At 37.8% G+C, this 72,089-nt stretch overlaps 1 non-coding gene across 1 annotated transcript; it reads left to right on the plus strand.

Annotated features, from left to right (window-relative positions):
- Positions 1-21,377: 21,377 nt before the first annotated feature.
- On the plus strand, positions 21,378-44,359 carry LOC100888310. The gene is made up of 3 exons (XR_004064196.1): positions 21,378-21,413; positions 21,942-22,015; positions 41,570-44,359. It is a non-coding gene; the product is annotated as an uncharacterized LOC100888310 (transcript).
- The last annotated feature ends 27,730 nt before the right edge of the window (positions 44,360-72,089 follow it).

Raw genomic sequence — 72,089 nt, forward strand, 5'->3', positions numbered from 1 at the left:
TAACGCATTTCAAGAGAACCATCCTGCATTTCTAGTGACAAGCCCTATCTGTTAAAGTTGAAAACATTTATCAATTGAAGGAGACATCCATATTACAATGCATGTTGTTTTTCAATTCTCTCAATTTGGAACCATTTTGTTATTTCCTGACACATATTCCTTTGACATGGATGCCATGCAGAACGTGGCGTTTCTGTTTGACGTAGGTTAGGACTGGTGTTGGCGAGCATCCAACCAAAAGTGTGTTGGTAACAGCTTGTTGAAGAATCAAGGAGTTTGTTTGTTTTCATCGCCAGACGATGGTGGAAAGAATTCATCCCTACCTGTTTCTCCCTGATAATGAGCATGATAATGCTGATCCTTCGAGTGGTAAAGATGGGTTTCATGTTTAATGGGACGTGTCAGCCAGGAGCCCAGGCAACCCCCGCATCAGTCTGGTTTAGTCGTCGTCGCTGCCAAACTTCACCCTACCAGTCGCCCAGAACGCCAAGGCGCTCAAAGCACCTAATGTGGTTTTCATTTGTTGCGCAATTGTCACATTTGGCGATGACTTTCGTGTGTTACGTCAATTAGAGAGAGGATCCGTCGTCGACTGGAGGAGCTGGCATGTTCTGTCTAGGCGCGTCTTCATCATCTAGAGATTGCCAAATAGCCCGCTATTTCTGATTTGGGAAATAATCCTGATGTTACAAATCACGTCTTCATCAACTCGAGATTCGACCTCAACTAGAAACTTGACCTTGAGAAATTAGCTCAGCGTTCGCGCATAGTGCGAGGCGCTGGTCTTCGGTCTGGTGAAGTCTCACCGGACAAATAGCTGGATATTTTGCCAAATAGTGGGATATTTTGCAAACTATCCCACGATATCTTGGGATGACAAATCCCGACCAAATATCCCGCTAATTGCAACTTCGGGCTCATGAAGACGCAAATTAGCTGGATAGTTTGCGATCGGGATAGTTCAAATGGCGGGATATTTGGCAATCTCGAACTAGTGAAGACAGGCCTTCTGATACCACAGCCCATGCTGCTCGATACCCCACGTTCTTAAAACACCACCCCCATGGGCATGTGGTAGAATGGTTCTAAATTTGCTTCAATTTGTTCCACGTTTGCATCAGTTTATTTTAAGAAATTGATGGTGTTTCCAACCCCGCAGTGGCATGATCGATCAGAATGAGGCTGATTATGTATGCAAGAAATACATTCACCTTCAGGGACTGTGCATTTATAATTTCTTCTTTTTTTTCCTCCCTCAGTTCTAAAATTAGAAAGACTACATGCATCTTATATAGTATGATAGTGATGACTAGCTTTTAGTGATGAGTATGTTTGTAGTACTTGTGTCTGGCATATCTTTTTGTGACAATTATTTCATGATTGATGTCTGTGGCTATAGAGGATGTCACTGATTTAAAATTCATGTGAGTAAAGAGGTTACAGGTTCAGTGACCATTGAACAGAGGGTGTTGAATGTATTCAGAAAGGCGGGTTATGATAGTGGCATTAACTTTTCATGAAGAGAAATGGAAATTCTGAAATTTAATATTTTAAAAATTGTGAAAACATTGTATAATTTAAAAAAAAATTACCCCCTTTATTTTATCTCTCTACCAACCCCCTCCCCCCCCCTCTTCCCCCACCCCCTCTTCCCCCACCCACCCCCTCTCTCTCTTTCTCTCCCTCTCTATCCACCCTCTCTCGCTCTCTCTCTCTCTCTCTCTTCCCCTCTCTCTCTCCCCCTCTCTCTCTCCCCCTCTCTCTCTCCCTCTCTCTTCCCCCTCTCTCTTCCCCCTCTCTCTTCCCCTCTCTCTCTCCCCCTCTCTCTCTCCCTCTCTCTTCCCCTCTCTCTTCCCTCCCCCTCTCTCTCTCTTTCTCTTCCTCTCTTCCTCTTTCTATTTATCTCTCCATCTCTTGCTTGTTCTGATGGTGATGCATTTACACACGCACACAAATTAGACTAAATCAAGGTATTCTATTTTGGCATTAAAAAAGTAGGTAATATCTTATAGGCCCTTTCTAGGTTAAAAAATATTCATATATAATGTTATATATATATTTGGGGCTCCAAATATTACCAGAGATAATTAGGAAAACTGATTAGCCATACTTGACATAAATGCATATGAAAAGCGGGAAAGTCACATTCAACACATGTGGCTTTATTTCCCTGGGTTGTCTTCATTCATCTGTTGCTGTCATGCTAATTTGCTAATAGTGTGTTTAGGAAGAGCACTTAAATAGTAATTTGCATTAAGAATCGAAAAGTAATTGAGATAATTTTGATTATGATAAAGATAAATGGGTCATTGTTCAGTGGGCATAACACAGGAATCTACTGATGCTCAAAAACCTGTGACAGTGTCTGTAAAACTGTATTACTCTTTAAACCGTACCATGATTTTGATTATAATAGAGATAAATGGGTCATTGTTCAATGGGCATAACACAGGTAGCTACTGTTGCATGAAAACCTGTGACAGTGTCTGTAAAACTGTATTAAAACCGTATCATAATTTCCAGCAATCGAAAAAAGCAACACTCTGCACTATGCTGAGTCCCTAACTTTAACCCTGGACCCACCACGATTCATAACCTTACCCTAACTTCTAACCTAAAACCCTATTGTAATACTATATAACCCCCACCCCTAACCTTAGACGATATAAATCCTGAAACAAATGTCAGATCACCAGAAAGCTATATCTGTTTTCCATGTGAAATATTGAGCACATCAACTATAATGCGTGGTATGGATCAGAACAGTTTTTTCCTAATCTAAATAAGTGGGAGAGATGCCAAGTTTTACAAAATTACCAAACCATGTAGCTTGAAACTACTTAAATATAGCTGAAATATCATCTACTGGTACTACCGTATTTGCCGGCGTAAAGGCCGCAGTATTTTTGAAAGAGAAAATATTTTAAAAAGTCGGGGTGCGGCCTTTACGGCGAAACAGAAAAAAAAAAAAAAAAAGTCAAAACCAGCATGAATTTGTACATATGGGACTAGATCTACGTACGGTACAATAACTGGTTTAGCAATGTTTTTGATATTACAGTGCATGAGATTATACAAATGCATTATAGATTAAAATAAGTTCACATCAGATGAAGATAGGAGGTCTTTTCTCTGAGCACTTGTGGGTAATAATCAAAGGTGCAGAAACACTTGAGTGTGTGCCATACAGCCCGTGGAGGGAGGTGTCATGACGTAGTGGTTCACTCACTTGACTCTCAATCTAAGGGTTGAGGGTTTGAATCTCAGCCCGGCCCTAACGTCTTTCGGCAAGGCATCACTACACATTTGCCACTCACTACCAAGGTGTAAATGGGTACCAGGCAATTGCTGGGTTAATAAGAAACACTTGAGTGTGTGCAATACAAGCCATGGAGGGAGGTGTCATGGTTTAGTGGTTCATTCACTTGACTCTCAGTCTGAGGGTTGAGGGTTTGAATCTCAGCCCGGCACTAACGTCTTTTGGCTAGACATCCATCCACATTTGCCCCTTATGACTTACCATACAGTTGTAAATGGATACCCGGCAATTGCTGTGTATAATCATTGCAGAGCCCTCAGGAAGAACAATACTAATGCTGCTGAGGCCACCCTTGGTAAACCAAACAAAATTTATTATTATTATTGATATTATTATAACCCTATTGGCTCAAGCCTGCGTGTTGAAATTCCAGATTAGAGTCTGTGCACTGCAACATCGTTGTGTAACAATTTTATACAACATTGGGTGGTTCACTCCTTAAACAGGGGTCGCGATCGTGTTAAGTTGTGTAAAAAACAAATACACAACAAATTCCTGCAAATTCATTGTGTAAAGTTGTGTAATTCTTTTTTACACAATTAAACACAACCCCTGTGTAAAGGCGTTACACAACAAATTTGCAAGAGTGCATTGTTGGATCACTGCAATGGGTACTTAATAACTGGTCCATTCACTACATGTAGCATTTGTTGATAAGTTTTATATTAAAAAGTCAGTATTATTGAAGCATGGGATTTCATGGATGGCTTTTTAACAATAAAAAGGTCAATGAAATCCATTTGGTGTGAAACACGGCAATAACCTCATAAATTTTCTCTTTGTTATTACAATAGACAGGTTATATAACTAGGGCCCTGTCACACAAAGATGAGTTAGCTATTGATTGCTGTTTTGCAACTGAACATGATGTATTATCAAATGATGTTACTATCGATCGATTGATCAATCATACAATCAATTGCAAAGCTTTGTGTTACAGGGCTCAGTAACACTCCTGTTTCAGTGGCATTAGTTTGTTTTGCATCATATATATCCAACATGGTTTTGTGACAAGTTGTCGATCGGAGGCAATCCCAAAGTACTGTCTTGTCCATTTTTCGTCTCTGTTGACATCCCCCTTTTCCCCCTATTTTATTGTCACTTTTGTAGTATCAGACTTCTTAATTCAAATCATCTTTATTCCTAAGTATATTTTGAGGTGTCCACTCTTGTACAAGAATTGCAAATTGTTGAAATTGAAATCTCAACAAATATTTATCATAACAAGGTTGGTCTAATTTGCCTGACCCCTACCCAGAGTCGATGACATGCAGTTTTAGTAGGAATCATCAACTATTCTGCACTTGATTGAAGCATATCATATTTATCTGTTTTAGCCTTCAACTTTGCTTGCACTGCGTCAGTTTGTTTGCCTCAGAAAGGCGCTTTCTTTTTATTAATAGATTGGATTATGCGCTGTGATTATAAATAACAGTGTTTTGATGAGGGAGAAGAGGTGGGTGGTTATTTAATAGGGAGGTGCTTATTAATACAAATCGAAATGACACTGACTTTACATACGTGACATTCCTTCTTTACGTAATTTATATTTATAAATATATCTACAATTATATTTATATAATATTGACTGGCCTTGAGGGGTATATCAGAAATATTGACCAAGCTCAGATCATATTGCCCCGAGTCGAAAGACGAGGGCAATATGGTCTTAGCGCGGTCAATATTTCTGATATCCCCCGAAAGTAAAGCCAGTCAATATTTTTATTGTTATCCAAATCAGACATCTAGAGCAAATACAGACATCCACCATGACAATCTCAAGAACTGAACAAACTTTGTCAAACCAACACTGTGCATCCAGTGCTTGACAAAATTTTCGATACACTACAAACAGTGTGTATTTGTTGTGATTATTACGTCACAATAGAGTGCGCGCAAAGTGCGCAGGTTCTCGTACGCATAATAGATGCGCAATGAAAATGCAAGACCGTGGAAAATACCAAGGAATATTTTCACTCGTCTCTACACGCAAAGTCAATACGCGCAGGGAGACCAAGGAAAATACAAAGAATATACCCTTCCGTTCCCACTGCTGCTAGTGAAAACTAGGGCAATACGGTTTTGTAGACGACCAGCTCAGATGTCTGATACGGGTAATAATAGATAATATACTATTTAAAGCATATGTTCATACCCACCTTCCCTCTCTCTCTCTCTCTCTCTCTCTCTACTCAAAATGGAATATGTGTGTGACCAAGAATAGTATGAGTAATTATTGTGCTTGACTACTGCATCATATCTAGTCTACTGTCAAAAGAGGTGATTCTCAAAATGGAAGACCTGTACAGAAAAACCATCTCCCTTTGAAGGTACAATGTGTATCCTTGCCTCCCCCCCCCCCAATAATTTATGTAACATTTTCTATTTCTTTATAGGGCAGGAAGGGGGGGGGGGTTGTGTGTCATTGATTGTATGAACAAGTTTGATAAATCTGATGATTCCTCGAGTAGGCTGGATTTCATTTAAAATCAATGCTTTCATCCTGAGTTGGGTTATTATTTTTAGAAGTAATTCCTTGTGATAGTGTTTCTAAACTTTTTCTTCATCACATATTCTTTTTCAGAAAGGGCAAGTTACCTGGTGATAACCTTTTCTGAACTTTTTCATAGAATCCCTACTCAGACAGTCTGTTAGGCATTATTAATATTCATACAGTATCTTGTATACAACTACAAGGCACAAAACACACGGGGGCAATGGGTGATTCGCCCCCGTGAGCTCCAAAATTGCCTACGTCAGATCGCTCACGGGGGCGATTGCAAAATTAAAAATGGCCCCCGTGGAATTATAAAATAAAGATTATTTTTTCTGTTATAACCTTCACACAATATTCTCCACATCTCTAGCTCTATGAGTATTACCGATACAAACAATGGAAGCTTGCAGTGCAGTGCGGCTGTCAGCAGCGGCTATAATACGCCGGTTGTACTGGTGTGCACGCTGCCACGCCATATCTGCTGGAGCTAGAGGCGATCGCAAGGACCGTGAATCCTCTGAAATCAGTTGATTCCAAAAGACCAGCAAATAATGAACCTCGACCAGTATTAAATCAACTGAAAGCTGAAATTAGTAAAAAGAAAACTGTTGGCAAGGAGGCAACTCTACGGGTTTTTGCATGGAGTCTTGATTTGATGAATGTCAGTGACCCCATATAACTTGTAAAGTTTTAAGAGGGGAAAAGGCGGATCGACTTCAATAAATGCTAATGAAGAAATAGCAAAGAATTTAGGAGTATCATGGGTACCAATTTCATAGAAATTTGTATTAGAGCCCCCATCATTACTAATAGGCAGCCTTCTCACAGGGGCTCTTTCTTGGGGGAAGGGCCCCCCTGGAGAAAAAAATTAATTCCATGCGTGGTTGTATAAGCAGAACTGATTCTTATCCCTTTATCCCTCGCATCTATTCTCAAGAGTTTAGATATTGCTGATTTTAAGATCATAGACAAGGAGAATTTGTAGACGTTTCATGGTTTGGGGGGTTTCTTGGGACCTCTTTCTAACTTTTAAACAGCAGAACTTGTCCTTAAACAGAAAATTGTATTTGGGATAGCGAGGCAATTCAGTAGCTAGGGGCCTTTATTTGGAGGGGCTCCTTTCAAACTTTTTACAATAGAATTTGTTTCCAAGAAAAATGGCGCCAAAGGCATTTTTTTCATTGGGATCTTCAAATCCTTTACAAAGAAAATCAGATGGGTGGAAGGGGAGGGGGGGGGGGGGCTATGTTAGTAAGGGAAAAGGGGGAATGGGGGGAATTGCCCAGTGCACTGTGACCACTCCCATATCCATGCTGGCAGGAGATTACATTTTCAGAAATGCATTGTATATCATCTGCTGAGAGCCAGAAGGTCATAACACACTATCTAAAAGTATATGAGGTCTTAATTTATGCCCTTGTTGTTTTTAGGAGTGGACACGGTTGTTTCATCCTCTCTCTGCAATCAGTGATGAGAATGATTCATTGATAGACCCCACTGGGAAGTAATAGGGCTCCTGAGATGGTTGTTCATTTCCACTTGCCATCAGTGAGAGTTTAGTTTTGCAATTTTTGTTTACCGTAAGCTAAGCTAAAGTGTAAACACAGTGAAGCATATTTTCTATCATTATCATTTAGCAGAAACTTGTAATCAGTGAAGAATTTGTTGGAGATCATTTTTTGGGATTCTGTTAAATTTGTGTGTTGTTGTTACCAGAACTGGAGATTATCTTGAAGTGTAAACACAATGCAGCATATTTTCCATCATTATATTTGGCAGATGCTTGCACTCATGTAATGAAAAGTTTGAATTGAGTTTCAATGAATATCTGATCGTTTTGATCGAGATTATCTTTTGAGTGTGAACAGAGCACCATGTGTCTTGTATGTGGGAACACATCCCGATGTGTCTCAGTCATTATGATCTATGTAGGAGTTAGAGCATGGGATGATGGATGAAGCCTCGGATCATTCTCCTATCCTCTAAGGAGTTGTAGAACATGAGACCCTTCTAGCCCTTTTTACACAACCATGATGACGCAAACTTGGCATCATGCATGCATCCCCCATACAAATGAGGCTTTCATAATAGGCCTGTCGACATCATCAGCTCGAGATTGCCAAATAGCCCGCTATTTCTGATTTTGGAAATAATCCTGAAGTTACAAATCGCGTCTCTTCATCAGCTCGAGACTCGACCTCGAAACTTGAAACTCGAGCTCGAGAAATTAGCTCAAGATATTTCGCTCAGCGTTTGTGCAGAGTGGGAGTCTTCGGGCTGGTGAAAACGCACCGGACAAATAGCGGGATATTTTGCGAACTAGCCCAAGATATCTTGGAATGATTATCTCAACCAAGTATCCTGCTAATTGCAACTTCGGGATAGTTCAAATAGAGGGATATTTGGTAATCTCAAGCTGATGATGACAGGCCTATTATGATGAAGTGATGGGAGTGAGTGAAGACGATGATGGTGACGGTGAAACTGTTAGGGTACTGGTAATGACGAAAGGAAGTAATGACGAATATGATGAATAATATTTAATCAGTGATATGGGCAATTATTTATATGAGTTGACAAATTGATGATGGTTACATTCGGCCATACAAATGAGGTTTTCATTATGATGGAGTGAGTGACGGTGATGGTTGTGGTGGTGCTGATACGGATGATGATGATGAGGGTCATGTTCCTTGTAGTAATGAATCAAAGAGCTAGTGTACATGAAGTAAGTGATCTTGAATTATTGATAAAAAGAGTTGTATTCTAGATTATTATGTTTATTCTAATCATTATTATCATTTTAGAGAAGGGCAGGAAAGTCTGTAAAGTTTTCCGTATAATTCAAGTGATGTTGTTGGAAACCATGATATAGATTTTGATGATTACGTGACAATGATGATGATGATGATGATGATGATGATGATGATGATGACAATAATGATGACAATAATGATGGTGGTGGTGGTGATGAAGATGATGATGATGATGAAGATGATGAAGATGATGATGACGATGATGATGGTGATACTGACGATGATGACAACGATGATGATGATGATGATGATGATGATGATGATGAAGATGATGGTGATGGTGGTGGTGGTGAAGATGATGATGATGATGAAGATGATGATGATGATGATGATGATGGTGGTGGTGGTGATGGTGATGGTGATGATGATCGACACTTTAGAGATGAGAGGGAACTGGGTGTTACTCTAGACTGTGACCATCCGCTGATGATGATGCTTGATGATGCTATAAGATGTATTTAGGCGTGTCTTGTTTGTCGGCCTTGTCATGTTGTAGTCATAATGTGATGCGCCCCAAGTACATGGACATTCATTAATTTGCTACATTTCAGCTAAATGAAGGCACGTCATTCAAGTTCACATGCCCTTAATGGAGCTGGTGAGTCAGCCTAACTCATTGCTTTCATTCCCTGTTTGGGTTTGTACTCTTTAAAAGTTCACTTGGATATCGGTCTAAGAGTTAGTAGCATGTTGCATGTATTGTTTATACACTGCCACATGTTTTGTAACTTGTTAGAAATGAGTATTGAACTAATAGTGTTCATATTGACAAAATCTTTGGAAAGATTCTGGTTTAAGGTTTCGTCAATTTGATAAATAGATGAATGAATGAATAGATGTAAAATGTTGTCCTTTTGCTAAAAGAGCATGTGTTGTCGATGTGGTGGTGGTGGTGGTTATTTACCCCTCCCAGCATGTCAGGATTTTCCATGGTAAAATTGATATTGTATTGGGTTAAACAAAATAAATTAAACTAGACATGTAATACTTGTTTGGAACAAGTATAGGTGGGCTGGTGAACTAAAATTTGAGACAAAATAGAGCAAAAATAAGCAAAATACTGCTTCAAAATTCTTAAAAAACAATATCATGTAGATTCATTACGTGAATCAAATTCACCTTCAATAGTCGTAACACGCAAATTATGAAATTTCTGACATGAGGCCTTTAATCGAAATTTCACTCTGATGACGTCATCAAAATGAAAAATGTTTATAATTAAGCTTGTAGAAAATTGTCTTAGCTACAACATATTGAAATTTGGAATAAAATCGATCAATATTTACAGAGATACAATCAATTTTCCATAAATATGCTGACTTCATAATATGCAAATTCGTATTTTTAGTTCCAAGGCCATTATGATGATGTCAGAATATTTTTAATAGCCAAATGAGACATTGAATCATATCTCCAACTCATTCTCTATCAAAATATGAAAACAAATTGGGGGTCCAGGTGCATCCCAAAAGAGCTATAATGGATTTTCTATAGGCATGTTTTTGCCCATATATGTTATGTATTACAAGGGCTCGCGCGCACGGACATTTATCTTGAATGGACGCTCATCTTGTTATTAATGGTCATAAAGAGATGAACATGGTATCAAATTGTTCGAAACAAAATGAGAAATATCATGAAAGAAAAAAAATGGAGATTCTATGTTGTGTAATGGTGTTATGCGCGAAAACGCGCGCGCATGCGTGTGTGCGCGATTTTTTTTAATAAAATGCTTAAAATGGCCTGAAACGTATGCAAAAAAAATTTGAGACGATTTTGAGCATTTTAATATTTTGCGCGCGCACTGACGCGCGGACGTACGCGCATGTGCGCGTTTTTTTAATCTGAAATTGACCGGACTGATATTGACCTTGATCATGATAAATATGAAGGAGAAATATCTCTTGGTTATGAAGATATGATCATGAGTTTATTTTCAGAAAATTTCACAAAATGGCGCCTAGATGACGTCATCAGTCAAGGTCAAGGTTAAAAACCTTACCGTGCTTTGTCCATATGCCCATACATATATGTGCCAAATTTCAATTTATTTGATTAAGCCATTTTCAAGTTATCTTGCTAACAAAAAAGTGGTAAGAATTAAGAAAAATAAATAATAAAGAAATAAAGGCGATTTTAACAAAATTATAAGGTGGTCTGTATTAGATACAGCCCACCTGAAAAGTCTTTTTTGTCTTTTCCCTGAGTTCTTTTGGAGTGTTTTGGAGCTGAAGTTCTCTCACTGTAATGCTGTGTACCTAAATACTAGACATCTTTTCCATCAGTTAATGTAGCTGTAAATCAACCAGAACTAGACATATAATACTTGTTTGGAACAAGTATAGGTGGGCTGGTCAACTAACATTTGAGACAAAATAGAGCAAAAATAAGCGACATACTGCTTACAAATTCTTAAAAGACAATATCATGTAGATTCATAACGTGAACTAAATTCACCTTCTATAGGCATAACACGCAAATTATGAAGTTTTTGACACGAGGCCTTTAATCAAAATTTTCACTATGATGACGTCATCAAAATGAAAAATGGTTATTACTGCGCTTGTAGAGAATTGTCTTAGCTACAACATATCGACATTTTGAAGAAATTTGATCAATATTTACAGAGATACAATCAATTTTACATAAATATGCTGACGTCATAATATGCAAATTCGTATTTTGAGTTCCAAGGCCATTGTGATGATGTCACGATACACTTAATGGCCAAATGAGATATGGAATCATATTTCCGACTCATACTCTATCTAAATATGAAAACAAATTGAGGATCCCGGTGCATTCCAAAGAGCTATAACGGATTTTGTATAGGCATGTTTTTGCCCATATGCTATGTATTAAAAGACCTCGCGCGCACTGACATTTATCTTGAATTTACGCTCATCTCGTTAATAATGGTCATAAAGAGATAAACATGGAATCAAATTCCTTGAAAAAATATGAGAAATATCATGAAAGAAAAAAAAATGGCGACTCTATGTTTTGTAATGGTGTTACGCGCGAAAACGCGCGCGCATGCTCGTACGCGCGATTTTTTATAAAATGCTTAAAATGACCTGAAACGTATGCAAAAAAAATTTGAGACGATTTTGAGCATTTAAAAATTTTGCGCGCGCATTGACGCGCGGACGTACGCGCACGCGCGCGTTTTTTGACCTGAAATTGACCGGACTGATATTGACCTTAATCACAATAAATATGAATGAGAAATACCTTTTGGTTATGAAGATATGATCATGAGTAAATTTTCAGAAAATTTCACAAAATGGCGCCTAGATGACGTCATCAGTCAAGGTCAAGGTTGAAAACCTTACCGTGCTTTGTCCATATGCCCATACATATGTGTGCCAAATTTCAATTTATTTGATTAAGCCATTTTCAAGTTATCTTGCTAACAAAAAAGTGGTAAGAATTAAGAAAAATAAATAATAAAGAAAGGCGATTTTAACAAAAATATAAGGTGGTCTGTATTAGATACAGCCCACCTGAAAAGAGAAGAATATAAGCCACTGACTGCATGTCCAGTATACTTTCAGCAATATCATACATTGTAGTTCAAAAGTCCAGTTCCCCTGCCATTCATCCTATTTAGTAACTGAAAAGAATTTGATGAATTGCATGAAATAGGACCAGTGAAATTAGTGTCCTCGTTTCTGGATTTAGACTTTTACTGAATAAAAGATGGGTGAGATGTGTTGAAACCTGACTTCAAACACTCAAACTGCATACTAAACATCAGCAGCTACGACTGGGTGCATTCAACTGTCACTGTCAAAGAGTAGTTCATCCACATTTTCAAATTCATCCTTCAAAAAGTAGCGTACGTTGGAATGGTCGGATTGATCCTCTCAGAAAAGAAAAAAATCTAGAATGTGAGAAAAATCAACCATTTTTGCTCTGCAATATAAATGCAGCTTTTGTTTGTCGATTTTGTAATCAACACAAGTATTTTCATGTAACTTAACAACATGACAAGAAATACAAGTCAAAAATCATCTTGCTGTAACAAGGTAAATTACTAAGCTGCAAAAAAGCAAAAATGTCATTTTATCTAATAAGCAATTTTAAAAGGGGTTTTCGACCTCGATTCTCAACACTACTTACCTAATCATTGCTTGAGGCAGATTGAGTCTTTAAAAATAACAAATTAATTAGCCTTATTGAAGTTTACTTACATAAAGTGACTTAATGTGACAGGTTCAGATGAGTTTAACTCTAGATCGTTGAATATTTACAGTATGATTGACACTGTTATGCGAGACGCCCACGTCCACAGTGTGTTACAATATGTTACATGATGAGTTATGAAACTCTAGCTTGCTCCCAGGGAGAGCTTTTTTTTCAAGGCTCTGCATAAAAATTAGATTTTCCATGTTCCCAAAAGATCAATTTGGTTTGCTACTTTTAGCTACTTGAGTTTGTAGAATGTTCCCCCACTATTACAGTTATTTCAGGCAATAGTCTACTTCAGACTCCCTACAGTCCAATCCACCTGGGAGAGGCTAGCATTCAACTCTATACGGTAATCAGGCATTCAGGATTTTTTTCTGGTGAAATTTTGTTATAGTATGTTTTTTTTACAAGATATAGGATAAGAGCTTTGAGCTGCTATTCGGTGTACTTATGGTTTAGGGTTTGGGCTCCATGTAGGTATATACCTTGAGATTAGTCCAGATATGAAAGGAAACATTGCAGTGTTTTTGGGTCATTCTCAACGTGTAAAAGAATGGCAACTGCGCGCAACAACGGTCCTACATATATACACAGAAATATGACGGGTATTTCACTGATATATTCATCATTGTAATGATTCGCCTGAGCTTATTTACCCCTTCATATCTGAACGAATCTCTAGGGTTAGGGTTAGACCATAGAAGGAATGTTCTGTCTTCACTAAGCTGAAGATGGACTGTCCGTACAAATCATCTATTTAAAAACGAGCATTTGCTTGTGCAGCCCCAAAACTCTGGAATAACTTGCCATTTGAAGTCAGGAAATCACCATCTGTAAACGTCTTTAAGTCAAAACTGAAAACACTTCTTTTTAATTAACTGTACCGTAAATCTAAGCATATCAGGAGCTCTTGTAGCGCAGTAGAATATATACCTAATGTTGGATAGTTTCTGCGCTTTATAAATGTACTATTATTATTATTATTATTAAAGGTATTACAAAGTTTTGGGAAATTTTGAAAAATGGGTGGATAGTGATTCTTTACAATTTTTATATATTTGGATGCCCCCGTGGATGTATTAAAAGCACTAGAAATTTTAGCCCCTAAAACACTTCTGCTTTCGAGAAAAATTGAATATAAAGATTTACCGGTGCTCCCGGTAAATTTTGTTTAATTTCAAATAGCTCCTACGGCTGTACTATGGTAGCTAAGCTGCGACCATGAAAATCTCAGAATATGTAGTTGTGGTATATAATTTGCGAACGGGAATAGCTAATCGGTCGATATTAGTCAAGAAACATTGTTTTATAGCTTAATTAGTATCTTGACCTTGAGAGGGAGCTATACAACATAAAGTGATTAATATTTATAATTTCATAACTTAAGACTCAATTTCGACGACGATCACTGACTATTGAGGATCGCATATGCTTCCAATATGTTCATTTGAACCAAATTCATGACCCCATACCAAAACTTTGTATTACCTTTAACTCTTGTGTTATATGGGTTAACACCCTTTTGGCTCCAAAAAGATAGGACCTTCTGCGTTTAATCAGCAGTAGATATGAACAGAGGGTTACTCAACATGCCTGGGCCCTGTTTCATCGAACTTGTTATCAAAACAAGTTACAATAACTCTTATAAGCTACTGGAATTGTGGCATTTGATTGGCTGAGAGCAAATTTGTCCTAAATATTCAGCATTTGTTATTGATAACGGGTTCTATGATACAGGGCCCTCCATGGTCATAAATCCCCAACCGACTTTTCGCTTTCCAGAAGCAACCAGTATCACACAATAATCAATGTGTGTTAATAGCAATGCTCCTAAGGGAGTGGAGAGTGTACACTTTAAGTGCAGAGTCGTAATAGAATCCACTGACCAGGATAATAATACTGTATTTAGCGCTTTGGTCGGTTGCGTTGTAACTGGTAAAGTGCTTTATAAGAAACAGATATTATTATTATTAATATTCTGATTATTACCTGTCATTTATTTCATAACATTTTGGGAGTGATCAAATATTTTGATTGGATATGCCTAAGAATACAGCATTCTTAATGTTTTACTTACTGAATATTCTGTTTAAGGCAGATGGTTTACAGACGTAGGCTTTAGACTTAAAGAAAAAAAAAATGTGCCTTTGTCATGTCAAAATTGCACAATAGTCGTTCACTACCGTGTTGTTTCTGGAACATCTACCTTCATGTCCCCTGGGAATATGTTTTAAAAGAATAATGGGCAAATTGTGTTATGTATCAGGATGTGATTAATTTTGTGTACAAGATGATGTCTCTATTTATTGTTAGGCTGACATTTACTAACATTGCTTAAGGACAGTTTACTTGTTGCTTAAAAATAAAGATCTTTTCTCTGCGTACTTTAACAAAACAGCAGCTAAACATAGTGTAAAGTACCTTGGGAGTTTTGTTCGTAATACCACTGAATAAACTGTATTCAAATTGGTATCATTCTCTTGAAGGCTTTCTTTTATGTCTATGATGGGGTATTTCGTTGATATATGGATTCAGATTTGGACACAAATATCATATTTTTGTGAATCCTTTGGTCAGCGCAACCAAACACGCACTACACCCACACATCCAAGTGTCAGATTCTGTTAAATTCGCCTTGATTACCGCACTCTTTTTTCTGCCGGTGACGAAGCCCAATCTCAGGGGGGAGCAGGAAAGGCCGGTAGCGTAGTCTTTTGCTCGATAAAGGACAGTCGCGTCACTCAATTCCCCAAAGCCACGCCGCCTATGATTTGGCAGTCAACTGCTTAACACCGATCCGATGATTAGCTAGATCTTGGTTCAAGGAGGCAACTTGTTGTCTCCCAACTCGGCTTCAATTTATGACAAGAATGGAACAAAAAACGTAGGACAACAATTTTTGTGATGGACTACCGGGTATCTTCTTTTCCATTATATTTTGTTTGGTTGAAAGGTTTGTGACGTTGATGTGCAAACATTTTGTCTCTACCTGTTAATGTCATGTGCTTTTAATTATCAAGAAGTGTTGCAAAACTCTGAACCTAAACTTCTCACCCTTACAGTACCAGAACTGACAGAATATATACGACAAAGAAAGAAGTACATCCTCCGACATGTGATGAGAATAAATGGAAAGAAAAATTATATCTTCAGGGAATATTATTTCAAAGTTTAAACATGATCTTTTCCCATTATATCTACAAAGTGTGGCAAATTTTGCTATTGTTTTTATATTCCTTGAATTCAGATGTACATGTACATGTATATATCATTATCCCTTTGACTTAAACTGTCTGTTTATAGGCAGGAAGATCTTGACTCTGTGTTAAAATATTGGGAATTAATGCCCTTCTGGCTCTCAACAGACCTATAAATGGTTAGAAACTAAAAATCTATATCAGTTTTGATTTTAAGGATACCACTAAACAAACTTAATCTGATAAAAGGTTCATTGTATAGGGTTGTATTAAAGGAGGATTGCATGTTCATTGAATAATTTTGTTTTCCCTCCAGCATGCACCCACCATGTGGGTGGTTGATGGAAACAGGTTGCTAATTTAAGTGGTGACATTTTACTTATTTACCCGTTTAAGACAGCCACACACCGTAAGATTCGTTCACATATGGCTCTGTAGAAACTGCCACAAAAAAGCCACAACGTTTTTTAAATGTGTAAATGAATATTAACTATACGCGCAACAAAGGACTTACATGTTTTCACTGAGCTCTTTGTTATACGATACAGAAACGTAGAGCGTATTACATTTTATGTCAGCATAAAGACTAGCTGCGGTTTTCCGCGTCATGTCTGAACGAGCCTTTAGCCTGTCTAAATGACTATCCCAATATAAAAGCCCTGTTCACACAACCTGTGAATCGGTTTGAAGAAGAAAAAAAACAAAAAACATTTCTGTTTCTCCAATGAATAGTTATTGAAGGTGAAAGGAATGAAGCTTCACACAGCGATGGCCTCTAAAGATAAGAAATAACATTCGGTGTGTACATCTATGGCCTCCAGTGGTACTGACATTTAAATTGCATACATGTAGCAACTAAAAGTTGTAACGTTTTACAATAACTTTGGATATGAATAGATCCATTTACATAAGTGGGAACCGCATGTTTTCAACATCAAATGACTCTGAAAGTATTTGACTACAGCTATTATACACTAAAATGTGATGGAAACTATGTTGACAGATCTTTTGGTATATCCCTTCCAGTCATGCCTGTACTGCTATTTATATTTATTTAGCATCCTTATCCAAACCTTCCTGCCTGACATTCGCCCGGTTGAACAGCAGGTGGATATCCATCTGCCTCTACCAAAACCGCTCTCACAATGACCCATAATTACCACGAGACAAATGTTTCTTAAGCCTCTAAATAGAGCGCGGCCGACATCGGCTCGATCCGGTGACGCAGGGCGCCTATTGTCACGAAGTGCGTTATCAATTTCGCAGGGGTCGCAAACAAGACCGGGAATCGATGCCGGCAGGGGTAATTACATATTTATCGCACAATTACGCCATAATACAGAGGTGAAATATGCCAGGCAAGGGCGTTGGTTTGCACGGAGTGAAAATCAATAGTTGGATATATACGTGAGGTGACGTTGGAAGAGCTAGGAATGCCGGCTTGCTTCTTGAATAGTGTGCTAGGTTGGTTATAAGGAGAAGAGTGGTGTGTGTTTTACCGGTCGGCATGAGTGAATGAATGAACGGCAAAGTTGGCATGACGTTTGCCCCCTTTTGCTCCGTTAAGTATCGAAGGAAGTGATCTGATACCTATCACTATGCAGTATTCATAAATACAAACACACAATCACTGACACTGGTATTTGCACCTTTATAAACAAAATCAACAGAAATGTGGCGCCATAGAAATGCTGAGAATCATCATCATCATCATTGATGATCTTATCACCCTTCTGCGCCACCATATGTAAATAAATACAGTCAAACCTGTCTACAGTGACCACCCAAGGGAAACACAAAAAGTGCTCTTTGTAGACAGTTTCCCTTAGTACATGATTCAATGAGAAACCATTTTCAAGGGAAACAAAAATGTGGTCTTTTTTGACGGATGGTCACTAAAGCAGGTTTGACTGTAGTATAAAGGAGCATTCAAAAGGGAAATTGTGACTTGTCATAATTTGCTTTGTTGTTGAAAAAGGTAAAAACTGTCTTCCATGGAAAGAAACTCCAACATGAAGGTACCTGATTCTTTGTCAGGGGCACAATAAGAAAATTATTCAAAAAACAAACAAACAGAGTATGACATTTAAAATCTCAACTCAACAAAAACTTGTCCGCTGTCCCAAATAATTCCACCGACCGTACATAGCTCATACTGCCTTATAGAAGATAGCTGGCAAAATGTGCATTTGAAAAATGATCTAGAGTCTGAAAGTGTTTAATGGCATGATTACTGTACACATTTAACCTTTTTACACATTTATTTATTTAAAACAAATAGCTTCCACATGTCCTCTATTCATGTTTTAATGCATTTAATATTTTTACATCTTATGAAGACAGCACATGTGAGTAAACACTGGAAAAGAAACAAAACAACAACAAAAATCATTGCTCTCACAAATCAGTAATGACAGCCAATTTCACAGCAAGAAAATCTCCTGAATCGCCTTAAAGATAAAGACCAGTTCTGGTCATGTGATTGCATTGTAAAAGAAACGTTGTGGAATCGAACAGAAAAGGTTGATCATGTAGCATATGAGTATTGGTGTGTACTGCAAGGTTCTGGAATCATCAAAATGATAAGAAGTTTGGCCCAGTCTTCGTAAAGTTAAAAGCACTGTACACAGAAAGATGTATATGGGACTACGCACATGTGCGCTACACATGCGTTTATCTCTCACACACCAATATGTCAAGACATATTCTTTCACATGGTTGATAATAAAAGCTTGCATTTCATTTTTTGAAATTGGGGCGTTTTCAATTTACTGGTCTTTACCTTTAAACCAAGCATTGTGATTGAAAAATTTAACAGCATAACAAAAATGTATGTATAGCAAGTCTCAAACACATGCAAAATTTCCTAAGCTGTTGTTTTCTACACTCTACGCTAACCAACTTTTGTATTGCTTCAGAGAATCCATATCATTTGAATAAATCTGAGGACTTCTTTCCACATCTATGATTACAGTTTATCTGATGATTTTACAAAGTCAATACCCCTACCAGAGCTTCAAGCTCACCAGCTATGGTGTTTTATTTATAGGCCTTTAATACTAACATTTAGGACACCAAATGAACAATAACATGATGTTGCCTTGTAATATTAATGGCGAACTGTTTTAAAAACAAACGGAACTTTCCATATACACACATTGATTTTGTTCATTTGTAGAAAAAATAAACATGTCCACAACCTGATTAAAAGTTAGTAGAATAGATGTAGTTGCAGCTCAAAGGCTGATTGATATACAAAAATATGAAGAACTTACGTCAGCAGAACGCAATGTAGGAATTTTTTGTTTGCATTGCTTTAGAAATGGAAAAACGAACACCTAATGGATCTATTAACTATTACAAACAAGACCATCAGTTGATAAAGAAGAAATGATAATATGCTGATCGTCTAGGGAAATCAGGGAACCTCGTGTGTCCATTGCAGGAATAATAAAAAGACAAATCGAGGTTTTAAAAAAATATTCTGTAACAATAATATTTTGCCAGAAAAGTGATACCACACAAGAGCGATTAAAATTTTGAAAATTGTATTATTTATAGATCAGTTCTTTGTTTTACTTTGATTTGAAAGAGTTAAAAATAGCGCTTATGGTAATATCTTATCGTTTTAGGACCGATGGCATGACAGGTTTTTGCAGGTGTGTATAGATAAGTTAATTCTGTCACAAACATGTTTGTTGACATTTTCTGTAAGTTTTGAAGCATTGTTGTAAGATGTCAAACCAATGCAAAGAGTATGTATATATGGGGGAGCCACCACGCAAGCCGAATCCCTCGTGAGACGGAGTAGGATTGTAAGTAACGTCAATCCACTGCCCTTTACTCTCCGATGCTCGTCGTAGGCTTCTGCTATCTTCAAATGCTCACCATGGATGGCATATGTGTTTTGCAAACTTCTGATAAACGAACGTGTTTGTTTTTGTAGCTTTTTGACCTGATGCCAAGTTAAAAGCATTGCTATTTTCATCTCCGACCGTCAGCTAATTACTTTTAAAATATATTTGTACGACGTAGGACAGGGAAAGTCCCTCGGCAAGTTGTTTGCCTACGAAAGTATTTTGTACATCGTCTATTTTGACCGCTAAGAATAGGAATAAGATTAAGATTAGAATGGCCATGTCAATCAGCTATTCGAGATACAGGATGGTTCATGTGCTAAAATGACTGACCCAGTAGGTTTTTTTCTTCTGCATTTTGTGTTGTTTGTTGGAGCCATTTTAGGAGTGCATGAACTCACTTCTCAACTCTTCCCATAAAGTAGGGCATGAGAGCATTTTACCATTTTTTTTAACATGGGCGTTGTTATTACGTTAAAGCAAAAGGTTGTTTACATTAAAATGCCAGTAACTTAAAAAACAATTGCTTATTTGGTACAAACCTACTTAAATTACAGGTACCGTCCATTTCCAGTTTTATATTAATCTATGAAAGAGAGAAATACCTGTCATGATTTTTTTTCAATGGTATTACCTGTTCATAAGGCAATTAAAACCTTGGAAGCTAGTTTCCATTAACTAGCTTTATGGCATGCTCTTGTGGTGCTTATGACCTTCTGCCCGTCACACATCCACATTAAGAAACTACTTTGTACAAATAATTCACAAATAAATGGCAAAATGAAAACATTTCTCGAGCAATAATAGCATGTATTGGATAAGGATAATTAGGTCATGGCAATCTGTAGGATTTGAGCGATGGTCGGACATTTGGATGTAACTAGAAACCTTCAAAGGTTAACATGTCAAATAAAAAGAGCTGTATCTATGTGGAATTTGAATAACTGATGTGAACATGAATTAGTGAAATATTAAGGTCAGTCGGCAGTCTTTTTGCAAAATGTCACATGAAATCCATGTTGATTATCAAATTACAGAAAATTAGGAGTGTTTAATAAATGGTTTACTATATCATTGATCAGTGGTTCTATGGATAAATATAACCAAAATTGCAGGAAATAATCACCTCATTAATAATTTTAAAAGTAATTATAATAGTGCCTTTACAGACAATCTTTTACCCTGATATATGTACATACATGTATTACATTACCCTAATTACCCTAATATGTGTACATATGTGTTGCTAATTAGCATACCAGGTACCTGATTCACCTAAGTTGGGAATGGCCGATTCATGTTCATGTATTGCCAAAGGACTTCAGTGCCGGGGCAAGGAATTTGAACCCTTAACCTTATGGTTGAAAGTCAACTAAATAAACCACAATTTTAAATTAAACAAGTTTTATTTTCATTTTTTCTTTCTTTCAGGCTCAGACAATGGAAGTCATCCCATCAGACAAAGAAAACGGAGTCAAAACTCCAGTTTGGGATGAATACCAAGAGTTACTGAACAAACACAATGGCTCACAGGTAATGTGCTTGATTTGATTTGATTTTGATTTTGATTTGATATGATTTGATTTTGATTTGATTTTATTTGATATGATGTGATGTGATTGATGTGATGAGTTTTGATTGTATGTGATTTAAGTGATTTGATATGATTTGATTTGATTTGATGTGATTTGATTTGATTTGATTTGATTTTGGAATTTATTCAACTCGATTTGATATGATTTGATTTTGATGTGATTTAATGTGACTTGATGTGATTTGATTTGATTCGATATGATGTGATGTGATTGATGAGATGTGATGAGATTTGATTGTATGTGGCTTGATGTGATTTGATTTGATTTGATTTTGGAATTTATTCAACTCGATTGAATATGATTTGATTTTGATGTGATTTAATGTAACTTGATGTGATTTGATTTGATTTGATTTTTTAAAAAATTTTAATTTGGTTTCTGCGTCATCACTTTTAAAAATACTATATTTACATAAACATTGTTAAAATTGTATCCAACTTCTCTTTTGTTTCTTACAATGCAACAGGTATCCATGGGAACGATAGAGAGGTTTGCGTTCTATGACACGGCCAAGAAAGCTTACGCAGTCATCGCAACAGGGTAAGAATTAATGCGTAGACCTAGGAGATGGCATGATACAGTCAAACCTGTCTATAGCGACCGCCCAAGAAAAAGACAAAAGTAGTCTTTGTAGACAGGTGGTCTTTGTAGACAGGCTCCTTTAGTACACGTTTCAATGAGAAACCATATTGAGGGAGACAAAAAAAGTGATCTTTGTAGACAGGTTCCTTTAGTACATGTTTCAATGAGAAACCATTTTCAAGGGAAACATAAAAAGTGGTCTTTCTAGACGGGTGGTCACTAAAGCAGGGTTGACTGTACATGCTCTTGTGACATTTGCTCCAGGCTTTATTCAATGAAAGATATAGGGTTGGTGTTAAGATTGCTATGGGGATGTATGGATAGGTTATGGTTAGGGTATGGTGTAATTAGGTCAATGGTTAAAGTTTGGAATTCAGCAGCCGTATTGCAGGAGATACTATGATGGCTTTGAGGTGGTAGAACAGATGTCTGGTGACAGGGAGGTCCTTGGTTCAAAACCCAAGTCAATGTACTCATGCCCTAGGTAAGGCATTGATCCTCATTCGTCAAGTCCCTCGGAGCTCGTACTTAAAGCCCCACTGCACTGCTTATAGCTTACAATGCCTAAGTGGTGACCATTGGTCCCCCATGGTCCCCTTTTTCTTGGGTTAATTGAGAGCTGATTTGATGAGATAACCACCGGACAGTGACCATCCAGAGAGGTCTAATCCCTCCTGGCCAAACTAGTTCAGATAGGCTTTAAAGCTGTTGGTCCCATGGTTTTTCACTTAGAAGCATACACATGCTTTCTTAGCAGTCCGGTAAAACAAACCCTCAAACATACATTACAAGTAGAAAGGATCACTTATAAAATGTATTCATATTTCACATATAAAGTGGCATCTTAATTCTAACAATAAGAAAAGATTGCTACTCTATAGAACTCCAGCTTGCCAGTACTTTAAACCATAAACATTTTGAAAATGTCATAGGTCCTCTTTTGGATGGGTTGTAATCACTTCTCCTAATTACTTCTTTTGTTCGTAAAGCCAGCTTTTTTCAGAAATATCGCACGTATTGTAAATAATTTATCAAAAATTGTAATTGGGTCGAGTGAGCAGCTGGATTGAAAGTAATGGTGGGCGTAATGATACCATGCATTGGCCGTATTAGATGGGCTACGATTAGAGTGTGAATCAGTATTTGATCTGTCCCACTTTATTGTAGTATACTCTTAATTGAAAAACTGTCTAGCATTTTGAAATTAGGAGAAAAGAATTTAGGCTGATGCTGATATCTTGGAGTTCAATTTGCAAAGAAGTGACACCACATATTAGTTGGTGTCAACTTTAAAAGGGCATTAAGGTTAGGAATTGAATTATTATTGGAACGGCCCAGTGGGCAGTGAATGGTAAAATACACTAGAGGGAGGGGTTGGGTCATTTGCTTTTAAAGCCTACCTCTCAATGCCAAGAGAAAAACCTTTTTTTTTTCTTCTCATGCCTCATTTGTAGTTCTTGATTTGGACAATTTTAAGGCATGATGAATGAAATTGATGAGGCTTCGGATGTTTAAGCTTGGCTTTGTTTCTAATCTCATTTTGTCTAATGTATTTATGTTTTTTTTTTTTTTTTCGATGTCTTTTACATTTAAGATTTGTCTCATATTCACTTCTTTAAAATAGAACTGCATTGGTCAAATGGCAAACATTAATTGTTGCTAGGTAGGACAACATTATGGCTTTTCCTACCTAGCAGCACAGAATGTGTACAAATCACATTCTCACCATTGAAATACAATTATTTGTTCAAAGGTGAATGAAATCATTTATAACAAAGCACTTAACAAAGATTTGTGCATTAAATTTGATTACATTACAAGTATGGCCCAATTTCATTCTCAAATCATGGGCCTAGTGGTGCTCCTTTTTAGGTCAGATATATCCAATAATTTTTTCCAAATTTTTTCAGGAAGTTTTACAATTCAAATTCCCAAATCTTGTAGTGGATATGCTATGCTGTCCGAAGTGAAAGTTCAGAACTAGAAACTTCACAAAGTTGTTGACCCTAAAAAAAAAAATCAAAAAAAAAAAAAAAAATCTGTAAAGTGGGTTGGTCGGGGGATGGGATGGGATTAATAAAGCAAAAGGAGGCTAATGCTAAATAATACCAGCACAATAAATGGGTTGGTCCACTGGCATTATGAAGTGAACCCTTTGTTGAAGGAACTGGTGAAAGAGGGTAGAAATCTCTACATCCCTCTATTAATACTCTGTGGTTTCTGCTCCCAACGGAGCTCTATAATACCTTGAGGTTTCGTCAATGTGTGTGTCCCAGAGGCAACTTACCCTGAGGAAGAATGAAAGAAAGAGAGGGGAAACTAAACCGGAAGAATTGAGGAGTATTATCCCTTACCCCTCTTCGATCTGTCTCCCTCTTTCTTTGGACTCCTCATCTCTTGGCATAATGATATTAAGGGATTACATCATTATTCACTGTGTGTGGTATTTACAACCATAAATACTATAATCTAAAATTGACACCTTTGTATAACTTGTTACTTGCATGGTATTAAGGGCACAAAACCAACAATGGGTGATTATTTGTGACTTTCAGGGCACAAAGTCATTATATGTATTTCATCATTTAGACTCTAAGTTAATCGATTGATGTATTTTATCATCATTTATTTTCTTTACAAGGCAATTGGATTATTCTACTGTCTGAGATAGCCAGGAGCTTTGCGTGAACATCCATATCTAATGCCATTATGGCAATACGGCATAATTTTGAAGGTGTAATTTAAAAGTAGAAATATCAAAATAAGTTAGAAAATATTTGGTAATTAATAAAAAGAAAATTATTACTTAACTCATTTTAAAAACTGGTGTAGTCAATCATATTTTTTTTTTTGTATTGAAGAATGTACAATATGAGATAACTCTGGTCCACAGCTCGCCACGTGTTAACTCCCTTCGGTGTACCACAGTATATATGATACAACCTACCAGTCAATTTGTGTCATTAATTTTTTTTTTATATATATGTGGGAGTGTTTGAACCTTCTTTGTATCTCCCAATATTGTACCTTATTCAATCGAAAATTAGTTTGGTCACATTAGTTTAACCCTTTCTTTTGGTCGCCATTGTAAACTTCTGTGGTGGTTATATACACCCCACAGAATTTTTATCGTAAAAATATGTAGTTCTGGGTTAGAGAATGAGGAGGAAAAAAGGAAAGTTTTCATAAATCATCATCGTACTCTGGAAGTCTTCAGAGAATAGTCAACAGATGATCCGAAACAGGAGCAAGTGAGCGGAAACTGGGGGGAAGAAATAAATTAGATAGGGTGATGAAAGGGTGGAATAGCTGTAAAATTGTGGCCCACCTCGTAGTAAATTTTTTTTTTGGGGGGGGGGGGGGGGGCTCCAAAATCTGCAAACTGGTTATTTTCCATAAGTTCAAGTTTGGTGTAGGATATTACATTAAAGGTACTGTGTCCCTTTTGCAGCCAACCTCAAATGCTGTAGAACTTTGCAGGAATTATGAATATGTCATGTATGTCCTATCTGTGAAATTTAAACGTTAGCAGTGTCCTCATATTCAAATTATGCAAGGAAACCCGTTTACTTGCTAGACTTCACTGTCAGACACTATTGAGTGACTGACTGGCTTTTTTTGTTCTTTGGTAATAACATACATGAAAAGAGTTGTAAAGGGTACATGAGCATTTGTCTACATCAATAACCCACTTCTTGTGATGGCCAAGATTAAACTGATTGAATCTTTACGCAGCATAAAACGTATGACCATTCGGTACAATTGTCTGAAAATCAAGACTATTACTTTTGGGCTCTATAGCCCTAAAGTCGATACGACAACTAATAGTCGTTATTTTCCCACTTGAAGACATTTTCAAGCCCCACCTTTTTTAGGGAAGTTCTAAATTAGTATTATCGTTCCAATACAGTTGGAATTTAACCTTTTCATTTTTTTGGCCTGCAAATGGGACATAGTACCTTTAAACATGATCCCAGAGACTTTCAAGCAATCAACTAAAGGGCTATTCAGTACTCCAATGTATTGCCCGAAGAAATCAAGTGATATAAAAAATTAAAAAAAATCAGAGAAACAGAATTGGGAAAGTTTGAAATATATCTGACAAATAATAAGAAGTTATGAATAGGGAAAGTTTGAGAAATATCTGATAAATAATTTTAAAAAATTATGAATAGGAAAATTTTGAAATAAATCTGATAAAAATTAAGAAGTTCTGAATAGGGTAAGGTTGAAATATATTTGATAAATAATAAGAAGTAATGAATGTTTGAAATATGAGATCGCTACAGCTTTGCAAATCTCAAATTAGCAATTTTCTCAATGGTATGTGACATAATCCCCCTGTCCACACACAACATTTTCCGTGATTAGCTATACCGTTTCGTGATAGTGATACCGTTTCGCGATAGTTTTACGATGAAATTGTGTGTGTGGACGCTCACTAACGATACGTCGTATAACGAAACTAGTCTAACGAAACGCAGGTTTGGGCATCGTTTCGAACTGAAACTCAATAAAGAATCACGCCTAATCACGCCTAATCACGGAAAATGTTGTGTGTGGACAGGGGGAGTGTAACTAGTGTAACTAACTGGGCGGGGCTTAACGTGACCTCGAGCGAAAGGAGACCAGACCTCTCATTTTTGCTTCCATTTCATGACCGCAGAAGCAAACTGTGCACCTATACAACATTTCGCTGTAGAGTTTCAGGATTACTTTCTTCAGTGTGTGGACATCCTTGAATTTTTACGATGATTATTTATACGACGTTTCTTGTGTGTGGACACTCTGAAATTTATACGATGATTCTTTATACGACGTTTCGTTATAGAGTTTCGGGATAAATTGTTTTGTGTGTGGACACGCTGTCTGATTTGTCTGCTTTCTTTTAATAGAGAAGTTTGCTATCAAGGTTGGATTTCCCTTTAATTTGTTTGTACTTACTGATAAAGTAAAGCATGGATATTGGCAGATGATGCATTGACAGTATTGAAAATCTTTCCCTTTTGTGATATGAAAAATATTCATATTGTACTGAAAAATGAAAATACCACCATGCTTTTTCTACCGTTTCTCATAATTCTAGATACGTAGATATTTTTATGTTCTTGACAGCGTAACCAAACAAACAGCAAAAATTATCATTTCATGAAGTTGAATGGATCATTTTGATCTCGATTGTGCTAGGCTCAGCATTTGTTATTCAATCTCTGCTTCTGCCCGCTCTGCGGTTCCAATCCCGATGCGACGACTGTGGTCTGGGGAAAGTCGAGGGTGGGGGATGGGGTGGTTGGGCATCGTCTTTTAGGGGGATATTATTTACAATGCCCCACTCTGCTTCCAATCTCCGATGGGTGTTTTGCCGTGTTGTGTGCGTGGTTGGTATCCCTAGGGGACTTATGGCCACAGTGCGCAGTAGACTGTGTGTAAAGGGCAATTACCCGCTGGGGAAATCTCAATGAAGTGTCGTAAATAATGTTACTCTTTCTCTTACATTACTCTTAAAGGCATCTCTTTATTCTTAAGTTATTCCCGGACATGATGCAGAATCGGTCCACATCGTTTATAAATGAAAATAAAAACTACCTGGAAAAAAAATCTCAAAATAGAAGTTTAAAAATAAGTACACTATTCTTGAGTGCAAGCATTTCGTATTAAAGTTACTGATGAAGTCCTGATAAATGGGGGGGGGGGGGGGGGGGGGGGGGGGAAGGGGGGGAGCAAAATTCTTGTTTTATTCATTAGTGATAATTTGAAAAATTATTTTTCGAGTAGGGGTCATATTTTAGGATACTAGTAAACAAGAATATGTTGATTTAGTGTATATATTTTTTTTTAAATGCTGAATACATAGTTTCTTTTGAGATGCATGTAGATAATGGGGATTGTCTGTATTAAATTTGTGTATCTTCATTTTGCGCAAAATGGATTCTCTTTTCTTGGTATACTCCGACAATTGTGAATAGAGTATCCAGACCACTATTAATAACATGTATTAATTATGACATGTAGAAAATCAATGTGTAAGTCCATCGTACCCTTCCGAAATAATTAACAAAGAGGGCAGCATTAACTGAAAATACATGACCAATATTTTCAGCAAATCATTATTGACAATGAAAGCAACACTTTCCCTTCGGATATTTTTGAAAGCTATTTTTCCATTAAGATTTAAATATTTCCCAACCACATAAAGCCAACCACGCACTATATTGGACTGCGATTCGAATTTGATAGAATTTGCAATAGAATTTGATATAAAAATTAAAACTTGTAAAATCTAAATGATTGACAAGCCAACTCCGAGTGTGAGTAACCGTCGGTGGGGGCCTTGCTATTTTGATTTTCCCTAGTGCTCTTGAAATCTTAAATGTTTCACTGGGCCTGTCCTCATCTGCTCGAGTTGGCCAAATAGCCTGCTATTTCTGATTGAGTAATTAGCCCAATCATGCAATAGCGTGCTATTTGGCAAGTGAAGACGCAAATAGCGGGCCATTTGCTCAGGAAATCTTCTCAAGATATCTTGGCCAGTTAGCAAAATAGCCCACTATTTGTCTGGTCCGTCTTCAACAGCCCGAATAGAGCCGCGAACATTGAACATTGAACATTTCTCAAGCTCAAAAAAACTTGAGCTGATGAAGACGTGATTTGTAATTTCTGGCAGATTTCCCGAAATAGAAATAGCGGACAATTTCTCCAACTCGAGCTGATGAAGACAGGCCTACTGTCTCGTTCAATCATGGGAATGATTTTATATCTTTTTAACAATATATATATATATATATATATATATATATATATATATATAGATCATGTATTGTTATTGATATGTTTTCTCTTTAATGAATGTTATGGAGGAGATGTTGTGGTATATTGTCGATAATTTGCAAAATGTGAAACTTGTCGAGGCATAATACTAATGTTTATTAATGTGAAAATGTAACTTTTTATAATCATCCTGGAGGATTAATGATACAATTGTATTTTCGACAAAGAGGATTTTCACAATTTTACGATCACTCAGTGAATAACATAAACAGATAGCAAAAATAGCAATATGGTTTGAAATTGAATTCTGAATGAGCGGAAGAACGTTTTGTAATTGACATTTCTGAATGGATGATTATTCGAAAGGTTGCAGCCTTTTTCTACCCTACCTTCGTTATAATTTCACTGATGTTCCAATCAAATAGGAGGATTAAAGAGGGATTAGGCTGGTGTGTGCGCCCTTACGCACTGGGATTAGTACAGTAGCCCTCTTAATCCACACTATTCTATTTGACCTTCATCTTAGGATTATCTTCAAGGTCATATTGGTTGTAATATGATCTGCGTGTGTAAAAATGATAGTCTGATTGACGCAGACCCTACTGATATTTCAGGACCTTTTGAGGGTGTTTTTTTGTTTATAGTAGGGGTGGCGCATAGGGTACAAGCAAATTTGGGGAACTGGTACTTTCTACATATAATTCCAGCAAATGTTAATCTTTAAAAAATTGCTTTATTTAAAAAAAAAAAAGAATCATATTTTTCTTAGTTTTTTTCCCCCTGTAAATTAAGCTGTGTAGCGACAACTTCAACTATGTATGATTTTTGTTTTTTTGTTTGTAATTACTTTTTCCTGAAGCAATGCTCCAAATTCAACTGGAGAAATGTGCTTGATACAATACAATGGGCACAAAACCAGGAAGAATTTCAGGAACTCTTAACAGATATGTGCCTCTACTTTCCAGTTACATGCACATTTTTTCCTCAGTATCTAAGACATAATGCCCATGTACCAGTGAGAATATGCATGCTTGTGGGGTGCTTATTTCAACATCCTTATTTTTTGACCCAGATCTTGATGAATAAAGCAAAGAATTTCAGTAAATGTAACAGATATGAGCCATGACTTACCAAGCAAAGATTTTCTTCAGTACGGTAGAGCTGGAATGTACATGTATGTGTTTGTGTGTTGGTTGGGGTGGAGCTAGGTGGGGTGGATCGAGGCAGAGAAAAAGGGCATTTCACTCACTGTTCCCATTACTTTTAACCCCGGATCTTTAGCAGTATAAGAGTTTGTTTGTAAACAGTTTTTCAACATTCTCCTAGCTGTTCAACTTGAATCTTGACAGGGAGTAAACAAGAAGTTGATAAAAAGGATTGATATGAGACCGGGCCTGCTTCAGTGAATGACGTCATGACCCACATCTGTGATGCCTCATTCTTATAGGATGCTGGAAGCTACCGTAAAAAAAAAAAAATTAACTGCCATTGCAAAGTAAACATATTTTACTTGTAAATTGATTGGAGATGGACGCGAAAGAAGTAACTGTTCAAATTAAGGCCCCTAAGGCCTAAGCATACCGGTACTTACATTTACTAAGCATAATATATTTGTCTTTACGTCTTTTGGATGGTGACGTTAAAGGTCGGTCCCCAGGCGTAAATAATCATCTCTGATTTATTGATTGATACACGTCTGTAAAAACCCAATTACACACACACACACACACACACACACACGTAATAATGAATTATAATGATAGTTAATGATGATAATTATGGTAATAATGATAATTATTTAACAGTGATGATGATGATATTGATAATTATGATAATGGTATAAAATATGTATATACATTAATCATGAAGATAATCAAAATGATACTAATAGAGATGATAATGGTAAAAAGATAAATAAATGATAATAATAAGATGACGATGATGATGATTGAGGATGAGGATAAAGATGATGATGATAATGATTTTAACTTCAGTTAACACATGTATTGGGGTTTTCCATGACATGTTTGAACAGGGCATAATCTTCCAACGGAAAAAAAGAAATGCTTTCCTTTTCTTTCTCTTTCTTTTTTCTTTGTCGTGTAATTTCCAGAATATCTACTGTTTCAGTTGCTGTCATGCTACAACAATGCTGTCAATATGTTTATGTGCATACTAGGCCTACATATATCACTTGGAATAGTTTAAAGACAAAGTTGAACAGTGGTCAGAGTGGAGATTAAAATGTTTAAACTATGACGATGCCGTATGAACATTGCTATTAGAATACTCTATCACGGGTTGAATGAAACTGCTAAAGGGCAGTCATGAGAACGCCCAAGATTATATGTGTTGTTGATTATCCTTTCTCTCTGGTTAGTTGTCACTTGTCAAATGCTTGTTCTGGATATTGTGAATTTTGAAAGAGCAACGGATGAAAAGTACTTTTCTTATCGACTCCTTGTCAGATATCACCCCCACAGATTGTCTAATACTAATAGCTTTGCAGATTGTGGCAGTATAACATACATATTACATGTATCCTAAGGGCTGTGAAGTACCGGCGTGGATCAGAACGCTCTTACAACAGTTTATCGGGATTAGCCCACGAATTCCTCCTTCTGACGTTCCTACTTGTCTCATCATATCTCGCTGATGTATTCTGCATTTTTTATGCGAAGCTGTCTGACTCCTTTTATGCCTGTGCCCAAAGTTTGAAGAGCTTCGATCTCTAGAACACCAACTTTGAAGTCTTGAGCAGCCTATAACTTTGATTAGCTAGCTAAGTACTTTTAATCAGCCCTTTTAAACACCCAAGGTATGTGAAAGATTGATACAATTATTATGTGATCACCTACTAAACGCCTGGCAATGCAGGTAAATGAGTCTTGAATGGTCTAAATGCTCAGCTCCATCTTACCTCTTACCCCCCCCCCCCCCTCCCCTCCTGAATTATCAGACACTGATGGTTTTCATGTTGTTGTTTTTTTCCAGATTTGTAAATGGTAGTTTAAAAAACAAATTCAAATTGTTTTTTCTGCATTGTAAATGGGCCTATCGTGAAGATTTGAAAGAACTTACTAGAGCTCATTAAACAGGTCTCTAGATTAAGTTCAGTTATCTCCCTTTATGTCATTAAGAAGTGAAACAAACCATAAATTGTGCTGTATTATAGCTTGTGGTAGTATAGACTGCTATCTATCAATTAAATTCAAAGAAATCCAACAAAAAGTTTTTAGGGGGCTTACAGTATATATGCCAAAACTGTACAGAAGCTTAAACAGCAATACAATTAAATCATCAACCCAAGTGCATGCTTCTGGGATAATTAATGTGACTGGTATTCCATCAGTATTACAAATGAGGAAATGTGTCAAGTGGCGGATCCAGAATTTTGAAGAAAAGAAAGAGGGGGAAAATTCAGAAAGAAATTTCTGACAAGCACACAATAATGGGTCACCACTTTTTCAAAAAGAGAGGACATTTTTGGTGTAATGTACTTCAGGTATACCCCTTGGGTTTAAAAGGGGGGGGGCATGTGCTGGTTGTGCCACCCCCTCCCCCTTCTACTTTGGCAAGTGGATGTGACCTCTTTGGGTAAAACCATGTCACAGAGCAAGCTAGCATACAGTATTCCATAACTTTGGCAGACCTGTGTATAAGGTTAACCAACACCCCATGACATTTGTGGGTCACCGGCTTTCTTCATCAATCCTGCCTACTCACGCTTATCGTTTGTGGATGACGCAAGTTCTAGTTCGTTGCAGAACTGCAAAACTTTCTTCAGTGGGAAAGCACTAGCTGCTATCAAGTTTGTAAACATGGAACATCAGGGGATTAATTGAAATAATGATGATGTGAAGGAAAGGGTTGTTATTTGGCTTTTTATGTACCGGTAATGTGTATGGGAATCTTTAATTCATATCTTGCTCAAGGTTTTGTCCTGTTCCTGTTCTTTTTCCCTCTTCCTCCTTCTTTACTTTTCCTTTCTTTCCTTTTTTTTCCTTTTCCTCTCTTTCCTTTTCCTCTTCCCTTTCTTTCTTTTTTTCTCCCCTATCTATACTCCTCTTTCTTTCTTTCTTTCTTTCTTTCTTTCTTTCTTTGTTTTTTCTCTCTCTCATACCTATACTCTTCCTCTTTCTCTCTTTACCCTCTGCTCCTCCGCCTCTTTATATTTCTTATTCTTTGTCTTCCTCCTTCTCCTCTTCCATCTATTACTTCTTCCTTCCATCCAACTCCTCTATTTTACTTTCTCTCTCTCTCTCTTCCACTCTATCTGCCTCTCTTATCTTTATCCTTATCCTTTTTCTTATTCCCCCCACCCTCCTCTTTCTCTCTCTCTCTCTTTCTCTCTCTCTCTCTTCTCTCTCTCTCTCTTTCTCTTTTTGCTCTCACGCCCTCTCACTCTCCTCTCCCCGTTTTAATTTTTTTTACTTACATAAATGCTGAGATCATTTCTGCGAAAATTTCAATATATTGGTTATTGAGAACAATCCACTTGTTACTGTAGCCATATTTAGCTTTCACTGCTTACCTGTTACCTTCTATGGTTATTGTATTACTTCTTTAAGTTTTTAGGATGACTTTTTCTCTGAAACCGGTATCGAAATCTGAAGTGTTTTGGCAAAAGACTGTCATCATCTATTTTACACCAAATTTTACTTGCGATACCACTTTCACACTTGATGAAATTCAGTAGCATATGACCCAGGTGCACCCATTGAAATTCTGTAGTATGAAATCTGCCCCTGATGAAAACACTGCTTCAAATTTGAGTCAAAATTATCCAAAACTGATAAACCAGTGTCACTTGTGATTCACTTATTTCTAAAATATGAAATTTTCACGAAATTTAAACAAATTGCAAAGTTTGCAGAACAGTTCATGTGCACAGATGTTTCTGAGTTTTATTGCAGTAGTTTCTGTAGTCTGAAACTAGGTTGGTAGAGAAAAATTAATCAGGATAAGAGTCCACCTCTAAATACCCATAGATTTCTTTCCTGGTGAATAATTGAGTGGACAACTGATAATTTGAGTATGAAAGGGGTGCTAGTTCCAGAGTGGAGTATAAATAGAAGCCGGTCATCACCGTCCTGTTAGCTTCATTCATTAAGGGGTCCCATCTTGATACATGGGTTAACCGAGAAAACGTAATGAAAAGGGTCGCCGTGAATGTCACTTTATTCTCAGAATTTGACTCTTTAGTAGTATATAGAGGAGTTTCATTTCATCGTAAAGTGAATAGGTCAGGATTAGGGCTCCACATGAAAAATTTCAAATGGGATCCAGAGTGCAGTTTCTATAATGGTTTTGTATGCCTGGCTCTGATTAAGATTATTTTTTTTTCGGGGGGGGGGGGGGGGGGCATTTGGGGGTCCCATTGTTTGATAGTGTCCAGCCATCGATACTTTGCTTTACAATCATTGCTTGCGGTTTGATGCAATGCTCTAAACTGATAAGATGATGGTTTCATCTTTCTTTTTCTTTCTTTATGAACATGTATACAATCAATTTTATACTATTATCTATCGGTGGTAAATAGGCGCTGCAAGTACTTGAAGTGTTTGTTTATGATACTGTGTCTGTGATTAAAGAGTTACATGTACATATACACGTAGGCTAAGAGCTCAATGTTGTAAAGAATATGTTTTTCGCAGGGACCTGTGAAGTTGTAAACTTTTATGCCAAAAGTACAAGAAAACTTTATAAATAGATAAAATGTTGGTGTAAATGTATTGTCAAGGAACTTTCGTATGGTATTCAGAATATTCAGCAGATGAAACTTTCTTTCCTTCAAGAGAAATTCAGAGCATTATCCCATGAATTCAATGTGTCCCATTTAATATAAATTACATTGAGAGAGCAGAAAAGGCTTTTACATCAGCAGACATTTTTAAAGTTACAGTAAATGATTTCATACTATATCCAACTGGTTTAATACACAGCTGTATCACTAATATTAACGCTGAGGTGAAAATGACATTGTGCAATACTGACCTTGGGATAGTCCAGTTTGTACAGGTTTTTCTCTCTCTATTGACCCAAAATTCACTCCATGAATCATGCCCCAAAATCACATGCTTAGGAAGTTATCGAAAATTGAGGATTTTATGACTTTTGCTATTCTTTGTCTCCAGTTTGTGGTTTTCCTCGTCAGCTGCGGCCCATTTATTATTCTAACCCTTAAACGTCTATTGTATGAACTGTCAAGTGTATAGGAATGTTAGGTAAACACTTGTATCATCCTGTCCGATTTATCTCTGACTCATCCAAAGCACAATGACAGCTAGCCCAGCACTACCTGAATTATTAGTTCATCATCATTATCTGCCCAAATATGATTATGGAATGGGACAAAGAAAGGGGTTTCCTCAGATTCAAATTGGGAAAGATATGAGTAATGCCATAATTAACCCAACATGAAACCCAAAATGTAAGATTTGTGGTCTTTTTTTTTGTGAATGGAGGCCATGGAGAAATGACGTTGTGTTTGACAAGGAAGTACTATCAACATCTGAATGTAATATTTTTGACATGTCATGACTCAAATTAGAAGATAGGGACAGATGTTTGAAAATTTATTTCTTGTTTTTGTTTTGTTATATATGTTTGATATGTAATTGTATATTTAGTTTCTGTTAATTCATTTTATGTACTAAGTTGTTGTGCTCTCGCTCTCTCTCTCTCTCTCTCTCTCCTCTCTGTCTCTCTCTCTCTCTCACACACACACACACACACACTCCTTCTCTCTCTCTCTCTCTTTCTCTCCTCCCCCCCCCCTCTCTCTCTCTCTCTCTCACACACACTCTCTCTCTGTAAAAGATACAATCCGACCATCCCCTTTCCCCCCAAAAAACAAAAAACAAAAAACAACAACAACAACAACAACATTGCTTAGATATGACTTTCGATATTAAGCAATTGTAACAGTAAACAATAAGTCATATCTGTACTGAAGTAAAAAAGGGAAATCTTATATGCAGTTCATGTCTGCAATTATGTTTATATGTAAACAAGCATAGAAGGACCATGCTCCATTGTACAACAATAGAACAGGGTGAATGCAACAACTATAAAAGTAGTTGTGGAGAATGTGGTTTTTCACATGATTAACTTTTGGGTTTTGATTGGCGCTTACTTTTTTTATGGGTTCAAATTTTTAAATTCTTAGTCTATTCATTGCAGATTAAAAATAACTTCTGGGTTTAATGACCAATGTATGGGAATCTTTAATTCATCTCTTGCTTATGTTTTTATCCTATTCCTGTTCTTTTCCCCCTTTTTTGATTTTCTTTCCTTTTCCTTTTCCTTTTCTTTCTTTTTTTCTCCCCTATCTCTACTCCTTTTTTTCCTGGTTTTTCACATGATTAACTGCAGGGTTTTAATTGTCGCTTACTTTTTTATGAGTTTAAATGTTTCAATTTTAGTCTATTCATTGTAGATTAAAAATAACTTCTGGGTTTCAATGACCTGTTAATTGTTACGAGTCCAAATGTTTATATTTGTAGTCAATTCATTGTGGAGTAAAAAACAACTTCTAGGTTTCAATGGTCGCCTAATTCTTACGAGTCCAAATGTTTATATTTAAGTCGATTCTTTGAAGAGTAAAATGCAAATGGTCAGTTGATTATGGATGAAGAGATTGAAAAGGATGTGGTAAATAGTATGAAGTATGAATTGTTCAGGGAATTTTTGTTTTAATGGAGGAGGTGGGAGTAGGGGTGGGGGGGGGGGCATTCAGCCGGTGCCCATCTTTCAAACCAAACTTACACATTCCAGGTGCATAACCATGACAAAACGTTACCCCTTGCACCAGAAGAATGTGATACAGATAAAATTTAATATTTTTTTTGTATTTTCTTCTGATTACCAAACAATCGATTGAATCCCAGCGCACCCCCCCCCCCCCCCCTCTGCTTTACAATTCAGGGGCAGATCCCGGATCTCAGATCTGTCCCGTAATTGAGTTTTATGACCAGACATTTGGCTTTCAGATGTTAATTTACCATTAGGTATAATCAAACGACCAAATCTAAATGTTTGCATACATGGTTTTCATATTTGTTTTATTACATCCCACCCATGTGATGATTATGATACATTTCATTTTCCCCAAGTTATTTTTATACTCTATTTTTAATTATTCATATTTATTGAACTATTGCACAGTCTATAAATAGTGTGACCATTTAGTGTATCGATCACTCTCATATAGGCTAGAATAATTTCATTGGTGTAGATCAAAAGAAAATGTAAAACAATTAGCAAATTAATCTATACCTGAATATTACAATAGGTAACAAAACAAATTGAGAACATAAATACAGATAGATCTTGGAAACAAGTTTAAGACTTTTGATCACACAATGCAGCTATATGTCCATGTCAAAAGTTTGGGGACATGCTGAAAGTCATCTCCCTCGTAACTCGTAAGTACTATGGCTTACTACAGGTATTTTCCCTTAATGTGATATATCCTGAAACAATTGCTACCTGATGCAATAGTATGGCTCTGTTCCACATCAAATCTCATAATCCTGGAGGTTAGAATTGAGCAAACCTCCATCTCCCACCCTGACCACAGCAGGGTACATGCATTGCCAATTTGACTTATGCGGGGAACCGTGGTGATTAGCCGTTTAGCGACGCAAACATTTGGTTGGCAGATTCCCGTGTTTTGAAATAGCATGATGGAAAAAGTAGGTGTGATGGAAAATTTTGAGATTTTTAAGAGGTACTTGTGATGACATGTATTTTCTCTGCCTAACTCTGTGTTTCAAACTTTCCATGTTTAAATTTCTGTTTTATTTTTTTCTATTCCCTGCCCTTTTCCCCCATTTAGGTTATATACATCTTTCTCTTCCTTTCTCTCTCTCTCTCTCTCTCTCCTTCTTTCTATCTTTCTCTCTCTTTCTTTCTTTCTTTCTCTTAATCTCTCTTTCTTTGTATCTTCTCTTTCTTTATATCATCTTACTTCTTAATAATAACAATAATAATGTTTATGTTTATGACCTTTTCTCTCTCTCTCTCTCTCTCTTTCCTTCTTTCTATCTTTCCCCTCTTTCTGTCTTTATTTCTCTTACTGGTACTTGTTAATAATAATAATGATAACAACAAATTACAAAGATATAGAGTTTTCATAATATACAATAGTAAAGCTATGGTCACAAATCAGAGCGGCGACCGACCGATTAGTAGCCTGCTCGGTCACTGCTGAAATTTAGGCATCGCCCAGCAATTAGATCGGTGCCCGGGCAGCGACCGCCCAGTGAGCAGGCGCCGCCCAAATTTTAACTCCGCGCTAAAACTTCAGCAGCGACCGAGCGATGCCAAAAAATCGAGCGGTGCCTGGGCGGCCGCCGCTCGGTGGCCGGGCAGCCGCCAGGCAGAATTGGTTGAAAACTCGCCGCTCGGCCGCCGAGCAGGCTACTTTTGGGTAATGTGACCATAGCATTAGATAAGTAAGAAAATACGAGTAGATCTAGATCTACTGGAAAGCAATTCTGAAAAGTTGAGTTTTTATGTCCTTTTTTCCCTTTCATCTTCAACTTTTATTCTCTTTCTCTCTCGCTCTCTCGCTCTCTCTCTCTCTCTCTCTCTCTGACTCTTCAATCATGCTGTTCAGAATCTCTGTCTGTGCTCTGTTAACTGTATGGTTATCAACAAAACATTTAGGTTAGTCCCTAAGACTTCAACTTTTAAAATGGGGTCATCGTAATAGATGCCTTTTGGTTGGAGTCAACCTCAAAGCCAACGTCACGATTGAAAAGAGATCACAGTACAAAGACCTGTCTTGAATTGCAGTATCATAGCCTGGGGGAGGAAGGGGGGAGAGGGAGTTAATGGGACTTGACCCCTGACCCTGACTGACCTTGCATGACCCCGCTGTAGTGTGCAAGTTATTGTTTGTAATTACAGGAGTAAGTGACATATCACAACATGCCTTTGGGGTGTACATAAAGGAAGCTCCTGTTGCCTTCTGGATTAGTCTTTTGCATCAACCCTTTTCCATCATGAACAATTCAAACAAAACTTAAGAAATTCATGTAAATTGAGAATGAATAATGTGGTAATCCATTCTTTGCCTTTTGTTTGCTTTATAAAATTGCGTAGGCCAGTAATTTTTTAATACAGTAGGGGTGTCGTGGTCCAATGGATATGTCACCAAACAGTCCTTTGGCAAGACTTTTGTTTACATTTACCACTTTCCAAAGTTTTTAAGTGCTATACAAATATGACTATTATTATTATTATTATTATACACTGTTGGTATGTGTTGTGTCACATCCCGTCACATGGATCCTCTTTCCCTTGATGAATTTAATATTTCAATTTGAAAGCTATTGGGAGTGTATTTAGATAGAGAAACTATGCAGGGCAAACTCTGTTGAAGATATGGGGGAGGAGGGACTTTCATTACTTTTAACTTTTCCAATATATTTTGGGACATCATTATGAAAGTGGGTTCTGGTAGTGAAACTACGCACAATACACCACAGTGATGGGGAACCTTTAGAGAGCAATTAGACAATTTAAAGAGGAGGGGACCTCAGGCTCAGGAAAGAGGTTGAATGGAGGCACTTGTGAAACAATTTTGTAATGAGAGGGAGAGAGAGAGAGAGAGAGAGAGAGAGAGAGGGAGGGAAAGAGAGAGAAAAGGAAAGAGATAGACAGAGAAAGAGAGAAAAAAAAAGAGAAAGAAAGAGAAAGATAAAGAGAGAAAGAAAGAGAGAGAGAAAGAGAGAGAAAGAGAGAGAGAGAGAGAGAGAGAGAGAGAGAGGGAGATAGAAAAAGAGAGAGAGGAGAGAGAATAGAGATCAAAGACCTGGGGGAAAAGTTACCCCTGTTCTGTTGAAAAGCGGGACATGCTCTGTCGTGACAGTCGCAGGAGGGGGTGTGATTGACTGGGAGGAGGGTCGAAAGTTTGTTTGGTTCCGACTGGCGTGTCGTCGTCGGCAGTGTCGCCGCCATCAAATCTAAACCATCTTGACTCCTCGATCCTCCCACTGACAGGCAACACAATCCCTTACTCACATCTTGCGGACCCAACACCATAATGGCACTTTGTTTGGCGGAGCAGGGAGCGGGTGGCAAGGCGGCCGGGCCACCCTACCCCGACCGCCCCAGATACAAGTATCACTTGTTCGCCCATTGACATCCTAGAAGATGAAATCTAATTAGATTAGCCGATGGAAGTAAGGGATATTTAATGGGATTATTTTCCCAAAGTTTTTTCATAGATGAGGTAATGTTTTCATTAGGGGTACCGGTAGCAAGTGCAGACGGTGGGAAAAGATTTGGCCTTTGCCAGCTAGCTAGGACAGGGACGTACAATGGATTGATTGAATAGTGGAGCTCAAAGATTGCTTTCATTATGAAGTAGAATTGAAACTATTGTGAGGATTAAGAATGATTGTTTGCAATCACAGCGCCTCTTATTTATCAAGTCTAGTTTTTCTCCTTGGCCAATGCCCTTGTCATATGATCGTAAGCGGACAGAGCCAAGTTCAATTAAAGGGAAGAGCTTCGGGGTATAGGGTTTATTCATTTGACTCTCATTCAGGAAGTTTAAGGTTCAAAGCCCTGCAACATGTGTATCCTTAGTCAGTCGAGGCAATGTGTTTGTAGTTGGTTTACTCAACCCAGGTGTTCAGTGGGTACCTGGTAGGATTTGTTCCTTGAAAGGCACTGTGTTGTGATACAAGACTGCCAGAGATAACCAAGACTTTGGAAACGCAACATGGTGTAACATCGAGATGTGTTAGCAAAGATTATTTTCATTATAGTTTTTATTATTGTTATTAGTAGAGGAATCATCAGTCCTTTGGGGTGAGGATCGAGTACTGAATAAAAATTTGTTGTATTTTATATCATCTGTGTATGATTAGCCTAAAACTTTGATTTTAATATGATTTTGTAAAGAGAGTACTGATGATGTCAATAATGTTTATACAGTGCACTGCAATATCATACCACACCATACCAGACCTCACAAGACGATATGATACCACACTACCACACCACACCATACCACCACACCAATGCTATACCACTCCACACATTACCACATCATGCCATACCATAATACACTATGCCATACTGTACAAGATCACACTGTTAAACCAAGCCACACCACACTATACCACACCATACTTACCACACCTTACCACACCATACCTTACCATACCATACCATAGCACACCAAAAAATACCATACCATGCCACACCCAATCACACCATACCCTACTATACTGCACCTCACAGTACCGTACCACACAATACCATACCACACCATACCTCACCATAACACAGCATACCTCACCATACCTCACCATACCTCACCGCACCTCACCACACCACACCACACCACACCACACCACACCACACCATACCTCACCACACCATACCACACCAAACCTCACCATACCACACCAAACCTCACCATACCACACCACACCACACCACACCACACCACACCACACCACACCACACCACACCACACCACACCATACCTCACCACACCATACCTCACCGCACCATACTTCACCATACTACACCACAACATACCACGGCGTACTTTACCTTACCATACCACAGCATACTTTATAGTACCATACCATACCACACCTCACTACATTACCCCGCAACATTCCATGCCACACCTTGTATCATACCTTAGAACCAGACAATGCCCATCCAATAACCATGTCTTCTCTTTCTCTCTCTCTCTCTCTCTACACACAGGGAGACTGCAATCTACGGCAACATCATCTTGACCAAGGGAAACACGTTCAACTAGGGGGCAAGCTGTCAGGATTCACCCCGCCCCAAAACTCCGGTCCCCTCTTCCACACCCCTGCAGTGTTCTCAAGGGCATCCATCCCCTGGGGCGACAGACGAGGCACCAATCATGCAGTTTTCCCTACCAAGTGGGTCCTTAGGAGTTGGCAGCTTTTCTCTGTGCTGCTGTGCAGATGTAGTGTATGTATAGCTCTGTTCACACGTGGTTTTAAACTTCAAGTTTGCGAAGGCTGAAAGTTTTAAATGACATGGAATCACACAGGACCGAAAAAATGAATGTTCAAAGTTTTAAACGAGTTGAGCAAGCTTTCCTTGTATCTAAATGTGCAAGCCGGTGAAATCTCAAAGTTCTATGCACTGCAGAAAACTTCAAGTAAAAACCCCAATTGCTCATGTTTTATAACCTCAATTCAACTTAATGTTTTGAAACAATGACTGCATCCCCACGGCCCTTGACTACGAGATAACCTCAAAGTTTAAAAAACTAGGTGCTAAACTTCAGTGCATGGAATCTCTTGTGTGAACATGACTTATGTATTTAATGGGTAGGATTAAATAATTGAATCCTCAAGTAATACCTCTGTAATGGGTAATGACAGAACATAGAGGGCTGGGTGACCCAGGCAATGAAACATCGGTGAAGGGAAATTTGAAGCGGAGTAGCCGTGAGAAAAATGATAATACTAATTTGGGACCAAGTATTTTGTAAACACAGATGGTTGCAGCGGAAAAAAGTGTTGCTAAAATCATTGGAACACTGCCAGGTTAGAATTGCATGGCCAATTGCACCATCCATGACTTGGCAACATAATGGTATGTGGTTAAATACTGATCGTGCAAGAAAAAAATTGCTTTGTGATAAAAAGAAATTATCCAGAAGTTATGTGGAATGTTTAAATATGTAGTAAACAAATGTAATCGTGAATTATGATGTTTTAAACAATCAAAATGATAGAAAATTGATTTTAGTGAAAATTTAAAAAATGGTTAGAGCACTGCACAGGAATATGGGTATACGGGACTCCACACGTTTAACTACATGAATACCTAAGCTTTATTAGAATACAAGGGTACTTCAATACTCCAGAGCAATCTTCATCACTTGAAATTATACTATGACGTTCATCCACATAGGAATTTTTTAAAGAAACAAGAAAGGTACTTATTTTCTTTTTACCCATGTCTGAATTCAACCTCTTAAATTTTGCCTGGAGAAAGCAAGAATTCATGGATAAAAGAAACTTAACATTGAAGAATATGTTGGGTGTAAGCAAATTCTATTAACTTCTTATAATTTTAAATTGAAATACTTGTATAAGAGTGCTTGAGATACTGTATGGCATGGCATGTGGGCACGGAGAGGGACTGCGTAACTGATCACTTGTGCTTTCACGTTGCTGTACAAGTATGTCGACTGTGACGTAATTATCCTCTCAAGGTACAAAATAACATATCTTGCTATTGTAAAGATGTTGTAAAAGAAAGAAATTTAACAATGAAGAAAATGTTGTGTTCCAAGCAAATTCTATTGATTTCTTATACCGGTAATTTTAGATTGAAGTACTTGTATAAGAGTGCCTGAGATACTGTATGGAAAAACATGTGGGCACGAAGAAGGACTGCGTAACTGATCACATGTGCATCCGCATAGGAATTTTTAAAAAATAACCAAGAAAGGTACTAATTTTATTTTTTACCTTTATCTGAATTCAACCTCTTAAATTTTGCTCCAAGCAATTTCAATTTATTTCTTATAATTTTAAATTGAAATACTTGTATAAGAGTGTTTGAGATACTATATGGCAAAACATGTGGGCACGGAGAAGGACTGCGTAACTGATCACATGTGCTATCACGTTACTGTACAAGTATGTCGACTGCGACGTAATTATCCTCTCAAGGTACAAAATAACATATCTTGCTATTTTCTTGATTAAGTACTTTTACAGACATGGTTGAAAGACAAGGAGATGTCATCAATGAAAGAAACCCAGCGTACGAAAGTCGTCAAGCATAAATACTTGACTTTGCAAGTGTTCTTGGTGTATCCCTCTTATGAAACGAACAACCCACGTCCAATTTTCTCATCACATATTGGTCAAATAATTTGATCAATGGTTGATGTGTGTATCTCAGTTTTTCACAGTCTTAGGATATAAAAGCATTCATGACTGGAAAGTGAATGTTTATGATTATTAGATTGATATGATATGTGATTGAGATGGATTATTTGTTTTAAAAAATATATTGTAAAAGGTGACTAGAAAGCCAACTTGAAGGGTCTTTTTAATGTGACATTGACTGCTGAGAAAACAAAAATTGATTACTTATTTTCATAACTATGTCAAGAAATCTAAAGTAATCTCTATTTTTATATTACATGAATAATGGGAATGTGTGATATTTATAGTAGATTTATGTTTTGTAATGAAATCACACATAAATTGATGATGGCCATTCTCTCTTGAAGGGTTTTCTCTTAGAATTCAGCTGAGTATCTATCATGTGACTGCATTAATTGTAAAAGAAACTGTGTGGAAGTAATGGTGAGAGGTCGATGATGTAGTACATACAATTACATATACATAAAACGAATAGATATTGACTTGATTGTGCTGAAAAAAATGCTTTTAAACCATTTATGGCATTCTATCATTCTATCGTAATTCCATTTTTTTTACACCTCATGTATTTTGAAGAAATAATTGATTAAAACATGTTAACTAAAAAATAGCCTCAATAGATTTAAAATGCCATATTTGTACATTGTATTTTGAAAATTTGTATTACCGTAAATCTCCGTGTATAAGACGCACTTTTTTGCCGCCGAAAAAAATCAAAGCCGGGGGTGCGTCTTATACACTGGTGCGTCTTATACACAGAGATTTACGGTAATCAAAGGTAATGAATTATATGATAATTCAGAATGTATGGGTGTGGATTGGATTTCTTTTGATATTGGGAGGATTACCGGTATGTGTGGGCCGATTTTAATTATAACATACAGAGAATAAGAACATTACTTGTGTAACCAGGGTTTGCGTGGCGGTCACTGTCCTACACCCCCATGAATACAGGTATGTTACTATTAATCCAAGTTGGTATAACTAGATTCCTTTACTGGCTTTCGTGATATGCATAATAATAATAATCCTTGCTTATATAGCGCCTAACACTTACTTTATCAGAAGTCTCTAAGCGCTCTACAATAATGCAGCATAATTACCCTGGCTTTAGCAGTGCAGCTGTTACGCGCGCTGCGTTTCAAGGAATAAATTCCTACCATTATGTTCATCCTGTTTTTTAATAGTTCTTTGGTGTAAACATGACCTATATAGAGGTAATGGTGACCCCCACAGACAATTCAAATTACAAGAAAAGTATATAATTATAAGAGAACTCCACTTAAACCTTAACTCAAGCCAATGCCTCTTGATAGCTCAGGCAACATTCGCTCTATATGGTCAGTTTCCTGCACTAAAGGGATTCTTAACCTCAACCCTTGACCCAATACTTGACCTTTAACCTAACCTAAAACTCAATGATAATCCGAACTTGGAGCCTAGTTGTATGACACACGCTGTTGTGACAATCATTCCATGCTCAAATTTCTGCTCTAACCAAAATCCGAACTTCGACCCTTGACCAATCACTTCACCTAAACCTGACTTTAAATCTGTACTATACCTACAACCCAATTTCAACTCTAACCTGGCGTTATATCTTTGACAAAATAATGCCCAGAATAAATGTCTGATCACTCTATTGATGAAATAGATCCTATAATTATACCGGTGACGTTCGCTCCAGGCTTTATTTTGTCAAAGGAACAAGTTAAAGGTTAGAGTTAAGGTCGAATTGGGTTGCACGTTTGGTTTAGGGTTAGGTAAAGTGTTTCCTCCAGTGTCGAAGCTAAGAATTCATGCAGGATTCGTGTAGGATATTGACCGCTGAGCACTTATTGTGTTGTATAGAACCTCTATGCCACCATCGTCTTGCCCTTCTCAGCTTAGCTCAGCTTAGCCAAGCACACCTCAAAAGTTATCATCTGGGTCTTACCCGTAAACCAAACACCAAGCCCTGGCCTGGGAGTGAGTTTGGACAACCGCAGTTGGGTCTCTTTATTATGCCATCCATTGGCGCATTAGTCCCTGGCTCCAGCGCTCTGTGTCTGACTTATGTAGGTCAACGACACTCCATCTTACCCCAATCGAGATGGTCTTCTCAATCCCCCAACAAGATGGCTGTGGACATGAGAGTGATATTTAGGTCTTGAGATTCATTGTCGTCTCCACCCCCCCCCCCCCTCCAAATCCCCATGATGATTTTTTTTCTTCTGTTGTCTTTGTTTTTTGTCTTTATAAATCTAATACACTGTACTTCATTCATTGCGACTTCATTGTCTTCCTCAACAGGATGGCTGCATGCATTAGAGATTTGTGAATTGTCGGCCTCGAATCTCCTTGGTATGTCTTCAGATTGACTACCCCTGCTCCCCCTCACATTTTGGGATTTTTGTTTCTCTCTGCTTTTGTCTTTGTGAAATTCACTCTTCCTTGCAGCTTGATGTGAGAAAAGACATCATGAATCAACTTACGCCGCCGTTTCCTATTTGGAAATTGGATTGTTTGGGGTTTACTGCTTATCTCTAGCTATCCTACTACTAACTCTTCTTCAATCTGCTTCCAATATTAAGACCTCTGCTCCCACTATTTAACAACTGCAACTAAATTCTATGGTCAACACAGCTGCAATGAATCTTTTGGAGAGTTCAGTGGTATGATACAGAAAGACACCATACAGTTTTCAGTCAGAAGCTAGATGTGGAAAAGAGAGAAAGAAGAAGAACATACAAAGTTAGCGTATGAACAGAGGAATAACATGAAGAGAATCAGGGTAATTACCCCTTTAAGAAACCAGAGACCTCGTACCTTGATGGTCAGTCAGACCCCACCCACAACAAACCTGTTGTGAGTATTTATCCAGGTAAATCTCCTCGGTTTGATTGGGTTCTTGATCACCCTGGGTTACCTTTTATCCCCCAAATGTGGTCCGTCAAATTTTAGGTCCTGCCAAGAATTGACCTGTCGAAAATTAAAACCACTCAGAGTAGAGAGTTTGTAGATATGTTAGAGGGAAAGTGGAATAACAGCCTTTTCACACACAGCTCAAATTCATCGTATCTAGAGATGATTAGAATCACTCAACAGCTTTAAACATGTTTATAGACAAAATTTCCCAGTGTGAACATTGTTTATACGATGTTGGGATAGATACGAAGTCGCGATGCATACGCCCCTAAAAGCAGGCTGCAGATACGAAATTCGTATCTAGAGAGCTTGACATTTTGTGTGTGAAAGGAAATTTGTGTTTAAACATGTTTAAACTGGATGGAGCGTGCGCTTTGATTGATATGACATGACCTTCAATGCGCAATGGCACTACTGCGCATTTTACGAGCAGTAGTTAATCACGAAACTATTAACGATCGCAACGAAATTTCTGTGTGTGAAAGGCTCGTGATTAGTTTAAACACGTTTCAAACACGTTTATACTAATCATGTTTATAGAATTTTAGCTGTGTGTGAAAAGGCTGTAAGTGCTACAGAGCGGATTAATTATCTAGGTGTTATAGACCTGCTTACAACACTGATGTCCTAGTGGCTAGGCATTTCATCTTAAATTACCATCCTGTACCCAGGAGAGAATATATTAGCACTTTGACTGTTTGAAAGCCATTTCTAATAGTTTCCTCTTTTTTGCATCCCTGGTGTGTGCATTATGTGCCCTCACTTGGAAGAATGAACCCCCCCCCCCCCCCCCCCAAAAAAAAAAAAAGTGGAGATAGTGCACATACTAACCTTGATGATAACAATAACAACTGAAATACATCCTGTTGAGAATCCATTCAAACCTTTTATTGATGGATTTTAACATTCTTGAACACATTGCCCCCAGGAACTGTGTTGTTAATACCCTTCTGGCTCTGAATGGAGGTAGAGAAGGGTTCCAGACTAAACTAGGTTCAATTACCCCTCACCCAACCTGTCCATGTCAGGCCCCTGCCCTGGCACAGTGGGGTCCTGTCTTTGGTGTATTTAAGGGATTTGGGAGATCTAGACATCTGTTTGGAACCAAAAGGGATTTACCTCATAACTTTAGCACAGTGTTAACACCCTTCTGGCTCTCGATCAGCAGACATTCACTGTAGAGGTGGGTAGCATACCCTAGGAGGTTGAACTACACCAAAGGCTAAAACCAACCTCCCCTTCTCTATGGTTCCTGCTCTGGCCGCACAGTGGGTCCTGTCTTTGGTGTATTTAAGGGATTTGCGAGATCAAGACATCTGATTGGCGCCAGAAAGATTTTAACACATAACTTTAACACAGTGTTAACACCCTTCTGGCTCTCAGCAGACATACCGCGTAGAGGTGGTACCACACCCAACCAGGTTCAATTACACCTCAACCAACCTCTCCATCTGTCTGGTCCCTGCTTTGGCACAGTGGGGTCCGCTCTTTAATGTATTTAAGGGATTTGAGGAGGCCTCAGATTGGAAGACTGGATTTACAGGAGCTTGGGTGGGTCAGACTCTTTGGGAGACTCTGGCTGTGTTGGACTCTTGTGGCTTTCTTCCACCAAAGCACTCAGAAATTAAAAAAAAATAAAAAAAGTTCACCTCCTAAGTTCCCCCTCCAATATAAGGAGGCATTGGACCTTAATGACCCTTTTTCTACCACATCTTATTCATTGAGCAACAGATCGAACTTCAAAAGAAATGCATCACTCCCCCCCTCCCCCCCCCCCTGCATAAACAGGACATTAAATTCTTGAGACCTTATTCCTCTAAAGCAGTCTTTATATTATCAGGGCCCTAGAACTACAAGAGACTACACCTTAACCCCCCCCCCCCCCTCCACACACACACACATACACACACAATAAGGGGGAGTTACATATTTGCATCTTTTGAGTCAGGTTTGCTTTCAAATTTTCCTACAACAAATGTTTGTTGTCTTAACATTATTAAAGAGAAAGTTGAGTTCTGGGAAGAGGTGAAAAATAAATTGTGAGCATTATCATTCTTATTATGCAAGTGTGGAAGAACATCAGATAAGACATGTTCCCTGAAAAGCATGGCTCTTCAAATGCCTTCAAATTCTAAATATGTCATGTAACATCGTATAACTCGGGGGGTAGGATTTTTACGCCACATGTTCGTGTAATCCCATATACATCTTTCTGTGTACAGTGTTTGTAACTTTACCAAGACTTGGCCAAATTTCTTATCATTTTGATGATTCCAGAACCTTGCAATACACACAAATTCTTATATGCTAGATGATCAACCTTTTCTGGTCAATTCCACACCGTTTCTTTCACAATGCAATCGCATGACCAGAACTCAACTTTATCTTTCAATGTAGATATCTGCGTGGTATGGAAAACAATGCTAAAGCAGAGTACGTCACACACACATTAGCAGCCTCGTAATTACTTTTCAAGAGCGGTTTCTTGCTAAAGGGGCAGGACAGTGTAAACCTTTGTATGGAAATCCTCTTTACAAAGATGTTTTCTTAGGACCAATAAACCTAAAATATTGTTTTTGTGCAGATACATTAGTATGTTTAGAGAAGCCCCCTATCCCCACCCCCCCCCCCACCCCCACCCCCAAAAAAGAAATTATGTAGCATTCTATGGGTTTACAGTTGAAAAGTATTTTTTACAAGGTAACACATTATCTTATATTGTGTCGGTGTAGTGGTGCATCAAAAAGTCTACTCACCAGCCACTTTTACCTCCCATTCAATAGCACTTAAACTTGCAAGTTATCTTAGAATTACAGTACAGTATTTAAAATAATCAATTTATCCTGAGAAGAAATATTCGAAGCTGATATTTTGAATATAGTGTACAAGCTAAAAACCAAACACGGCCAGAACAATATTATTTTTTTTGGTCCCCCTCTGAAGGTATTCGATTCCAACATGATCTTTTAAGATGATGATGATGATGATGATGATGAAACATACAGTTCTTGGAGAATGTAGTTACAGGTACAATAAATGATTCAAAGCATAAGTAATAACCAGTGATGATGTCATTGTTTAAAAAAAAACCTTTATTGTATCAAAAGATGCACTCACAATTCCCCAAATTTGGTAAATACTCGTCTTGGTTTTTCCCCAGTTCTCTACCAGTTTAAATAAGTGCTTAAGCAAAGCTTAGCATCACGTGACATGTTGACGCACACCAAGGTAATTCAAAGAAAGTCATGGACTGGCAAATGTCTCCATCATGAGTTGGCCTCCGGTCTTCTTTCCTGGTAGTTTGTTATTATTCTGTCATACCCTGGGAAAATCCACTATGATCTTTCGGATAATTGGGGGTCAGTGACAGAGACCCCTGACCAACCCACCTGTTTCGGTATCCTGTTTCGAGCCCTGTTTCCACAATACTGATGCTCTCCAGCTTGAGCTGACTTTTTTCACCATGAAGCTGTACGTTGTCCCACTTTGTTCCTCGAATAAAATTAATCACAGTGGTGCCTTTGATGGTTTCAGGCACAAACTCTCATCAGTCGCTGTGCATAAAAGTGTCTGCACTATGAGACTACAATAGCTATGCTCTGTATTTTAGCCACTCCTTGTACTGCCAGAGACTGACATATCTCTAGGCTCTGCTCAAAGCTTTAGGAATTGTGAAGTATCAAATTAGAATCTGTGTTTGCAGGCCAGTGGTTCATTGGTAAAGACACTTGACCCTCATGCAAGAGGTTCTGGGTTCAACCCTAAATCTGTGCTGACATCCTCCGAAAAGGTGTTTACTTGTTATGATAGCTCAGTCGGTAGAGCAGTGGTCTCGTAATCCGGTGACCGGGTTCGAAACCAAGGCGATGCGCTAGTGCCCTTTGTTAAGGCATTAATCCTCACTACCAGGTCCCTCGAAGAGGACCTAAAGCCGCGGGTCGTCTGGTTGCTTACTTAAAAGTGTTTATGCTTTCTTAGCAGTCAGCTAAAATAACCATCACAACCCACAATGATTCCTATAGCCCCAGGTGCATAAAACATGTAACTGGTAATAGTGAGATAATGGCAATTGCAGGACCCTTAGAAAAAGCAGTTTTAATACTGATTAGGCTGACTAGGGAAGAAATTACCATATTTTATCAAATAAATTGTCAAACATAGCTTGTTTCAATACTAAACCACCCCCTGTAATTTTATTGACACACACTGTATAGCCTGAATACCCCAAGGGAAGTTGTCGAACATTAGTTTATTGCAAACATGTCTTCCGCCCACCATTTTCAACGGTACAGTATTGAAATGAAGTAATGGGATCGAAGGGCCCTCAGGAAGAGTTGTATTAGTACTGATGAGGCTACCGTGGGTAAATTAGACCATATAATAATAAATTATTGTTGTTATGATTAGTTGTTACTAATAAGACAAATATTGAAAGAAAGAACTATTTCATTGCCCTATGACATTTGTAGAATGTCATCGGCCAATAGCAATGGCAAATTAGCAATTGGCTTTTCTGTGAGTTAAAAGCACTGCAGATCGACGTACCTTTCCCTTGCTAGCTATATGTACCTGTTCTAAGCAGTGTGCAACCAGTGGCAGATTTTAGGGGGGGGGGCTCGGGTAGCCTTATGCCCCACCCCTCTTTTAAAACACACAGTGTACCAATCATCAAAGCATGTTATGCTCTTGATGTACTCTAGTCAAATTATGAGTTTCAGATATTTCTTCTACAAAGAGATATCGCAGGTTAAATACGCTCCAAGTGAACTGTAAAATATCTGGTTGAGTAGACTTTATAACAAGCACATATATAATAGGACAAGGACTGAACCAAGACTGCCTCAGCTTACCTATATAATGCCAGACAAAGTTTTTCAGGTTAATTTTTATACATCCTAGCTATACACAAATACATTTCTTTTTCAGGTCATTGGTACAATTTAAAAGTACACCCCCCCCCCCCCCCCCAACAACAACAACAACAACATTAACAACAACAAGAAAAAAAGAAATGTGTCCCCACCTACTTTTTTTCTTGTACTTTTCCCCCTCAAAATTTACATGCAAATGGCACCTGTCATAACTATTCTCTCTCTCTCTCTCTCTCTCTCTCTCTCTCTCTCTCTCTCTCTCTTTCTCTCTCTCTCCCTTCTCTCTCTCTTGTCTTTTTTAGGAACTAGAAAGTAGTAGGAGTCATTCCTAAAAAAAAAGAAGCTAACCTTTTGGGTAAAATATGCTGAAGAGGTTGATTTTATTTTTTAATCTTCAAAAAATGTCAACTTCAATCAAGTCTCATTACAAAACGGATCAATACATACCTATTTATTTCTTAAGATTATGATTTATGAAATATTTTGTTCCAGTTAGACTCCGGGTAAATATTTATTTTCTTCTAGTAAGATGATTTGGCTTGTCATCTATGTCCTATATCCAAAAGCTTTTGCTCTAATGGGAATTTATAGCTTAGCTACTCCTCCCTCCTTACTGCGTACATGGTATTGTTAATATGATGAAGGCATTAGTTTTGGCCTTTACCTGATGCTATTTGGAAATCAAGAGCTTTCCATTAAAGCAGATTAAAAGTGGTATTAGAAAAAGAGGTGTACATTAAAAAATAGTTAAGGAAATGCAGATCTCAAAGCACCGCAAAATAGCTCTTATTTGCAGGATCTTTGTAGGCTATAGTCAGCAATGTTTTTGAATGATCTAAGAGGAAATAAATCTTCTAATTGCTATGGGATTAAAGAGGAAGCCCATCCTAATGTTAAGTTGATTTTAATAGAATTAGACAAATTTGAGGAAAAGATCAGTGAAAGTTTTAACAAAATCCAATCAGAAATAGGAAATTCATGAATTTTTAAAGTTTTCATCAATGAAACGCAAATTGGCGACAATGTGACGTATCATACAAGCTCCTACGGTAATTTGTTTCTCTCATTTTTCTGCTTTTATTAAAACCAACTTAATATCAGGGTGGGTGTGTTCCCTTTTGCAGGCTGAAAATAGAAACTTGTGTAAATTCTATGGTAAACAAGAGATTATACCCACTAAAAACTCCTTAAAAAATTAGAACTAGTAATTGCCTCTATGTGGAATTATATCGAACGTTAGGAATTTTCAAAATGCGCTCCTTAAATTATGCATGAGTTCGTACGTTTGGTGCTATGCAAGGATTCAATGAGCTCAATTTTGACTATTACAAGAAGCAGGTTATTGATGCGTACATAAGCTCATATCCTTTACAGCTCATTTTATGAATATTATTTCCAAAGAAAAAAGAAGTCAGTCAGTCACTCAATATTGTCTGACAGTGAAGTCTAGAAAGTAAACAGGCTCACTTGCATCATGCAAATTTCTTCAGAATTTGATGGTGGCTTCAAAAGGGATACACTACCTTTAAAGATTAAGATAAAGCAAAGTACTGGTAAAATTCAAAGGGATTCCTTCATTTCTTGTGTTTGTTGCCAGAAGGGCATTTAGTCTATGTCAAAGTATATGAGTTAACGCCCTTCCGGCTCCAAAAGAGAATTTTAATGAGTTAAAAAAAAATTCCCTGCTGGATCTAAACAGAATCAAACCCATGACTTTTGCATCTCCAGTTGAGTGTTGACACCACTTGACTACCACACCTCTTCATCATACTTTAATGTATTTTTATCATACTTTAATTACCTTTTTAGCAAATGCAACTCGAAGAAATCTAAAGAAAGGTGTTTGGTGAATGAACTTCAACTCATGAATAGATGGCTGACTATCTTCTACTTTCTGCCTTGTTTTGTTGTAAGTAGGATGTGTTTTTGAGATGTCCTAGGAATAACAACCCTTCTAACAGTCACGAGGGCTAAAATCAGAGGTCTGTACATGCAGGCTAGCAACCATTGCGTGAAGATAATTGATGTTGATATTTCCGATATGCTGGTTTCTGAAGAAAAACAAATGTTTCTTCAATTAAAGTGTTGTTCCCTTCGAAAGAGGTCTGTTTTGACAACAACCTATGGACTTCATATTGCGGTTTCTTTTGATGGAGCGTGATGAAAAGGGAGATCACGGGTCGGGATGTTTAAAAAGGAAATTTCTTTCATAACCTCCTTTTAGATATACTTTTCCTTGCGGTCATCAGAGAAACCCAACTTTTGATAACAATTAAAATCAAATTTAAAAATATGTTTACGAATAATAGATGTTATTTACCTTTTTTTGTGAGATGTGCTCAAAACGTCTGTGGCTTATTATAGGTCAAGTTTAGTGAAATGGGGGGAAAGTCTGATATCATTTTTCACTATATAAGTTGCAGTTGCTATTGCAGTGACCTAACATTTGCCCCAGGGTTATTTTTTCAAAGATGAAGGGTTAGTGTTAGAGTTTCCATTGAAGAGAAGGGTAGGGTTAGGGTCCAAGGTTAAAGGTAGGAAATCCCTCAATGTAGGGGGGACCCATAAGTGATTGTCACTAGATGATGAGTCACCACAGAATGTGACGACAGAACATGTGTCACCAGAGTATGTGTGTCTGGAGAATGTTTTGTCTGAGCATGTCTTCAGTTGCCTACAAAAAGGTTGTATGTGTAAGAGCTGTGTATACTGTCAATGGCAGTGATATGGCCTTCTTGCGGGCAGCCGATGGTACATTTCAGTTGTAGAACAACTCTTACGGCCGGCAAAAGTGTGTCAGGCTTATTGTTACTGGGTGATGTGATACCAATCAGACAAGAAGATGAGATACCGGTAATTCATTCATCAGCCCTCCGATGATTCACTACTCTGGTATAAGCAGAGCAACGGATATGATTTCATCCCTAAGTTGACTCTGTTGATGTTACCCCTAAGCCAGTCACGGTTTCCGATCCGGGGCAGGATGAGCAGTGGTGTCGGAACAAATACAAACAAAAACACCCTCTCGTTGGTCGGTCGGTCGTCCGTGTGTTGACTTCCTTCCTCCCCTCGTTTATTCTCGTTCACCGCGATTAAGATGCCCTGTCATCGCGTCATTAAAGTCACCCCTGTATGTGTGTGTTCAGTGGTGCCCTATTTGGGCTGCTGGCTTTTGATGCCTATCTAAACCTCCCTTTTTATTGATTCTTCGTAACACGGAGGTGATGCACCTGAGTGAGAGAGAGAGAGAGAGAGAGGGGGTGGGATGGAGAGAGAGGAGGGCGAGGTGGAGAGAGAGAGAAAGAAATGAAACGAGAGAAAGTGTGAGAGAGAGAGAGAGGGATGGAGAGTGAGATGGAGAGGTAAAGAGAGAGGAGGAGATGGAGGGCTAGGTGGAGAGGGGGAGAGAAAGAGAGAGAGGGGAGATGAAATGAGAGAGAGAGAGAGAGAGAGAGAGAGAGAGAGAGAGGGGGGTTAAAATATGAAAATCCCCGAAAAGGTTAACGAAGACATGACACACAAGTCCTAAAAATATCAACCAGCGGGAGAAAATCAAGTCAAAGCCTTCTCTGTGATATTTCTAGTCTATTCACCTTTCATCTCCCTGCATTACTAGTCTCCAGCTTGCCAGACTCTTTTTATTTAAATATCTGTCAAGAACATGAGTGTAAGCTAGCTTCCTATGGAGACCTACCTTTAATGATAAGAGTCTGCTGAGAGCCAGAAGGACATATCTGTGCATTCAAGGAAATGTGTTAAAGCCCGTACGGTTCTCAACCTCATCAGACAATGTTATTTGTCGTTCATTATTTGAAATGGACGATTGAAGATTACAGAGCTTGAAGAGGTGTTCAGTTGCATTTATGTTCTAAGTATGAAAGAAGCAAAGAAAAGGTCTGTGGAAGAGATGAAGTTGATGAAACCTTTTTTTTTAAAAGTCTGTGAGGCACGTGTAGTTCTCGTCCTGTTAACAGTGTGCTCCCAGAAGAGCAATTGAAGATGACAGAGCTTGAAGAGGTTTTCAGTTGCATTTATGCTCTTCTAAGTATGAAAGAAGCAAATAAAAGCTCTGTGGAAGAGATGAAGTTGATGAAACCTTTTTTTTTTAATCTGTGGGGCACATGGGGTTCTTGGTTAACAGCGTGCGCCAGAAGAGCAATTAGAGATTACAAAGCATTAAGAGGTTTTCAGTTGCATTCATATTATAAGTATGAAAGAAGTGAATCAGTGGAAGAGCATGTCTTAGGATGCGTTTAAGCTCAATTTTGAAGGCAGAATGAGCGATGTGAAATGCTCATCGTAATCGCAGTTCCACGGTGTACTGTTTATGCTCACTTCTCTGGCTCCTCCAGGCAATTCTCGCTGGGTGGCCTTACAGCTGGATTCGCAAACCTGCACTGCGCATGCTACGTAGACCCACTAGAGGTCAGTGCGTTTGACGCCATTTAAATGCGTTTACAAATAATCGCCGATTGTAAACGCACCTTTTTGTGAGTTTACGATCGGTGATCGTGATCGCCGTATTTTGGTGATTCTACAAAAGTGAGAAAGGACGCAACTGTGTTTTGAACTAAATGCGTAACAGATGCCTGATTCTGGCCAGAAAAAGTTGAGCATAAACATACCCTTAGAGATGAAACCTTGTTTTATCTGTGAGGCACATGTTCTCGGTACTGTTAACAGTGTGCTCCCTAAGAGCAAGTATTTCTTCCTGGGACATCATTCCCACACAAGTTCTTTTCAATGATTGTGGATGCAGATCATCAGAGACACATCATCGTAGGTTCTCATGGGAATTTCACACCATCATGTCCATTGAGCTATAGGATTCCGGACTGCTCACGTCATATTCGCTCGTCGTCCATGTTACTGGTTCAAAACGACAGAGCCCATGCCCGAGGTTCACCCTGAAATCATTCAAGCAACAGGCTAGATCATGGCGAATTCAGTGTTTGGGGCTGGTGTGATCACCACATTATTGTTTAGCGCAGAATTGTTTGGAACTATAGGAACCTTGACAACCTGGCCAGTATGACGTCATACTTCAGTACTCAATATACTTGCAAATGGGTGTTCTCAATCACCCGGAGTGTACTTGTTCTCAATTCCTAACACTAGGCGCGTCTTCATCATCTCGAGATTGCCAAATAGCCCGCTATTTCTGATTTGGGAAATAATCCCGAAGCTTCATCAGCTCAAACTTGAACTCGAAACTTGAAACTCAAACTCAAGAAATTAGCTCGAGATATTTTGCTCAGCTTCATGCATAGTGTGAGTCTTTTGGCTGGTGAAAACGCACCGGACAAATAGCAGAATTTTTTGTTAACTAGCCCAAGATATCTCCGGATGATTATCTCAACCAAATATCCCTCTAATTCCAACTTTGGGCTGATGAAAACGCAAATTAATTGGATAATTTGCAATCGGGATGTTTAGCAATATCGAGCTGATGAAGACATAGTACATCCTCCACCTGCTTCAGAAGAATTGCCCCACAAAGATCATCAGTGCTCACAAATCTGGAATCCAAAAGATGACTGAAAGTTTTGGTGAGTCTCTAGCTAGCAGCAGGTTCCAGGTGAGACGAGTTTTTGCTACGTGCAAGATTTTGTACACACAGTGATTCGCAATTCCACCGTGACTGGTGTATGCGATTTATGAAAGGATGTGGAAATTGGTGAGAACATGTATTTGACTGCATCCCATGTGTGGGGTTGAAAGAGAAGGTTGCAGTTCTGGGGAGAGGCGAAAAATAATTTGTGAGCATTATCACCGTTATTATGTGTGGAAGAACATCAGATAAAACATGTTCCCTGAAAAGTATGGCTTTTCAAATGCCTTCATATTCTAAATATGGCATGTAACAGCATAAAAATTGGGACAAAATTTTATGCCACATGTTCGTGTAGTCCCATACACATCTTTCTGTGTACACTGCTTGTGACTTTACCAAGACTGGGCCAAATTTCTTATCATTTTGGTGATTCCAGAACCTTGCAGTACACACCAATACTAATATGCTAGATGGTCAACCTTTTCTGATCGATTCCACACCGTTTCTTTCACAATGCAATTGCATGACCAGAACTTGGCTTTATCTTTAAGACTTGAATTCCATTCAATTTGCCTATTGGTAACCTGTGAAGTGATTTGAGACTTGGGGTTATATGTGGGAAAATAACTTTTTTCACCAGGTCTTTACCATCTAGACTACAAGTCCTGTATTGAGTCCACGAGTTGGTGTTAGAGGGGGGATGAGCGGAAGGGCAGACGAGTTCAAAATGCGGTAAAACAGGCGGATCTGATCCTAAATAATCCACACAGCGATTAATCTTCATTTCCCCCCTGTCCAATATAGCAGACTACGAAATGGACCGGAGCTTTGTTTCTCCGAAAATGTGATAATTGGGGTAGAAGTAAAGAGAGAGGGAGGGATGAATGAAGAGATGAAAAGACAGAGGATGAGAGGGAGAGAGCAAAAGAGAAGGGGCCATCATCGGCTGAGGATGAGAGAGGGGAATAGGGCAAGAGAGCAAGAGAGGAAAAGACAGAGGATGAGAGGGAGAGGGAAAAAGAGAAGGGCCCATAGGCCGAGGATGAGAGAGGGGTGCAGTAGGGAGAGGGTGAGAGAGGGGAGAGGTGAGAGAGGGGGTAGGGCAAGAGACCAAGATAGAGAGAGAGAGGGAGAGAGAGAGAGAGAGAGAGAGAGAAAATAAAAAGTGGAGATAGACAAATAGAGAGAAGCAAGTGAGAGAGGAAAAGAACATGAGAGTATAAGAGAGGGGGAAGGCAATAGAGAAAGAATATAAGAATGAGGATAAGGAGGGGCAGTAGAGGGAGAGTGAGCAAGAGAGAGATGATAAAGGATCACCCCATCCCAAGATAGCAATTGGGTCAATTTGATGAGAGAGGGTCTGACGTTAGGGGGAGGAGGGGAGGGGCCTGCTGGAGTAAATTTAGGGTGCTTGTTGGTGAAGAAGATGAATGTGGTGTTGTCATCTGCATCATGTTCCAATAAAGAGAATCATCCATCTTGGGGCGGTATCAGACTCGGGATTGCATCAGTCTGGGGGTGGTATCCGACTAAGTATGGGTTGAGTGAGACAAGATGGGGAGATGATGAACAGAGCATTAGGCCTATCAGTCATTCATCCTCTTTCTTTTCGTTGTTGACTAAAACCTCCTTTTACCCGATTCCAAGGAGTCACTGAACTCCTTACAAAGGCAACCTGCCTGTAGTGGTCACTCAACTTTATTTCTTTTGTTATCAGTTCTATAAAATTAAACCTTTTCTGTGTCTCTTTAGTGTTGACTGGCCATTGTGGACAGGTTTAACTGTACTCTCCTTTCTTTCTTTCTTTCTTTCTTTCTATTTGATGCTATGTTCAACATTTTGTTTGTTTTTTTTCTTTGCCGCTATTGTGGTAAGGGACCCAACAACAAATTTTCTCTCTTATTGTAATACACATGTTTTTTAACTTGGAAGTAAAAAAAAATATAAGTGATTTTTTTTTTTCCTTTTCTCTATCTCTCTATCTTCCTCTCTCTCTCTCTCCCTCTCTCTCTCTCTCTCTCTCTCTCTCTCTCTCTCTCTCTCCCTCCCTCCCTCCCTCCCTCTCTCTCTCTCTCTCTCTTTCTCTAATTTCCATACACTTCCCAATATTGAGGAGATCTGTAGTTCCTCTTCAATGTTATTTTCACTACAGTCACAACAACACAAAATGGAAAAACTATTCATCCCAATGATCATTACAATTCACTAAAGCTCTATGGTCTTTGTAGTTTATGAATATTGGCATCAAATACATCATTTCTATTTTTAAAAAATATTGAGAGCTGTGTTTTGATAGGTCACATGTCTCATACATACGAGTTTCTAAGTGTAAGGAATATCAATTCCCCATATGTTAGAAATTATTTGATTATAATAATAATAAAAAACGGAGCTCATAAAGCGCTTACCACCAAAGTCTCTCAGTGCTATTACAAACAAAATACAATGATAAACAATTACGTATTAAACAAAACAAAAAAATAAAAATAAACCTGCAAATGACAATACGTATGAAATATACATCAATGTGAACAGAGTAAGCCAATCATCAAAAGCAATGATTGTGGATTATCGTTAAAGCAGCATCATTTCTTCTGGATTGATTTTGCATATTTATTCAAAAGTTGCTATATTTGGTAAAGATTGTACTGATTAACCAAGCTCTGGTAAAAATTAGGAATTTTCTACTTGTGATCCATGATAATATACTATTGTGATGGATTAGTAGAATTTTGGAAGCTGTGCCCATATTAGGTGTTTGTCTAGTTCAATTTTATGTGGGTGTAATATTATTTAATACTCTGAAAAAAAATTGTAATTAAGGTACTAATTGCATATTATTCATTGACATTCATGAAATAATTGAAGTGGCGCCCACTGTAATAATGTACTTCATGGTCAGATGTTTGTGAGGGAAGTATTTCCAATTATTGAGGTATGCAAATCTTAAGCTCCAGAATTATGAAGGGTTACTCAAATCCACAAAGCTCAAGTGTGGTCGTCCATGCTTGTAAGACTGTTGATAGCCTTATCCAGATACATGATGTTAATATAAGATCCGAATTGGAGAAAATATAAATATCTATGAATAAATTAAAATCATATACATCAATCTGCCTTAAATTGGTCTCCATGAAAGATTAATGAAAAGTCTTTATCAAATGAATTGCTACTTTGTTCAAATGGGTTTGTTCCTTCTTTATATTGGTATTTTCATATGAATTCCCAAAATTACATGGGTAATTTTGTTTTTGAGATGATTATTTACTTCTGTTTGTTTGTACTGGTTGTCATCTTCTTGGCTATACTTATAACAATTTGGGCTTATTGGATTTTATTATAGCTATAAAGAATTGTTTTTGTAACTTTGTATTACGATAAGAAGATTATTCTCAATTCCTTGTGTCATAAGGTTTGCTAAAAGGTTGATGCTGATGATCTTTAAAAAAAATTAAAATATTTCAGGATCTTTAAATTTACTGAATATATGTATGTAATTGCTGATCTTATACCCTATATTGGACATATAAAATATGTTTCTGTTACTGATAAATAAGTAAGAAGTTATGAGTACTTGAAACAGTATACAATTCGTTAATATGAAGTATGTTAAGATTCAGTTCATTTATTTTTGTAATTCTGTTTACAATACTAATTATAAAAGACGAAATGCATGTTATGAATGTATAATGTATAATTGCAAATGTTCTGCCTTATTTTTATACTGGACTGTAACTGTCCTTGGTGAGAGGTAAATTCCTTATGGAGTATTTTTTATTTAAAAAATAAAAATAAAATAAAGATCTATGGTGAAATTACCCTTTTCTAAACTACATCTAACTTTGGTTTGTGTGTCTTTGTGATGGTCGTGTTATCGGAGTGTTTATAAATCAGATGCTCATTATGATGCAGGCAGTGCTGAATGTGAAGGTCGATATGGTTGTAGTTTTGATAAACATGCCAAGCTTGACTAGGGTTGAGTATCATGTATCAAATTATGATATTACACAGTCTGGCTGTAAGATGTCGGAATAATGATGATTGTGGTGGTGATGATCGTGATGATGGCGGTGATGGTGGTAATCATGATAATAATGATGATGGTGGTGATGATGATGATAATGATGATGGTAGTGATGATGATTATTATTATGTCGGTGGTATTGCTGGGGATGATGGTGGTGATGGTGATAATGACATCAATCATGATGTTTAGGATGCGTCAATCATGATGATGGTGATGATGAGGATGGTAATGGTTATTATGATTAACATCTTTGATGATACTATTATCAAGTGCCTGTATCATTGCAGTTATGATGGCAAGATCAAATGATTTTTATAATAATATTAATGTTGATGATGATGATGATGATGATGGTAGTGATTAGCATGATTAACACCTTTGATGGTACTATACCAAATACCTGTATCAATACAGTAATGATGACAAGATCAAAGTATAGGTGATGGTTTTATAATGTTGATGATGATGATGATGATGATGATGATGATGATGATGATGATGATGATGATGATAATGACGGTAGTAGTGATGATGATGATGAGGAGGAGGAGGAGGAGGATTTTGATGAGGATAGTAATGAAGTTAGTAATGATACAAGTGACAATGATGGTGGTAGTGATGCTAACGACATCAATATGTATGATAATACAACAAAGATGACGACGACGGTACATGCCAGCTCTCCAATCTCGGCCCAAAGCACGATACTTGGCATCCGTCGCAAACGCACCTTTCTCTGACGCCGCGCCGTTGCTATGCACAGCTTTCTCTGAAAGTTCCCATCATAAAACGATCTCTCTATGCATGCACTCTTGTTCACCTCCAAATGAACTATTTCATTGAGCCGTGTCCTCGCCTTGAACGTACCCTTCAAACTAATTTCGATTAAAACGATTGCTATTTCGCCGCGGCATGCAGGTAGCGTCAAAGTGAAAAGAAGAAAAAAAAAAGCTTTCGGTGGCTTTGCAACATGGCTCCAGAAAGAGCTCCCGTTATTAAACAGACGATGAGGAAGTTCATTAATTGTTTATTTATTCCCCATTTATTTGTTCCTCGTTTATTACACCCAAATTTCCCTCATCCATGCAATCACTCCTATTTCCCCTCACCTAAATTTGCGAAAGTGAAATGCAACCCACGCCTGAAACACGGTGCGCGATCTGTTGTTTAACCTTGAAATAGAGCCTTTAATATCCAGGATTTATTTTGCATGATTGTGAATGAAATGATAGCGTTAAAGGATATTTTCAATTAATTGCATGGGTAACAGCGTATTCATTTTTAAGAATTGTAAGATGGAGATACAAACAAAGTGAATTGATTGCTCAACAATGCTCACACGGTCAATGTGTGAAGGTTATTGCAATCACATTCAATCCATTCATAATTTGTTTCATTATGTGACAATCATTTTGTTATCGTGTTGATCGTTTTTCTACACGCAAATATCACAAATCGCATTGGTTACCCAAAACGTCGTAACTGCAAAGGCAGGCAAAAGGTTATATTGGTAGACTGAGGCACAATGAAATAGCACGTCTCAATAACCTATTACAAAAAAATGTGTAGAGTGTAATAATCACCGGAAACATATTGATCCCTGCCTCCCCCCCCCCCTCTCTCTCTCTCTCTCTCTCTCTGCCTCTCACTCTCGTTCTTTTTATGTCTGATGCTCTCACTCTCTCTCGCCCCTTTCTCTCTCCCTCTCTATCTTCTTCTTTCTCTCTGCACACACATCATTTAATTCGGGACATATTTATGACTCGTAAGTACATTGTTTCTAGGAAAGTGACGTAAAGGATTCAAAGACAATATCCCTGCTTCAAAATCACTAAATCCCCCCCCCCCTCCCCCGCCTGCCTGCTACTCTCCCCCTTCAAATACCCTTACCCATGTGAGCTAACACCCTTGTCTATCTCTGTCCTCCGCTCGAGAGCGCATCACCGAAAATACACCAGGCCACTTAAGCGTTGCCAGGCAACCGTAATGAGCGCTCATCGAGTCGTCTGCTACCGGTGTATGTTGTTCGCTTTATTAAATCTTCCGGAATCCGAAATCATACAGGTTCATTCACAAAAAGAGGGAGACAAAATATTGGCATTCGAAGACAAGAAATGCCAGGTATACATTGTCCATCAACGCATCTGAATGTTTGCATCCGCTCTCAAATTAATGGCATGCTGTTGGTTTATCCTGTTATTAATATAGTTAGGATTTGACGGGGCTCATGTAGGTAATCTGGTAACACGAGTAAACAACATAGCCGGCATATTCTTTCAAGATGTTTTCCAGTGTATGTTTGTGAGTGAATTGTTTATGATATCAATTTTCGGATCGGCTCAATTCAGATTTAGGGAGATGGTATTTTTGTTAGCATCAAAGGAACCTGCGACCCTTCTTGTTGCCGCTATAATTCCTTTTCACTCACACGGCACAGTTTATAATAATAATAATTATTATTATTTCAAAAAAATGAGAATGCCAATCTATCCGCCCCCACTAAAATAATGCGTTGTCGATTCAGTTTCTATTTTGTATTTCGTATTCATTTGTTTCGGATGAGGGAAATATTTGTTGTGAAATTGTACTAGTAGTGGAAATATTAGAAGTAATGAAGAAGAAGAAAAGAAGAGGAATAAAGAATAAGATAACAAAGAAGGGGAGGAGGGAGATGAGGGGAAGGAGGAGGAAGAAAAGAGGAAGCAGAATGATAAGAAGAAGTAGGTGGACGAGAAGTAGTCAAAGAAGAAGTGGAAGTAGTAGTAGTATCTCTCTTCATTTTCTCTTCTCTCTCTCTCTCTCTCTCTCTCTCTCTCTCTCTCTCTCATCTCTCTTCATTTTCTCTACTCTCTCTCTCTCTCTCTCATCTCTCTTCATTTTCTCTACTCTCTCTCTCTCTCTCTCATCTCTCTTCATTTTCTCTACTCTCTCTCTCTCTCTCTCATATCTCTCTTTCATTTTCTCTACTCTCTCTCTCTCTCTCTCATCTCTCTTCATTTTCTCTACTCTCTCTCTCTCTCTCTCTCTCTCTCTCTATTCTCTATCACACACACACACACACCCACACACGCACACACACGTTCTCTCTGTCCAATCTCGCCTACATAACTTGTAACGGAAGAGGGGGATAATTCACATTAATGAAAGCACTATGGATAACGACCCTCTACAATATTATCAATAGCCCCTCCCTCCCGGGACGTACTAGGGATTTTTTTTTAATTGCAAGAGGTACCTGAAAGCTGTGGAAATGAAGGGAAACCGTTCTCATCACATCGATTAAGATAAATATCAATTATATACCTGAAATGCAGCTTGATGATACTGTCGTTATACAATTAACATGATTAAAGAAAAGCGAAAGCTAATTTATAACGCGACAATGCATGTCCTTGTCGCCACTTTTGTTTAGATATTACTCTGCATTACTAGACAGGGGGTAACAAATCATTAGTTTGTTATTAATCAAAGTAAAATCAAAGACATTTGGATTTAGAACTTATCGTCAATATCGTAAATGGACCCTGACGGAAATACCCACATCTAAAATGTTGTCAAAGGGGGTTCTAAAATGAAATAGGTTTGACCATGGTTTGACTAATGACCTCTATACAGAGGTGAACTATCGGTTCTCTCAGTCGAGTTACTACGAGAAAGTAATTATTTAGTTCCCGGTTTGGAGGTATCATTTAAAGGTTTAAGTCTGAGTATCGGTTATGCAAGTCAATTGTGAAAATTGTTAAAAGGTTATGGGGAATTGTTGATTGTTAATATTTGGGTATAATGAGCATGTTGAGGTTTTGTTTAATCATTGGATCATTTTATGCATAACATATCGACTAAATCTTGCTGAACTTTACATACATCGGCAAGCATTGCACACATTATATTGGCACATGGGACTACAAATACATGAAGCATCACATTTTGGTATTGGTCTCAAATCATTTTAACCATACGTGGAATACAAGGGCTTTTCGAGAGCAATCATTTTCACGTGATTTGCCAACGTGATACTCTGCTATACAGGAATGAAATTAATCTTAGAGCTCCTAAATTATTTTCACCTTGACCAGAAATCAACCCCTACTCCTCTCTCTTTATCTTCTTTCTTCTTCTTCTTCTTCTCCTTCTCCTTCTCCTTCTTCTTCTTCTTCTTCTTCTTCTTCTTCTTCTTCTTCTTCCTCTTCACCTTCCTCTTCTTCTTCCTCCTCCTCCTTCTCCTTCTTCTTAATTCTTCTTCCTTCTTCTTCTTCTTCTTCTTCTTCTTCTTCTTCTTCTTCTTCTTCTTCCTCCTCCTCCTCCTCCTCCTCCTCCTTCTTCTTCTTCTTCTTCTTCTTCTTCTTCTTCTTCTTCTTATCTCTCTCTCTCTCTCTCTCTCTCTCTCTCTCTGAAAGCCTATAACGTTCAGTAAAGCAAATATATCCTTTCGTTTTCAGAAAAGATGATAGCCTTTTTATAGTGCTTGCATAATAATTATGGAGGGTAACAGTTCGAGAACCATCATGGTAGTACTAGTAGTAATGTGTTGTAATGTGTTGGAATGTTCAATGACCTCAATTTAACCAAGGTTTATGTTTGCATTAGATCCATAAGATTATTTCCCTGTCAAAAATATACAATAGTTCCGAGCCATGCATCGACGGTTGCGTACTTGTTGACAAAAGGGGGAGGATCCGTTATCAACAAAGTGGGCGCGTCCTATTTCCATAATTTCGCCTCCTCACAAGCCCCGCCTCCCTTGTGTTATTACATGACGTAGTGCACGCGTTCGCTCAAGTCGGGGAATCCCCCGAACGATGCGATTACGCCGTGTGTAATCTACATGCCTGGTGTAAGCATACACAAGATCCGCAAGCTCAGCACGGGATCCGGCTCGCAGCACATCCTAAACACATATCCCATGCAATAACCGGAACAGAAATTCCAGAATATCCCAACTAGGATGTTTATACCGGTAAATGATGGAAGAAGGGAAACAAAAACACACTTTCGGTGTTTTAACTCTCCTTTCGGAAGCAATTAGCCGCATACTAATGTAATGAAACAGTGTATGATCCTGCCGTCGAGTGCACGTAGTAACGTCCTATTTTCACATAACCCAATGACATCATATTTATTACATACTAATTTTTCTTGGGGTCACCGCATTATGAGTTAGTCAACCAGCTAATTGTATCCTTTTTAGGCAGCGTTCCGGGCCTGCAGAACTTTTCACCCAACAATTTGTTGCGTTATTAAACTTCTAAATTTAGGATATGACTATAAAAAAAAACGTTACGTTTGTTTTTAACTTACATAAATTATGACTATAACAATCAGCTATAGTAATAACAATAGTTATAACATTAATCACAGGGTGATAGGTTTGTTCATTAATAAGTTCTAACCCTATTTTTTTTAAAGCCAATAACTTCCATATTTGATCCAGGAGTGAGGCGTAAATGACCTTCTACACTAATTATTGTGTTCAACAATGAAGGGGAAAATTACAAAAATAACTAGGTTATGACTATTAATGATGAAGCGTTTTTATTTTTGATAGAAAAATAGGTCAATGTGGGATGTAGGCCATAATGACGAATGCAATCATCAAAATATTGATATATCGCGTTATGCACATTTTTTAATCTCATAATATTGACTGACATTCCTTTTTATACAAGGCATGAGCAGGTAATCCCTCGGATAGAGAGTTAAGCAGTATGTCTTTGTACTTTCTCTTTTGCACGCAATAACTTTGTTATGCGTTTAATCAAACGGGTAAACTTCAATGTAGAGGATATTTACACACCGCAGCCTTACTTTTGCCAAACCAAAAAGTTATAAAATATATTTGATTTTTGATTTGATTTATTTACCAACAGCAATACATTTCATACATTTTATACAATAATTACATATACAGGAGGAGAAACTATTGGTTGGTAAAAGGGGCCAGATAATATCACATGTGCTGGTCGAGCCTAACCCCTTAAACAGCTAAACAAAGTATTTTGGTACAAATCAGTTTAGAGAACGTAACAAAACAAAAAAATAATGAATTTACTTTTACAATCGATACTTAGAAAAAAACGAGAATCAGTACTCAACATCAACATCAACATCAACATCAGTACTCTATCATGATTGAAAATAATAATTACAAAATAAGTAATGAATGAATAAATACATGCAGATAAATAAGTAGATAAATATATGAACAGAAACACACACAAGTTTGATTGAAACAGCGTTTCCATGAATTTTCTAAAGCTGGCGTTGCAGAAACAGGCGAACCTGTACATGTCGTCGTAATCACGGAAAATGCATGCTTCGGCCTAAGTGCTGCTTTTTTGCTGTTAAGAATTACTTGCTATCGTTAAATATAATTCAGAGAGCTGACTCGAAATCGTAAGAAATAGTGAATGAATGCCTAGCTTAATGGCTTTCAAAATGGGATTTAAATTTACAATGTCTGATTATTGTTACTTTTGTGGAATCATTAGCAGACTATTCATCAATAAATTGTGTAATTACGGATAAATTAGCTAACTACTACTCAATGATTGAAGTTTTCGAGTTAAGTGCTTGAACGACTAACCAATCAATATGCGTGTCAATTAAGATATAGCATGCTTCGTCATCTATAGCAATTGCTTTGACATGGTATTACATTCTCATTAGTTATACGCGATATACTAAAAGGGTTCGTTACCCTAAAAAGCCAGGGACATCACGCCCCCCCCACACTCCTTCCCAAAATGGTAGCGAATCTCTTTCAAAAGCTTCTGAAAATTCAACAGCTCGATTAGGACAAGGTGCACACAAAAGCACGAACAAATAACGTTGAAAGCCCACTTTTATCGGATATTTCATGGGCTTTAAAAGGAAATAAATGAGCTCAATTTCAAGTTCATGCATGCCGGTTTCTATGTTTGAAATAAGTTTTTCACCTCTTTGGAGAAGAAAAAAATTATGGTCTCAAAATGAATTCTCCATTAGCTGGATGAACCTTTTGAATTAATTATTTGAAATGTGGTTGAAAATAATGGAAAATTTAAGATGTTAACACTTCCGAGAGATCAACTCTAGGGAAAATTCAACACCCCATTGTATGTCCAACAGAAATCATGATTACATAATAACTAATACGCCACTGTAATGTTTGCACGTTTCAATAGGTGACGTACAGGGCCATTGAAATAGTCTTAAGTTTACCTTTTAAGTAGTTGCGATCGTCATGATGACATTTTCCTCACATCCGTTAAATAAACACACCTTGCTGCGTGAAAAAGGAAAGACATTCAATGAAAGCGTAAAATATTAAGTAATTATCCCATCTTATCTCATAACTGTAATATAATATAATTCTGCTTTTATTTTATATAGCGCTTAATACAAATGTCTCTAAGTGCTTTACAGATTATGTGGGTGGTCTCAAATAAATCATATACTTTCATAAATATTTTATTCACTTTTGTAGTATTTAAATTTCTTGATGTAGAGGGATTTTGTTATGATATACTTGAAAGGCAGTTGGTACGCTGACGAAAGAATATAAGTGCAAATTACCTGCTAAGTTTACGTGGAAAGGTCATCTTCTATCCATATGTCAGCCATACAAGTGTTTATACACATTCCGTTCATATTTTAAGGGCAGTGCATTTTACCGTCATCACTACCAATGCTGCGATGTATTTTCAATCGCGCCATCTTTCTGTGAAGGCATCCACACATCGATTTCCGGTTCCTGTACCGTACCCAAGCATCTATCACGCGCGCGTCATCAGTTGGTAATGCATTGTGGGACATGGCTGTCGACACATCGGCACATTGAGAGCAGTGAATGGCGATAGACATAAAAGGGAAGTCCACCCCCAAAATAAGTTTGTTTCGATAGAGGCAGAATAATAAGAAAATCAGGTGAGTGAAAGTTTGAGCAAATTCTGAATGAAAATAAGAAAGTTATGAATTATTGAAGTTGTGATCAATCAAATACAAATTGGCAACTCTGTGACTTATTATACGAGCTCTCCTTCATTTGCTTTGTGCATAATATTCCATAAAATCATGTTTTCTTCGTTATTTATGACGGAATATATATTTGTTCCTTGCAGGGGGAGTATAGGAACATATTTGCAATTATTATATTTAGGGTGCATGTATGGTTGAAATTTTTCTTGAGGGAAAATGAAAATTTTAGATTTGTTTAGTACTGAGCAAATGGAAGTTGAGCTCGCATGATACGTCATAGAGTTGCCAATTTGTGTTTGATTGATCACAACTTCACAAATCCTAACTTCCTTATTTTTAATCGGAATTTGCTCAAACTTTCACTGACTTGTTTCTCTCATTTTTCTACTCCTATTAAAACTAACTTAATTTCAGGGTGGACTTCCCCTTTAATTGATATAATGTCAGTAGAATACCTTGCCCTTTAAAAACAAAAAATATTTGTAAATCACTTTTTTGTTGTTGTACATTTGCAGTCCATGAGAGTAAACCATATACCTGTATAGTAGGCCTACAGAGAAATGCCTTTTGTTTGTGATTATTAATTTATGAATGCATTTTCTAAAGTTCTATAAAGTTCTTGCACTTGCATATAAAAGAATACCATTTTTAAGAATCTGTAATTGTAGCTGATATAAATGTCAATTTCCCTTCCCCCACCCCATTTTTGTTCCACCTCAAGCAATATACAGTCAGCACATTGAGAACAAAAATGTTTGAAATGTTGCATCATTTTGTTGTTATTATTTCATTTCGATTATGGTTTAGGTAATAGACACCCCCCCCCCCCCCTCTTTTTTTTTCTCGTCCGAAATATACACTGTCGCTCATAAAGGTGGAATATTTTTTTTTTATCCCAATTTATGGAATTATTTTAAAAATAATTTAAAAATAGTAGATCTAGATAATAGTATACATTCTCAGATTTTATTGAATAATAATTTGCCAATGTGTGTTTTGAGTGACTGCTAAAGCATGTGTATGCTACTATGCTTATCATCTAGGGGACCTATGCCCTTAAGTCATAAATGACAGTAATGAGGATTAATGCCCCACAAAAGGGCACTAATATAGCACATCAACACGGTTTTGATCCTGGGGCCTCACAGTTACGAGGCCATTGCTTTGTCATTGAACCATGACTGTACGCAGCGGGGGCTAGGGTAGGGGGCAGTTTCCATAAATAAAATAAAAAACAGAAAATGCAATAAATTTTCAATAATTTATTGCATTTTACCCCGGTTCCCAACATAAAAAATCTTCTGTGTGCCCATGCCTTCAGCCATAATGCATGGCCGTCTAGAGGATTATTTTATGTTGGGGACCGGGGTAAAATACAATAAATTATTGAAAATTTATTGCATTTTTTTTTTTTTTAAATTTCTGGAAACTGCCCCCTACCCTAGCCCCCGCTGCGTACAGTCATGGTTCAGTGACAAAACAATAGCCTCGTAACTGTGAGGCCCCAGGATCAAAACCGTGTCGATATCCTATATTAGTGCCCTTTTGTGGGGCATTAATCCTCATTACTGTCATTTATGACTTAAGGGCTTAGGTCCCCTAGTAAATAAGCATAGTAGCATACACATGCTTTAGCAGTCCCGCAAAACACACATTGGCAAATTATTATTCAATAAAATCTTAGAATGTATACTATTATCTAGATCTATTATTTTTAAATAATTTTTAAAATAATTCCATAAATTGGGGTAAAACTAAAATATTCCACCTTTATGAGCGACAGTGTACATCCACAAAGACTTGGTGACAACCTAGATGATTACAATTTCAAACATCAATGAACAGAGAAGCGTCCTGCTTTGCTGATTTTGTTTGGATGGCGTTCATTCATTTATGAACATATCCTTACTCACCGGCATTATGAGATTAATCAGATGATTTACGTATAGGTTAATGAGGTGGAATAAAGGACACGTTAAAGAGAAGGTTGAGTTCTGGGAAGAGGTGAAAAATAATGTGTGAGCATTACTCATTCTTATTATGCAAGTGTGGAAGAACATCAGATAAGACATGTTCCCTGAAAAGCATGGCTCTTCAAATGCCTTCATATTCTAAATATGCATGTAACATCGTAAAAATCGGGGGGGGGGGCGGCTTTTTACGCCACGTGTTCGTGTAGTCCCATATACATCTTTCTGTGTACAGTGTTTGTAACTTTACCAAGACTTGGCCAAATTTCTTATCATTTTGATGATTCCAGAACCTTGCAATACACACAAATTCTTATATGCTAGATGATCAACCTTTTCTGGTCGGTTCCACACTGTTTCTTTCACAATGCAATCGCATGACCAGAACTCAACTTCATCCTTAAGGTCTAAGGGCAGACTCTTAAAATAATACCTCAAAATACTGGGTAAAAATGTGCCTTGAGAGATATTATACATCGAACCAATCTTGGGAATTCTTTCTTCACCCCCACTTGGTTAATTTTGTTTGTCCATTATGCAGTAATTATTATAATTGGACGATGTTTTACTGGAGTTGGGTAAAAAGGATGCCCAAAAGGTGGATGGATATAGCGAAAAATCGATACGGTGATGTCGTTCGGGCAACAACCTTTTTGGTGAGGCCGTTTTTTTTTGTGTGTGTTTTTTTTTCTTCCTTTTTTTTCATAAGGGCGTCGCTAGACGAATGTGCTTGGGGGAGATAGTAGCCGACCGAATCTTAAGTTCGCAGACATTTTTCCAACAAACAACCGAGCAAAACAAAATACGGTAATCAGGTTTCGAAATTTTGCCGACAACGGGGTGAAATAAACCGATGTGAGATGAGGGGGGATAGTCCAACGAAACGAGCCGTGGTCCCCATTATTGCCTCAAATTGATCACATAACTACTGCGTATGTTCTACATTAATGTACAATGATGTTTCCGGTTTCCGAATATGATGCTTATTACCGGTAACAAATATAATATTACTGACACCCCAACCCCCCCCCCTTCCCCGGAACAGCAGCCAATTA

This window comes from Strongylocentrotus purpuratus, unplaced genomic scaffold (genome assembly GCF_000002235.5).
Source record: "Strongylocentrotus purpuratus isolate Spur 01 unplaced genomic scaffold, Spur_5.0 spur5_scaffold_15, whole genome shotgun sequence".
Lineage (NCBI taxonomy): Eukaryota > Metazoa > Echinodermata > Echinoidea > Camarodonta > Strongylocentrotidae > Strongylocentrotus > Strongylocentrotus purpuratus.